This window comes from Dromiciops gliroides, chromosome 1 (assembly GCF_019393635.1).
Source record: "Dromiciops gliroides isolate mDroGli1 chromosome 1, mDroGli1.pri, whole genome shotgun sequence".
NCBI classification, from domain to species: Eukaryota; Metazoa; Chordata; class Mammalia; order Microbiotheria; family Microbiotheriidae; genus Dromiciops; species Dromiciops gliroides.
The window spans coordinates 564,877,608-564,949,696 of NC_057861.1; the positions used below are offsets into that span (position 1 = coordinate 564,877,608).

The 72,089-nt window shown below is 36.2% G+C and overlaps 2 protein-coding genes across 2 annotated transcripts; both read left to right on the forward strand.

Moving 5' to 3' along the window:
• Positions 1 to 26,743: 26,743 nt before the first annotated feature.
• On the forward strand, positions 26,744 to 27,132 carry LOC122737128 (non-histone chromosomal protein HMG-14-like). The gene has a single exon (XM_043979591.1). It carries the CDS (start codon positions 26,744 to 26,746, stop codon positions 27,050 to 27,052), a length of 309 nt encoding a protein of 102 aa, XP_043835526.1. The 3' UTR covers positions 27,053 to 27,132.
• Positions 27,133 to 70,466: 43,334 nt separating this feature from the next.
• On the forward strand, positions 70,467 to 70,957 carry LOC122735192 (60S ribosomal protein L23-like). Its single transcript, XM_043976548.1, has one exon. The coding sequence runs from the start codon at positions 70,467 to 70,469 to the stop codon at positions 70,887 to 70,889; it is 423 nt and encodes a 140-aa protein (XP_043832483.1). The 3' UTR covers positions 70,890 to 70,957.
• The last annotated feature ends 1,132 nt before the right edge of the window (positions 70,958 to 72,089 follow it).

Below are 72,089 nucleotides of genomic sequence, written 5' to 3' on the forward strand. Positions count from 1 at the left end.
TCCACTCAAATGGTTGGCCTCCAGTGGGGACCATTGGATAACTTTATAGATAGAGAGGAAATTTCTATAGTAGAAGTCACATAGTTTCAAAGCCATGAAATGGGCAATATAGAAATCAAATGGCAGGAATATTTCTTGGAAGCAGAAAGGAAATCATCTTAACAGGATAAAAATATTATATATCAACTTCATTTTGAAGTTTGGAGCAATTATATGCAAACTAAATGATTATGATTCTTTTCAAAGTTTTCTGGCATGGGTAGGGTATATTAGTGTCCATGAGAATGAAAGACTATTCAAGCATATATTAATTTAGGGCTGAGCCCCCCCCCAAAAAAAATCCTTCTAACAGAAAACTACAATACTACCATGTTGGCCTGTTAACATGTCTAAAATTCCAACTATTTTTTACTTTTTTTTGATTTAAGAAAATTCATTCTCAGAAAGATTTATTAAAATACAAATGTGTAAACTGAGAGGGTTAACACATTAACCATTAGTATTTGTTGTTGCATCAATAATCTGTTGTACTTTCTTTTCAATATTTGTTAGACTCTAATTATGTATAATTATATAAAATGTATCATTTTAATTGAACTATATAATTGTAAAAGAGAATACAACATGTGAATAGGAGTTTCCCTCAAATGTTTGAGGAAAATTACATACAGTTCTTAAAGAGAGGATAGGTGAGTTTTGTTAAAGGGGGTAAAGTTGAGTCTCCAAGCAACCAGAAATTATAAAAAGGTAATTGGGAGCTGGAATTGAGTAGGAATAAGAGTTACAAAGGAGGTGTGGAACAATACTGAAGAAAGTACTTTTGCATTGGGTGAGATTTTTATATTGGGTGGTTTTTCTAAAAGACTTTAAATTATAAATTCAGTATGTATGAAATTTTTTAGGAGATCATACAGTAGTATTCTGCAGAGCAATCAGCATAATTTCATTCATAAACAGAGGTGTCTAAAGAATCTTATTATCTAGTGGGACTCCCTCTTTTATATGGATTCTGTACTGGCCATCATCCTTGACAGTGACAAACACTCTTGAATGATATATGTATGCCTGTTTCATGCCTGACTTGGCATTAGTAAGAGGACCTTCAAATACAATTATCTATTTTGTTAGATCTTTCAAAGAAACTTTTTAAAAATAAACATTGTTTTCAGTCAATGAGTCAATAAATATTAAGAAAGTACTAAGACCTAAAGACATAAAGAAATGTAAAATATCTCTATTCTAAAAGAGCTCACTGTCAAATGGGGTAGACAATATGCAAGCAGCTTTGTACAAACAAGCTACATAAAGGATAAATTAGAAAAAGTCACTCTAAAGATGGCATTAGAGTTAAGAGAATCAGGAAAGGTTTACTGTAAAAGGTGGGATTTTAGCTGGGATTTGAAACAAATCACGGAAGACAGGAGGAATCCATGAAGAGGGAGAATATTCTAGGCATGGAAGACAGCCAGTGAAAATCACCAGAGGTGGGAGGAGTCCCTTTTTTGAGGAAGAAGAAAAGCAGTATCATTTGATTCCAAAGTTTGTGGGGAGTTGTGTAAGGTATAAGAATACTAGAAAATGGGGGTGGGGTGGATTATCAAAGGCTTTGGGCACCAAACAGAAGAGTTCTTATTTTATCCTGGAGGTATTAATGAGCCACTGGAGTTTACTGAGAGTGGGAGTTGGGGCAGGGGGCAGTTCCAGGGTCAAACTTGGACTGTATAAGAAATCATTTTGACAGCTGAGTGGAAAACAAACTGGAATAGATAGTGACTTGTGGCAGAGAAACCAAACAGCCACCTATTTCAATACTCTAGCAATTGATTGATAAAGGCCTGCACCAGGGTGGTGATAGTATCAGAAGAGAGAAGGGGGCAAATTTGTGAGACATTATAAAGATGAAATGGACAAGGTCTTAGCAATAGATTGGATAGCGGGGGTGTAGAGTTGAAGACGACATCTTGGTTTGTGAGCCTGGGTAACTGGAAGGACAATCACTCTCGTAGAGAAATCTGGAAGGTAAGAGTATTTTTGGAGGGGAAAGATAATGAATTTGGTTTTAAACATGTCCAAATCCACAATGCCCAAGTACAAAAAAAAAAGTCTCATTTTGCACTGTAAGTTCTTCACCTCTTTATTAGGAGATATGTAATGTATTTCATCATTAGTCTCCATAAATTGTGTTCATTCATTACACTGATTCCTAAGTTCCTAAGTCTTTCAAAGTTTTTTTTTTCTTTACAATATTATTGTCATTAGAAAGATTATTTTCTTGGTTCTTCTCACTTCAACCTTCATCAGTTTCATTAAAGTCTTCCCAAGTTCCTCAGAAAGCATCCCCTTTATACAACAGTAGTATTCTATCACTTTTATGTGCCATAACTTGTTCAGCCATTCCACAATTGATAGGTGGGAACTCTTTCAGTTTTCAATTCTTTGCCACCAGCTGAATGAGCTTCCAAAAATTATTTTTGTACATTCTTGGAACTTTTTTAGAGCAATGAGGGTTAAGTGACTTGCCCACGATCACACAGCTAGTAAATGTCAAGTGTCTGAGCAAGATTTGAACTCAGGTCCTCCTGAATCCAGGGTCAGTGCTTTATCCAGTGCACCACCTAGGTGCCCCCTTAAAGCTTCTTTTAGTTTTATGAAATCGTTAGCTTCCATGGTTCATTTTAAGGGAGTTTGTTCCTAGGGCAAAGTTTTGTATCTCATGCCAAATTTTTTATTCCTTTTCCAATTTTTTTCTTTCATAGCTCTTATTTATTTTCCAAATTTTCCCTTACTATATTACACTTATCATTATTTTAACTCCTTAATTTATTAACTCTTGCTTCATCTCTTCTAGGAATTCTAGATGAACTTGAGCCCAAGCTGCATTTTTTCGTTGAAACTTTGCTTATATATGTTTTGGAGTTATTCTAGTCTTAAATTGTATCTTTAACATCTCTGTAGCCATAATAGCTTTTTATGGTGGGATTTTAATTTTGTTTGCTTATTCTTCTCAATTCCTTCTTCATTCTGGAATTTTTGTTAGGACTCGTCTCTGAGCACTTCTGGGGTGAATTTTAGCCTTGTACTATTGCTGCTTTGTTAACAGTACAAAGTTTTGTGAGGGTTTTTTTTGGGGGGGTGGGGGCAATGGGATTGATCCAGGGCAAAATCTGATTGATTCCTCCCTGTTCTGAGCTCTACAAGTTCTTGTTCTGGTTTTGGGTCTTTGTGACATGTCTGTAGAATTCCTCTGTTTGAAGTTGCTGTACACTAATAATGGATTCAGACACTATCAGGAAGTTGGAAAGTTCTGCTCTTTTTTGTGAAAGAGCTGTAAGGTTCCATTGATCTGAGATTTCCATTCTGGCTTTAGACAAGACTGGAAACTAGAAGATTCAATTTTATTCCTATGGTATGAGCCACACAGCTGATTTTTGCTTCTGAAATTGTTCTTTTCTTCATATACAGCCTCTTTATCCTGGAATGTAGCCCTATAAATAACTTACCTTCTCAGTCATGCTTGGATCTTTGATCTGCATTAGTTATTATTGAACAACAGTGCTTCCAACTTGGACCTATTCCTACACCTTATATAAGAATTCCCTCTCTACTGATTCTATGTCCATTTTTCTCCCCTTGTTCAGCTTTACCCTCTTCTGGAATGTTCTACCTGAATATTCCTAGGCAGACCCAGTAGTCAGTGTCTTTAGTCTTCTGTTTCCCTTGCTGTGTTTTCTTATCTCTCTAACATGAGAAAAGGAAGGCTTGTTGTGATTTTTTTTTTTCTTTGATTTCCTGATCAGGATTTGTTCTGGTCTATTTTGCAGGTCTGTTTGGAGGAGTTGTAAGTGAGAGAGGGTATGTGGAGCTCTATGTATTCCCTTACAATGATTCTTGAAATATTTTGATATATTTGTATGGGAGAGTTTAAAAGAAGAAGGTTTTATGGTAACATTTTTCACTTAGTGATATATGATTACTAAATTTGAAGAAAAAATAATCAAAGGGTGAAATTACCAATTTAAAGCACCAAGTGATTTTATAGAAAGAATAATCAGATGCTGTAGACATTGTTCTAAGTTTTTTTAAAAAATAATATTGGTTGTTATTTTCTCTTCTCAATAGACTCAGTTTCTTTCTTACTTCCAATTATAGTGAAAACTATGGTCCTAAACGTTTAAAAATATTTTATTTTATTTATTTCATAAGATATTTCCCAATTGCACTTTTTGTTTGTTTGTTTTTTGGAGGGGCCATGAGGGTTAAATGACTTGCCCAGGGTCACACAGCCAGTTACTGTCAAGTATCTGAGGCTGGATTTGAACTCAGGTCCTCCTGAATCCAAAGTCAGTGCTTTATCCACTGCACCACTTAGCTGCCCCCTTCCAATTACATTTAAAACAAACTTTAACATTAAAAAGAATCTGAGGATCAAATTCTGTCCCTCCTTCTCCTTTCTCACTCCTTGAGAAGGCAAGAAATTTATGACTTATGCATGTGAAGTCATATAAAACATATTTCCATAGTAGCCATGTTGCAAAAAATGTTTTAAAGCACAATAGTATTCTATGACAATCATATACCACAACTTCTTTAGAGATTAACCAGTTCATGGGCATCCCCTCCATTTCTAATTCTTTGCCACCATGAAAAAAAAGCTATTAGAAGTATTTTTTATGCTGATAGGTCCTTTCCCTTTTTCATGGATGTCTTTGAGATACAGCCCCAATAGTGGTATTGCTGGGTCAAAGGCCCAGGTTTATAGCACTATTTGGGCAGTTCCAATTGTTCTCCAGAATGGTTGGGCCAGTTGAAAACACCAACAGTACATTAGCATCACAATTTTTCTACATCCCTTCCAGCATTTGTGATTTTCCTTTTCTATCATGTTAGCCAATCCTTTGGCTATTAGTAGTAGTAACTCTGAGTTGTTTTAAGTTACATTTAGGGATTTAGAACATTTTTTCATGTAACTATAGATAGATTTGATTTTTTTTTCATCTGAAAACTGCCTATTCATATCCTTTTACCATTTATCAATTTGAAGAACGGCTTTTATTTTTATAAATTTAGCTCAGTTCCTTACGTATTTGAGAAATGAGGCTTTTGTCTAATAAATTTGGTGTAAATTGTTTTTCCCCCAGTTTGCTGCTTTCTTTCCAATTTGGCTAAATTAGTTTTGTTTTTGTAAAAAAATTAATTTCACATAATCAAAATTATTAATTTTACTTCCTTTGATTTTCTCTATCTCATGTTTGAACATAACATCTTCCCTTATTTGTTAATCTGACAGGGAAATTTTTCACTGCTCCCCTAATTTACTAATGATATCACCCTTTATGTCTAAATTATTTATGTATTTTACCTTATCATAATATATGCTGTGAGATGTTGATCTATTCCTAGTGTCTTTCAAACTGCATTCCAGTTTTCCTAGAAATTTTTCTCAAATGGTGAGTTCTTGCCCCAAAAGCTTGGAGTAGGTTTATAAAATGCTAGATTACTATTGCAATTGACTATCATGCAATGTGTACCTAGTCTATTTCACTGATCCACCACTCTATTGTTTTTCGCCAATACCATATTGTTTTCATATCTACCAATTTGTATTGTATGAAATCTAGGACTGCCTGCCTTCCTTCAATTTCTCTTTATAAATTCTCTTGATATTCCTGAAGATTTTTGTTATTATTTTTTCTAACTCTATAAAAAATTCTTGGATAGTTTTATTGATATGGCATTGAATAAGTAAATTAATTTAGGTAGAATTGTCATTTTTATTATATTGACTCAGTCTATCCATGAGCAATCAATATTTCTCCAATTGTTTAGATCTGTCTTTATTTGTGTGAAAAGTATTTAGTAATTGTGTTTGTATAGTCCCTGGGTTTGTCTTGGCAAGTACACTACCAAGTATTCTATATTTTCTTTCTCAAATGTAGATTTGACAATACATTTTCTGTATGCTTTGCTGGTAAACAATCAGGCATCAATAACTCACTCCACTCCTACTATCCCAAAAACATACATTTTACAGTTTGAGCTACTAATTGGCCTGGGTGTGACTTTCACTGTAGTCACTCTCTCAATCTTCCTATGTGGAGTTACTTTTCCTTCAATTCAGGCCTATAAAAATGGTAGTTGATTGACTTCCTACAAGCCTAGCCAATGGCTTTCTACCTACTCATACTGATTCAATTTCCTAGAGAAACTTAAGTAATTATTATCTCTACTTTGGGAAGTTGTAAAAATGAACCTGTCGTTTTATCCTGTCCATTCTCTCTCTCTCTCTCTCTCTCTCTCTCTCTCTCTCTCTCTCTCTCTCTCTCTCTCTCTCTCTCTCTCTCTCTTTTGTCAGAGACAGAAATGTCTCTTTGGAAAAATGCTTTGGTTTTAAATCTCTTTCTCTTCCCTTCTGGCATCCTCTGTTACCACCTGTGTGTGCATGTGTGTGTGTGTGTGTATGTATGTATGTATATGTATATATGTGTGTGCTTGTGTGTATATATATGTATTTGCTTATTTAAGAGACAAAGAAAACATTTAAATAGAAAAAGGTAAGTAACTTTAGCAAAAAAGGACAAGTTTCCAATCCTGCTTTTAGGGTGGAGAAGTGTGTCCTTTCACAGAAAAAGGAAGAAAATGGAAGAAAGGGAAATGAAGAATCACTATTTTTCACCTACAATATAGTTATGTTTAATCACATTGAAAATTCTGCCTTTTTTTGCCAAGGTATCCTAGCTTCAACCTGGTGCTGGAAACTTCCTTTTAGACACTCCTCTGCTGCATCCCCTCTCTTGGCCCTCTCAGCTTCTGGCTTCTAGCCACAATCTAAAAATATGGGAGGAGCTAACTTATGAGAACAAGAAATACCCTCAGCCAAATCCCAAGATCAAGACAAAAACTTTGGGGTTGTAGGGTTGTGGACTACACTGAGACATATCTTCATGAAAGTCATAGGCATCCAAAATCTAAATTACTGATGTCCTTGGAGACACGAGGAGTAGGTGTAAAAGCAGTAAATACTCTACAAACCATTCCAAAAGACTAAAATAAAAAAAAAATTAAACAACAGCTTTGCAGACATGTATACTTATATACATTATCATAAAGAAGTTTATGAAAGGGAGGTATATGCAATAACAAAATTTATGAATCATAGAATCAATCTAACTATCATTGGATTATTTTACAGCATTACCTGACAACTCACTTAATCGCATGGGTTTCTTTAGCTGAATGTTTCAGTAAATGTGCTGGCTTATTATTCCATTTTCTGTTTGTGTTCCAGTAAATATGTTACCGCATTTGTTCACTTAATGCTGAATATTTAAACAATGCTTCCGCTGTGTTCTTGAATCTCCTTCTTTAATTCCAAAATCAATCTAGTTTCTTCTGAAACTCAGCAATTTTCCCAAAGTACTTATGACTTTGCTTTCATTTCAATTAATTTGGGACATTGTTACTAGCCTCTTACCAGGAAAAGCTCTCAACATTTCTTTGAAATGTGTGCCTTTTAAACTTTTGATGAAATCTTAAGAGTGATTTAATTATTATCCTGGGAATAAAATGCTTTCTCTAAGAATAGACCTCCAATTTTATAATGAAAACTTCTGGAAAAAGTGGACTTTATATCAACTTCCTTCACTGGAAATATTTTGGGGAGTAAATTTACATAACATACAAAAATATTAAGATTCACACTTTGGCCTCTTCACTTTTTATGTTTTCTCCCTTGACAATTTCATTCCATTACTCCAATTCAACTATCACCTCTAAGCAGATGACTTTTCAGACTATATCTCCATATCTGATCTCTCTTCCATACCTGCATTTCCACCTTCCTATAAAATATTTTTCTAGTTGTCTCACTGACACCTCATCTATTAAGAGGGGAGATTGAACTAGATAATCTCTAAGATCCTTTCCAACTCTTAAATATGATTTCAAGATCTAAATGAAATGAAACTGGTGCCTGGAAACACATCCTTATATCCATATAAAATTTGACATGTTTAAAATTGTCTGTCCCCTGGAATCTGCTCCTCCTTTTGATTTCATTATTTTTGTCTATTGTACTGACATTTTCTCTGTCTCCCATCTTCAAAACCTTCGAATAATCTTTGACTTTCCTCTCATTTACCTTTCATAGTCAATCAACTACCAAGCCTTATTAATTCTACCTCTCAAGTAATTTCCTTATGTTTGGTCTCCTTTAACTCCAATATCACCCCTCTAATGAACCTCTAACCCCAATGTTATTGATTATACCAATCATTGACTAGCCAAAAATAGCTCCATGTCCAAGCCTCACTTGGTGATTGTTTAGGTTCTAATGGCTAAGAGTGAGTTTAAATAGCAATTTGTTCTGTTTTGGCCAGAAACCATGAGGGGTCTTCCCTTCCCAGATTGATTATCTTTTTTATCTAGGTAAAAGAGGCAATTCTTTGTCTCTTTTCTTACCTAGGATTGATCACTATGTGGGTATTGCCTCAGACAAACTGAGAACTGTAAAACACCTAAGCCTAAAATGCCAAGGTTTCCCAATGAAGCCAAAGACATCACCAGGCATCCTGATATATATCTTGTTACTTGACTCAGATGGCTCAGGAGGAGAGAGTGAGGCTGGTGACTTTGCACAGCCCTGCCTCACTTAAATCCAGTTCACTTGCAAATTAGGATATCACCTTCCTGATATCAATGTTCTCTTCAAGAATGAAGGACCAGCAGCATCAATTATTGCAAGCTGGTCAGTGTCTTCTCCAACTTGCCCCATCAAAAAGGTTCTTCATAATGATTCCAGGTGCTTCTTGATTATCCATAGATTGGGCAATGTCACTCTTTTTTTTTTTTTTTTGCTCCAAAATCTTTAGTGGTTTCCTGTTTCCTACTGTTGAAAATTAAAATATGTAGTTTAAACTGTCTGTCTCCTACAAAGAAAATTGACAAACAGATCAGAGAAATTATAATATCTTATAGTATCTCCTACAATTTGTTTCCATACCTGTTCTCCTACAAATATAATAACCAGACCAGAGAACATGGCTAAGAACCATATCAGATAACTTAATATCTCCTATAAGATAAACCAGATCAGAGACAGACAGAAAAAAAAATTATTTTGTCCCAAGAAGAAATAAAAGCATGATCATGCTGGAAACCCTGCTCCTCAGAAAGGAGCTCAGAGCTCCCTTTTTTATAAGGGTTTTTAAGGTTTTTTGGCTCACAGGTTACAGAATAACTTCATTGGCATGATACAAATCAACCCAAAGCAAATACTAATGATGTAAATCAGTTAAATAGAAATTAGTTTAAAGCAGATGCTATGATTAGATTATGTGGAGAAGGAAGGGGTATTATCAAAGACAAAGAGGTCTACATAGTTGAGCAGGAGAAAAATAAGATCTATTCACTTTCTTGGGAAAGAAGATAGTGAACAATAATTTCAAAGGGGCATTTAAATTTCCTTATTCTTTTGAGGAAAGTAAATAGGGACTGGCAGGTTTCAGTTTGAAGTATTTGAGCAAAAGGGCACTTTGCTCTTCTTAATCCAGGGTCTCATAAAATCCATTTGGATAATAAGGCAGCTCCATCAAATCCAGGTGATCTATATGTTCATTTTAACATTACCAAGTAAATTTCAAAGTCCTTTTTCCCTTCATTCAAAGATCTCCACAGCTTGATGTCACTCTACATTTGCAGCTTTACCTCATACTTGTTCCTTCTACATATTCTATACTTTTCTTAAGACTATTCTCTGTTCCCTAATAGTTTCTTGCTTTACTTTATACTTTTGCTTATATCATTTCAACCCTAAAATAGATTTCCTCCTCCTCTTAGACTGTTAAATTGCTACCCATCCTTTAAAACTTGTCTCTAGGAACTTTCTTTGAGCATTACAGATTTCTCCCATTGCACAGTGTTTGCACCTTCCTGGTATACATATGTTGTGTTACAAGTATTTGTGCATATGCCTACTTGACTATATATTACACAAGGATAGGATCATTGTGTGGCTAGAGGGCTAGAACTGGAATCAGGAAGACCTGATTTCAGATCCTAACTTTGGCATTTACTACTGGTGAAACCCTGGACAAGTCACTTAACCTCTCACTGCCATTGTAGTTTTGATGATAAAATAAGATTATATTTTAAAGTCATTTGCAAATTTTAAATATATATCTATGTGTGTGTGTGTATATATATATATATATATATATATGTGTGTGTGTGTGTGTGTTTTATATATATATATATGCTAGTTATTGTGGTGGTGGTGGTAGTTAAGCAGTATATGTTCTCCAAAAGACAGTAATGTACCCTAAACACATAAGGCACTTAATAAGTAATTGTTCAATTTAATTATTCAAGTCAATCCATAATAACAAAAGAAAAACGATTTGGTCTACAGGTCATGCATACTCAGTTTATCTTCACTGATTATTTTCAAAATGATTGATATGCCTTTTCACATGAAGTTGGGGAATATAACAGAAAAATGTATAATTTTCTCCATAATATAAGATCCTTAATACAATATTATGCAAAGTTTATGCAATTTTGTCTTTTTTGGATGGCTGGAAATGATATTATTGTTTTTCCTTTTTTCTTGGAGAGTACCAAGACATCAGGGAGGTGAAATCATGACTTGAAGTGAATTGGACTTAAGTGAGGCAGGGCTTTGCAAAGTTACTAGGCTAACTGTCTCCTCTGGAGCTATCTGCATTCAGTAGATAGATATATATCAGGACAACTGAAGATGGCCCCTGATAAAGTAAAAGACCTTGATTTTTTAAGTAAATGCCTTTAACAGGTCATAGTTTGCTGAAGCAATGCTCTCTCAATGATAGAAGGCTAGGTAAGAAATGAGGCAAAGAAAGGTCTCCTTTACCTAGTTAAAAAAAGAAAATAAATACATACACACATACATAATAAATACACACAATTAATTAATGAATAGATTTGCAGGGGAGAGGAGGGAAGACTCTAAGGGTTTCTGGCCAAACTAGAAACAATTGCTACTTAGGCTCATTCTGAGACATCAAGAGTTCAACCAATGGCCACATGAGACCTGGGCTGGCACCCATTGTTAGCTAATCAATGAGCGCCAGTTATTTGGTTTTAAAGAATGATCCTTAGAAGAAATCTAGCATGTAAACCCTAATACAGTTGTGGGGTTTCAGCAAACAGACATAGTCCTTTGGGCAGAGTTCCCACAGGTAAGAGAGTGATACTGGAGCAAGGGGGAAGGGAATATGTATGTACACTATAAATTATTAAGCTAAAAGATTTTTTCTTTTGCAGGAATACAATCAGGATCTATGATTTCATTGGTATAAGGAATGTTGACCTCCTACTGTTCTACAACTAAAAATCCTGAAGAGTTACCTAAGGCAGGAATAGGCTAAATAATTTGCCCCACGAACACAAAAATACTACTAGGTGGGACTTGAACACTCAAATATCTGAGTGCTGCATGCTGTCCACTAAACTTCCTCTCTTATGAGTGTTAAAATGTTTTGTAAACTTAATTTCTTTTTTTTTCTTCTTTTTTTTTTTGCAGGCAATAGGGGGTTAAGTGACTTGCCCAGGGTCACACAGCTAGTAAGTGTCAAGTGTCTGAGGCCGGATTTGAACTCAGGCACTCCTGAATCCAGGGCCGGTGCTTTAACCACTGCGCCATCTAGCTGCCCCCCCATAAACTTAATTTCTTAAAAATGAATTTCATTCTGGAAACTGTGCCCCAGTATTAGACTCAAAGAATATTTCTTAAATACACTTTAAAATCCTGGTGTTCCCAAGAATGCTCTTTTTCAACCAAAGAGACTACCTGAGAAATCAACTATTTATCATAGTATCCTAATCTTCAAATGTCTACTGCTCTGAATATCTCATTAATTCCCTGACTCTTCCTCTCCCACATATCCCCTTCAGCCCCAGGAGATGGTAAGTTTTAAATTCACAACTGGTTCAACAATTTTCTTCTCATCATTTTATTCTGTTTTATTGCTAATAGTATCTATTGAACATTCTATTCTCATTTCTCAAACATGCACATTGTTGCTTATGTAATAAATATACATGGGCTGCTACCATGCTTGATTTACAAATATCTTCAGTAGGCCTTCAGGTAATCACAGGAGGCTAATCTCTCCCCCCCCCCCATACATCTGCCCTTTCATTCCTCATTACTTAATGGGCAAAAGAGATTGATCTGTTGTCTGACAATTTGTCATCTTGCACAGTCTGCCAGTGTCAGTCAGGACTGGGGGACAACCACTTCATCAGAATAAGCTGGACCCTGTCATTAGCAGTGGACGTGTCCTCCTTGTAGAGTTGATCTGAATTCTGAAAACAGAGGGTGAGGAAGCTAAATAAATAGGAGAATTGCACAGTGGGCATTACTGAAGTCCTGTGAAACCTTTGCTTCAATTTTCTGATTTAGGTATTTCTCTTGTAGAGGGAAAGAAAACATGCTTATGATTATCTGTTAGTGGGAAGGAATATGAATACAAGAAAGTAAGCTTCTCAGTTTTTAGGATGAAAAGAAGAGAAGAAAACAAAAATTTGTTGGTTATCAAATGACTTCTCTGAAAAGAACATGCTTTATTTTACCAAAATGAAATTTCCCTTATATGTATGTCTTACTATTACTAATAACTTCTATTTCTATAGTAAAAAAAATACTTAAAAAGCACCTTCCTTACTGACATAATGACTCTGGAGAAAAATAATTATGCCCAAAGGAATATAAAATTGTGCATATTCTTTGATACAATTATATTATTACTAAATCCATGTCCCAAAGGGATCAAAAGAAAAGGAAAGTACCTATATGTACAAAAATATTTGTAGCATCTCTTTTAGTGATGACAAATAATTGGCAATTGAGGGAATGTCCATAGGTTATAGAATGGTTTCACAAACTGCAATATATAACTTTGGGGAAATACTATTGTGCTATAAGAAATAACCAGCAGGATGCTATTAAAAAAAAAACCTGGGATGAGCAAATTAAAGTGAGCAGAAAAAGGAAAATTTGAACATAGTAATAGAAAATATTGAAACAATGCTTAACTGTGAAATACTTAGCTTCTCTGGTCAATACAACGATACAATTACAAAGGCCTCATAATGAAAAATTCTATCTACCACTAGAGAAACAAGTGATGAATGTTGAGGGTAGATTGAAACATATTTTTCACTTTTCTTCTTCTTTTTCAACATGAAAAAGATTTTTGCATCAATTTTCCTTAGGGAGATTGGTCTATAATCAATAGACATATGTTTTGCATGACTTCTCCTGTATAATGGGTATCATGCTGATTGCCTTCTCAATTGTTGGGGGAAGGAGTAAAGGGAGGAAGTGAATTTGGTGCTTAATTTAAAAAAAAGAAACTGTTAAGAATTGGGGTAATGGGGAGACTGGGCCAAGATGGCTCAGAGAACCCAGCAAGTTGCCTGCGCTCTCCTTCAGTTCCCTCAAAAAGAACATTAAATCAAGCCTCTAAACAGATTCTGAAACTACAGAACCTACAAAAAGACAGACACAATCTTCTAACCTGAGATAATTTAGAAAACTTCAGGAAAGGTCAGTCTGACATGGGCAAAAGGTGAGCACAGCACTTCTCAGCACAGCATGGAGGGGTATAGGGGCAAGTCAGCAGGAAGTCTAGGCCACAACCTAGCAAATGAGACACCTTTATCCTGGCTCAGTAAGCTGGTGGCACAGCAGGCCAGTGGTGAGATCCACCAGCACCAGCTGAGAGGGCAGACTGCCAGCTAGAAGGCCACCCACAGGACAGGCTCAAGCAGGCCTGGCCATCCCAGCACATCTTGAAGCAAGTACAGGGAGCAAGCCCAGGGTGGTAAGAAATCCACAAGCCATAAAATCCTCATAGTAGAAAGCCAGTGATGCAGCCCCTATCTCCCAGCACAAGAAACCTGAAAGAGTCACCCTTCTGCCCCAGGAGCAGACCTCAACTTAAAAAAAAAAAAGCTGCAATATGAGAAAGAAACAAGAAAGGGCTCTTACCATAGAGATCTTGGGTGTCAACAGGGAAGAGCTAAAAACAAAATCAGATGAGGTAGGCTAGTTGTACCAAATCTGAAGCTTTACTATAAAGCGGCAGTCATCAAAACTATTTGGTACTGGCTAAGAAATAGAGTGGAGGGTCAGTGGAATAGGTTAGGCACTGGAGACACAGTAGTAAATGACTTTAGTAATGTGCTGTTTGATAAACTCAGACTCCAGCTTCTGGGATAGGAACTCAGTATTTGACAAAAACTGCTTGGAAAACTGGAAGATAGTATGGCAGAAACTATGCATAGACAAACATCTTATACCTTATACTAAAATAAAGCAAAAATGGATACATGTTTTAGATATAAAAGGTGATACCATAGGCAAATCAGGAGAGGAAGTAATAGTTTACCTCTCAAATCTTTGGAAAGGAGAACAGTTTATGACCAAACAAGAGATAGAGAATATTATGGAATGCAAAATTGATGATTTGCATTACATTAAATTAAAAAGGTTTTGTACAAACAGAAGCAATGCATCCAGAATTAGAAGGGAGGCAGAAAGCTGGGAAATAATTTTTATGGCCAGTACTTCTGATAAAGGCTTAATTTCTAAAATATTGAGAAATAAATGAAATTTTTAAGAATCCAAATCATTCCCCAATTGAGAAATGGTCAAACAGGCAGTTTTCTGATGAAGAAATAAAAGCTATCTATTGCCATATGAAAAAATGCTCTAAATCACTATTGTTTAGAGAGATGCATATTAAAAAAAACTCTGCGGTACCACCTGACACCTATCAGATTGGCTAATATGACAAAAAAGGAAAATAAGAAATGTTGGAGTTGTGGAAAAATTGGAACACTAATGTATTTTTGGTGGAGCTGTGAACTGATCTAACCATTCTGGAGAGCAGTTTGGAACTATGCCCAAAGGGTTATAAAGCTTTGCATACCCTTCAACCCATCAATATAACTATTAGGACTTTTTCCCAAAGAGATCATTAAAAAAGGAAAAAAGAACCTATATGTATAAAAATAATTATACCTGCTCTTTTTGTGGTGGCAAGGAATTGGAAATTGAGGGGTTGCCCATCAATTGGGGAATGGCTGAACAAGTTGTGGTATATGAATGTAATGAAATACTATTTTGCTGTAAGAAACAATGAGCAGGCAGATTTCAGAAAAACCTGGTAGGACTTGCATGATGAGCAGAAATAGAACATTGTACACAATATCGACAACATTATGTGTTGATCAACTGTGATAGACTTGATTCTTCTCAGCAATACAACAGTACAAGATGGTTCCAAAGGACTCATGATAGAAAATTTTCCACATCGAGAAAAAAACAAATTATAGACCAATTTCCTTAATGATTATTAATGCGAGAATTTTAAATAAAATATTAGCAAAGTGATTATAACAATTCATCACCAGTGTCATACATTATGACCAGGTAGGATTTATACTAGACATGCAGGGATGGTTCAATATTAGGAAAACTATCAACATAATTGACTATATCAATATCAACATTAACTGAAATCGTGTGATTATATCTCAAATAAATGCAGAAAAGGGTTTTGGCAAAATATAGCCCCTATTTCTATTAAAAACACTAGAGAGCATAGGAATAAATGAAACTTTCCTTAAAATGATAAGTAGTGTCTATCTAAACCCATCAGCAAGAATTATATATAATGGGGATAAGTTAGAGGCATTCTCCATAAGATCAGGGGTGAAAATGGGGTGTCTATTATCACCTCTATATTCAAAATAGAGCTGGAGATGTTAGCTTTAGCAATAAGAGTAGGAAAAATGGAAGGAATTAGAAGAATCAAGGAGGAAACAAAACTTTTACTCTTTGCAGATGATATGATGGCATACTTAGAGAATCAACTAAAAAACTACTTGAAACAAATAATAACTTTAGCAAAGTTGGAGGATACAAAATAACCCTCCATAAATCATCATCATTTCTATAAATTCCATTTAAAACAACTCTATACAACATAAAATATTTGGCAGTCTTCTTGCCAAAACAAACCTAGGAATCATATGAAAACAATTACAAAACATTTTTCACACAAAGAAAATAAGATCTGAACAATTGGAAAAGTATCAGTTGTTCATTTAAGCTGAGATAATACAATAAAAATAATCATTCTACCTAAATTTATTCATTTATTCAGTGCCATACCAAAATTATTTTTTCTTTATTGAAGTCTTCGCCTTTTGTTCTGAATCTTCATTCTCAACATGAATAATGTGGAAAAATGTTTAACATGATTTTACATACATAATATATATGAGATTAGTTGCTTTGTAGGGGAAGGAGGAGGGAAGAGTGGGATGGAGAAAAATTTGGAAATCAAAATCTTACAAAAACAAGTGTTGAAAAATACCTTCCCATGTAATTGGAAAAAAATACTATTAAGGCTGAAAAAATAATAATCCTTGATCCATTTTTGTCTAAGATATTATATTTTGTATTATTTTGAAGATTAGATTCATTCCTTATATTTCTTGATGACTCAACTTAGATATGCACTAGAATCAAGGGAATAATTAATTATTAGGAATTTAAAGGTTTTTTTTTTCTTTTCTTTTTTTTTTGTGGGGAAATGGGGTTTAAGTGACTTGCCCAAGGTCACACAGCTAGTAAGTGTCATGTCTCTGATGTTGGATTTGAATTCTGGTCCTCCTGATTCCAGGGTCGGTGGTTTATCCACTGTGCCACCTAGCTGCCCCCTAGGAATTTAAAGTTTTAATAGCACCTTCAATAAATAAAAAAGTCATTTCTCCAGTTCTTATATTTCCAATCATTTTATAGACATTTATATATTTTTTCATTCTTTTCAGTCTGTTTGACTGATTTCTGATGTCTCATAGAGTCAAAAGCTTCCACCTGCCGAATTCTAATTTTTAAGGCATTATTTTCTTCTGTAAGCTTTTGCACTTCCTTTTCCATTTGGCCAGTTCTACTTTTGAAGGACTTGTTTTCTTCAATTGATATTTTCCCATTTGGCCAATTTTATTTGGGGGGAGGGGGTAATTGTATATTTTAAGGAATTTTTTTTCAGTCAATTTTTCTTCTTCCTTTTCCCCTGTTGACTGTTTTTTTTTTTCAAAATTCTCTTGAATAACTTTCTTTTCTGTCATTTCTTTTTTTCTTTTTGAGGCAATTGGGGTTAAGTGACTTGCCCAGGGTCACAAGCTAGTAATTGTTAAGTGTCTGAGGCTGGATTTGAACTCAGGTGCTCCTGAATCTAGGACTGGTGCTCTATCCACTGCACCACCTAGCTGCCCCTCTCTCATTTCTTTTTAATTTTGTATTCTACCTCTCTTATTTGATTTGGCTTAATCTTCCTCTCTATCTCAACTCCTACAATCAAACTAAAGTAATTAACATATATGTTGACTTTTCTTCAGATAGCATAATTAATTCCTCAATCTGCTGAATTCACATGACCTGTTCTTCCTTTCTACCTACATACAGATGGAGATGCAAATATCCTTGATCTTGCCATCACCTACAAGTGCTCTGCTTTCACATTCAAAAACTGAATTTCCTTTATATGATCATAATCTTCAATCTTTCTATAACTCCCTATGCTTCACTTCTCTTACTCCTATTCTATATCATCTCTCATATCCTCTAATCTCTTTATCCTTCACCATAGACCCAGGAAATATTCCTGCATTTGCTACAGTCTCTTCCCTTCATAATATCTACCCATTGTTGAACCAACAGTATTCTCTAGTCTTTAATTCCTTGTTCTCTGCAACTATCACTAATCATATCTTGTCAATTCCTATCATTCATTCCCTTCCTTTCTACTCATGTGTTGTTAAATAAAATTAGAAGAAATCACAAAATAATTTTGCCTATATCCACCCTCAAAATTATGCTATCTAGAATCATGTGGACCCTTATTGTACCAAGGCAATTCTATTACTTTCCACTAAATTATCTATCATTGCACTCACCATATTGGCCATTTACAAACTCTCTTGCTAGCTCTCCCCCTTAACCTCTCAACTGAATACCTTACCTCATTCTTCACTGAAAATATTGAGACTATTTCCTAAGAGTTCTCTTTTCTCCCCTCCACATCTCACAACACTCAGTCATCTCACCCCACTATTTGCTCCTTCACTACTGTTCCTAATGAAGAAGCATTCCTTCTTCTAAGCCAACACCTCCTTTACACATGCCTTTGATTCAATCACCTCCCATCTTCTCCAGGAGTTTGCCTTCTTTTATATTCCCACTCTCTCTTTAATCTTTAATCTCTCCTTATTTACTATTCCTTCCCAAATGCCTGTCTCTCTGTCTTTTGGTCACTATCTCTCTCCATCTCTGTCAGTCTCTTTTTCTGTCTTGCTCCCTCTGTCTGTCTCTGTCTCTGTCTCTGTCTCTGTCTCTCTTGCCTCTTTCCACTCTCCTTTGCTAAATTTTCACATACTGTCAGAGTCACCCATGACTTCCTCTTAAGCTCTCTCCACTTTTGTCTCTATATGCTCTCATTTAGTTATCTCATTAACTCCCATTCAATTAATATTCCTATGCAGGAATTCCTATTATTCAATTATTATATAAGTAAGGATGATTCACAGGTCTACATATTTGGTATCATGGATCTTCATCTCTACCTATTCAGTTTAAGTATCACATCACTATCTATTAGAATGTCCTATAGACAATTTCAGTGCAAAATGTTCCAATTAATATTTATGATATTTTCATTCAAATCCATCATTTTTGCTTCCTTGCAGCATTTTTCAAATAATTATTATTTTACTTTCCAAGTCTTATCATTCTCCATTTATTCTCAATATAGTCCCAAATTGAATATTCCTTAAAACAAGGGTTTAACTATTTTAATTCCTTATTTAATAAACTTTTGTGGCTCCCTATTCCCTCTAGAATAAAATTCAAGTCTGAATTTTGACAGTTAAAGCCCCTTACAGACTGACTTTGGTCTACATTTTCAGGGTTATTATATATTAAGCTCCTCAGGCACACTTTTACCCAGATACACTGATCTCAAAAATGAAGACCCAATAGAAGTACTGGTCACTAAGGAAGAAATTTGCAGCCCTGAGGGATTTCTAAATTACTTCAGTTTAATGTTGATGTCTTGGATTCTGTTCTGTCCCCATTATCAATGTTCTATAATTCCTTTCAGTGAAACCATAAATTATTTGTTGTGATAAATCACAATGATACATATCCTGGTGGTTAATAATCCCATAAAGCACTTGCTGGTTCTACACATGTAGTACCCACATCAGTGCATAGATTGGCAAAAAAAAATTACATCATTATTCTGTCCTACACCAACCCCAACCTGAAGACAAAAATAAATGGAGCCAAACCATCTCAATTTGAACTGGTTTCAATGTCAATAATGTATTAACGCTGTATTCTGCTGTATTTTGCAATGATGTGTATTGCTCTACTGTGTTCTATAATGCTCTCTTGCATTATAAAATGTTCTACAATGTGTTATAACATGAGAAATGAAGAATTAAGGTTGTCACACTATAATTCTTTCCAGTTATTGCTGACTTATTTAAAATTACTAGTATACTTACTTTAGATTATGAAAATAAAGCAGCATTCATCATTTGAAAAATAGGGTTTTAAATGTGAAAAATATGATTCCATTCATTTAAAAAATTAAAATAAACTTTTTATGCGATCATCTTTAAATGCATATTAATAAACACAAACACCAAAAAACTACATGTATGCTTGAAAGCTAGAATTAGCAAAGCTAAAGCATTTTGTGCAAATATCATTCTATTCAAGACTTTAAACAGTTACTGCCTTTGTAACTGAATTAGCATTATTACAGAATAAATGAAAATATCATATAATAATCCACGTGTATTTTTTTTCTTTTTTTTCACATGTATTTTTAACAAGGTATATTTGTATTTACTCTGAATGGACTTTTAAAAGTATTTTCCCTTTCTTTGCCAATATTTCCCAGTGAAGCCTTCATATTATTTAAGGTCTTGGTTTGTGTTTGCTAAATTGAACCATTTCAATTTTTTAACCATAAATAGTACAATTTTAAGACTTATTTGTACCTTACAGTGCAAACTATAAACCTGACTCATAGCAAAATAGTTATTTTAATGCATCTGATTGTGCCAGGCAGTTTCTAGTAATTCAACAATAAATCTGTAGGCTCTTTGTATTTTCTTTAAAAGGAAAAAAGGCAGAAAATAGTTTAACACACAGCACATTGGAATGTTAAAGTGATTTCAAGGAAGATTAATAACATCCACATGATACTTATTTTCTCACTTTGCAAGAAAACACATTATCTATTCCATAACAATTGATTTCTTTTCTATGGAATGCCCTTGATTTCTATGGTATTGTGGAGGCTTTTGATACTAATCTGTAAGATGTTATAAGAAAGAATCTCACCTAATCAGACATTCTGCAAGAAACAAAAAATTCTGCACCTGATAAATTATCTAAATCCTCAAAGTGACAATTCTCACTTTAAAAACTGGGCTTTACTGAACTTCAATATATTTTAGAAATAATAAAAAAATATCAAAGGCATATTCTACAATGTACAACCTAAAATTTGCCTTGTTAAACAAGAGGTGGGAACTTTTACAAAGTAGGATGTGTGCTTACTTTGACTTTGCTCTCTTATTTCTCAATCCTCATATTCCAGAAAATTCTTTCAGGTGTTTAAGGTAGTAAATACAATATAATATGTTTGTCACAGTATTAATGTACTCATAATAACCTTCTAAATATGCATAATATAATATATACACATGTATATGTGACAGCAAAAACAGGAAAAATATTGCATGTATATATAATCTCAGAATTGACAATGCTCATAACCAGAATTATCGGGCTAAATTTTGGGAATTGTTGTTTTGCTGTAGTGATAGTTGTAGATATGATTGTTGCTCTCCTCCTCTTCTTCCTCTTCTTTCTCCTCCTCCTCCTTCTCATCATCTTCATTGAACATTTGCTAAAGTTCAAATAGAAACAGTCTTGGGACAGGTCACTGTCATACTATTATCTTAGGTTTAAAATTTAGTATTGTCCACTCAGTTTTCAATAAGTACTGAATTTTTTTAGTTTATGATGATTTGTTCAACTATTTCAACTATTCCCTTTCAAAGCAAACACTGAGCCAAGATTCTTTAACAATACCCCTTCTGTAATTTCTAATAGTGATGACCTTGTTTTGAATTGTCCTTATTGGTGCTTTTTTTCTCAATATTTTGTAGTCTGACATCATATGGATGCAGTCTATGGAGATGTCTTCAATTCTACTATCATATCTAAGGTGATTATTACACTATGTTCAGAAGCAAATCACTTTTAGTTAACATTAACAGGTTCAGTGACAAGTCCCTTTTGTCAGCTTTTGCTATTACTTAGTTAAATGATATATTCTTGTTCCAAAAGTATTTCCATAGATTTTTGGGGAGTGGGGCAATGAGGGTTAAGTGACTTCCCCAGGATCACACAGCTAGTAAGTGTCAAGAGTCTGAGAGTGGATTTGAACTTAGGTCCTCCTGAATCCAGGACTGATGTTTTATCCACTGTACCACATAGCTGCCCCATTTCCATAGATTTTTACATATTTTTTCATGTGAGCTTAGAATATCTCTCTATTTTTTCCAATCAAGAAAGTATTACCTTTTTCATTATTGTACTAGGATCATGAGTCCTATGTTTCATTAATTGTATAAGAAGGGTTTTTGTTTGTTTTTAGGAGACTTTCCAAATAAGTTAAATTTTGGGAAGTGTATAAGAAGATTGCTATTTTGTAGGTCTTAATTGCTTTAAAATTGTTTTTTTTTTTCCCATTTAGCTTTGATTTTAGAATGCTAATAAGTCTTTTAATGTTTTCATCAACAGTTATCTCCACTGCCAAAACTTTATGCTCTCTATCGTCTCCTAGGACAAAATATTGTTTTCTTATATTTTGACTTTTCTAAGAAATGATTTAAGCTGTGAATGCTTTATAAAATAAAAACATAAGCACATCTCTGATCTATATTTGGAAGCGCCACTGGTATTCTCATTTTTAAAATAGACACATGATGTCATTTATTAAGAGACATGGTAGCAGACTTAAGCCTAAGAAGCTTGTAAAATGTTTTTGTAGTAAGTCACATGATATGCTAAAGCATATGAATTAATAGATATAAACCTTATTTTGCCCCATCATTCTCCATTTTTTTCAGAAATTCTAGAGTTTTAGTCCCCTTCTTTGTCATAATTATTCTATTATTCTTTATTTTAATAGTATTCATGCTTTCTATTTCTCATTTAATCCAACCTGTATTTTCATTGTTTCAGAATTATTGTGATTATGTAAATAATATTTTCCATACCTTCTTTTGGGGGGGGGCAAGATTCTACCTTTCTTTTCCTTCTAATTTCTTTATTTCTTGGGCTTTTGAATAAACTTTTATATCCATATTGAATTATTTATTTTATTCTTCCCATTACTTTGAAGTAGATGCTGCTAGATCTTGTTTTATCCCTATTGTATCTCTACAGTATTTGAATTCCTTTTTTCTAGCTGCTTGCAATGTTTTCTCCTTGACCCTGGAGCTCTGAAATTTGGCAATAATATTCCTGGAGGTTTTCCTTTGGGGATCTCTTTCAGGAGGTGATTGATGAATTCTTTCAATTTCTATTTTACCTTCTGTTTCCAGAATATAAGGGTAATTGGGGCAGCTAGATGGTGCAGTGGATAGAGCACCAGCCCTGGAGTCAGGAGGACCTGAGTTCAAATCTGGCCTCAGACACACTTAACACTTACTGGCTGTGTGACCCTGGGCAAGTCACTTAACCCCAATTGCCTCACACACAAAAAAATATCAGAGCAATTTTTTCCTAACAATGTCTTGGAAGAGGATATCTAAGCTCTTTACTTGATCATGATTTTCAGATAGTCCAGTGATTTTCAAATTCTCTATCCTGGATCTATTTTCCAGGTCAGCTGTTTTTCCAAGGATATATTTCATATTGCCCTCTATTTTTTTTTATTCATTTGGATTTGCTTTACTGTGTCTTAGTTTCCCATAAAGTCACCAGTTTCCACTTGTTCAATCTTAATACTTAGGCAGTTATTTTCTTCTGAGAACTTTTGCATCTCCTTTTCCACTTGGCTTTTCAAACTGTTGACTTTTTCTCATGATTCTCATGATTCACTCTCATTTCTCTTTCCTTCTTTCCTCAACTTCTCTAAATCTTCCTTCTATTGTGAGAAAATAATGGGTTTTTGAATGCCCAGTATTATATTAACATTGATAGGATTGACTTTGCTGATTAACTCACTTAAAGTTGACTTGATTGAAACCACACCTACGTGAGACTCTGACCCTCAGGGGGTGTGTTCTCTGAACTGTCATTATTCATATGTCCTAGGCACGTTCTGCTCATGGATCACCCTCAAGTCCAATGAACCAATGGATTTGGGTGATGCTAGTCAATTAGCTTGAAGCAGTGTGTAAGGATCACCTCTCCTCTGGACTCAGAGGAAGCTTCCAGTCTCAGTTTGGCTCTTGAACAGGCTTGTGATGGAGGACTTCAAGGAAGAAGCAGGCCAAGCTGGAGCTCTAGGCTAGATAGGCATTTTCTTACCTTTCTGACTCAGGTGTTCTCTTTTTACTAATACTTGGTATGCTTGAATAGAGGCTTAATACCCAAAACTGGTGCTTAAAGCTTCAGATTTATAAGTAGCTAATATATTAGAAACCCAAGCTAACTTTCCCCAAACTTGGGACAGAAATAAGGCGACCACATTACATTTTGCATGTCATAGTATCTCCCCTACTTTCTGTTCCAAATCCCTTTTGATTTCTTCCATGTCCTGAGACCAATTCATACTTATCTTGGATGCTTTGGATGTAGGGGCCCTGAAGTTATCCTCTTCTGAGGGTGGACCACGATCTTTCTTTTTGCTAAAGAAACTTTGTATAGTTCTCAACTTTCTTTGCTTATTCATCTTGCTGTCTTTTACTTGACTTTTAACTCCATCTTACAGTGGGAGCCTACTTCCAAGCTACACTGTCCAAAGCTTCAGAAGGTTCCAGGTGTTTCAGTTTGAGGGAGGGAAGGTTTTTCTCTCAACTGGCCTGTTCTATGGTCAGAAGATAACCTCAAGCCAACTTGCTAATTAACCAGCCAGAAAAAAACTTTTTTGTGCTGTGGTTCTTAGCTCCAAGGAGCCTGCACCCCTCCCCAACCTGGGCCTCCCACTGCTCAAGATTTCTTCCTGGTTGCCCAGATGGGGTGGGATAGCCAAATTCCTCCTTAAGTTCCACACACACCACTGTGTGGTGTATAAAATCTAAATTGTGTGATCACCTTAAATTAGAAGCTTCAGCACGAGTCTTTGGGCATTAAACATTTATTAAAGCATACAGGTATTCACAAAGAGTTCAGAAAGTTAAGAAAAGGCCTATCTAGCCTAGAGTTCCAGCCTGGTCTGCTTCTTCCTCAAGTCCTCCACCATGAGCCTGCTTCACTCATGAACTCCTCAGCACACTGATTGTGGAAGCTTGTTATAGGTCCCGAGCATGGGTGGTCCTTACACACTTCTTCAAACTGTCATCCAAATCCATTGATCACTGGACTTGAAGGTGGTCGAGTTAAGTTCAAAGTCTAGCTTCTGAGAACAATACCTTCTTAATGGCTAGCCAGCTGTGATTACAATCTAGTTAACTTTGAAGTAGGCTAATCAGTAGTCAATCATTCTCATTTAATTCAATCAGTTTAGAATAATCTCCAGGTGGGCCTTTGAGCATCTGCTAAATCCCATTATTTTATCACACCTGTATCTCTCCACCCCCAGCCCTAGCCAGTCTTTCAGTCCTGTCACCCAACCATAAACTTAATTCCAGAAGATGCTGGTGCTGCAGCTTATTTGCAGGCTCAGGGGTACGTTTCTCTGGTGCAGCCTTCCTGAAGATTGTGTCAGTGTGATTGTGGATTTGGACTCTTCTTGCGGCAGAGCCCCCTCTAAACTGTCTTTGGCTGGAAAATAATCTCAGCCTGTCTTTTTGTGAGTTTTGCTGCTACAGGGGTTGTTTTATTGCTGTTTGGGTGGTTATTGTGTCAGGAGCTCTATGTGTTTAATGTCTTTCCTCCTCCATCCTGTCTTTCCTCCACCATCCTCTTCCGATTACTTTGAATACTGTAAGAATATTTTTAACTTGCTTGCCTAATTTGGGGGGATTAATCTTGGGACTTTTGACTAATCTGTGGATGTTTGACTGGCTGGTTATCTGACTACTTTTAATTTAATATTGGCTGTTTAAAAATTTCTCCACACTGCTCCCAAATTAATAAGCAAACGATTAAGAAGCCTCTTAATTAAATAGCCAAAGCAGAGTTTATTTATAAAAATTTATTAAAAAATTTATAAAAATCAATGTAGGGGCAGCTAGGTGGCACAGTGGATAGAGCACTGGCCCTGGAGTCAGGAGGACCTGAGTTCAAATCTGGCCTCAGACACTTAACACTTACTAACTGTGTGACCCTGGGCAAGTCACTGAACCCCAATTGTCTCACTAAAACAAACAAACAAAAAATCAATGTAAATTGTAAGGGTTAAGAAATGCAAATTATACAACCTGTCTGCTTTTAATACAATAAGGGCCGTAAATCCTGCAGCCTCTTGCCTTAGGGTATGCTCCAGCTTTTTCCAACTTTAACTTTTTCTCCTTCTCTCTAGCTTCCCTGCACTTTCACTGCTCAGCTGCTTTCTTCTAACTCCAGACCCCTATCACTTGTAGACCCCCCTGAAAAAGCCCCTTTGGCATCTTCACCTCTGTTGCCAACCCCTTAGCATCTCTAGCATCTCTGTAGTGTAGCCCTTCCTTGCTTTCTTCAACCTCCTGTACACTCTCCTGTTCTCTTAATCTTCTGGCATCTCCCAACTTCCTCTGCCTCCCCCAGTGTCTCTAGTGTCCCTCCTTTTATTAATCTTCTCTCCCAGGTGAAACCCGGGCTCACTGCCCCCAGGCTTGGCTAAGCCCCATGCTTTGCAAGCTGGCAGCTAGGACTGAATGAAGCAAACCCAAGCATCCCTGAGGGTTTTTGTTGGCCTTCCTGCTGTGTGCATGGGCCACGCTTTGCCATACCTGTGGCTCGTGGCTCAGGGTTTTCATCCATGCAGCTTAGTCCAGCTCAGAGGCCCCCAGTAGCTGAAGCAGAAGGGGAGGAGCCCTAGCCACACTTACACAGAAAAAAAAAAAAAAACAAACCCTGAGGGCCTAAGGATTTTTAATCTTGGCCAAAAGGCAGGGTCCCCAAATCAAAATAAGCTTCCAAAATACATTCATCACCTTAATCTTTGGCCTTTTGTCTTTGATTGCTGATTAAGACAATATTGATTTTCTGAAGTACTCTTGCTTTTCTGATTCCATTCTCCATGTTTCTTTCTTTGTTGTTTTTAATTGGTCAATACAGAACTCAAATTTTCTATAGAGCATAGATATAATTTCCATTTCCATTCTGAAGATCTTCAATAGTTCTTTCAAATCATTTCTGACAAGCCCAGCGGTGGGAGGAGGAGCTTCGAGACCCAGCAGTCCTGCTTGAGAAGAAGTGGCCACAGCCCTTTCCCTCTGACCCCAGACCCTAGTCGCTCCCATCGGTGCTTGCCCATGTGCGGGGAGAGGGAGCTGATCCACACTTGCAAGGAAGATGCCCAAGAGGAAGGTCAACTCTACAGAAGGGGAAGTAAAGGAGGAGGCCAAGAGGACATCTGCCAGATTGTCAGCTAAACCAGTCCTTACAAAAGTTGAAACCAAGCCCAAAAAGACAGCAGGGAAGGATAAATCTGAGGACAAAAAAGTTCACACAAAAGGGAAAAAAGGAGCAAAAGGAAAACAAACTGAAGCTACTAACCATGAAGAAAATAAAGATGAATTGACTGCAGAAAATGGAGAAACTAAAAATGAAGAGGTTCCAGTCTCTGATTCAGCAGGAGAAAAAGAAACCAAATCTGAATAACATCTTATACCAAGTCTTTTAACAATTGTCCCTGTTACCTCCCTTCTTGTACAATTCAGAGGAATATTTTTATCAACTATTTTGTATATGCCAATTTTTTAGTAGCTCTAGAAACACAATTTTTAAGGAAGCAATCCCAGCTCATCACATTAATGTTTTAAAACATTTAGTTGAGTGTGAGCCAATCTAAAGTGACTTTCTTTAGAGTCCTATTTAAAGAGGTGAAATAGTGTGCTGGTTGTCAATTGCTTTTTGTTTGTTTGTTTTAATACAACCAGAAATTAATAGAATGTTGGTTAGGAGGATGTTGCATTCTTGTGCATAGGATGAACATTCCATTGACAGTTTTTACATTATATTAAATGAAGCATAAATAACAATTTGGAGTTGTGACCATGAATTTTAAAGTTCTTATTTTAATTAATCTGTATCCATCTTGTCTTTCATTTTCCTAAATAAAAAAAAAATTTTCTGACATAACATTCGATGATGCCCCTTACCAGTGTTCCTTAATAATACCATCTTTCCTCCAATGGTTCTTACATTGATAATAGCCATCACTATTGTGAGAAAATTTGTTAGGTCATGATAGTTTTTGGTGTAGAGAATACCAGATTAAAAATGATCTCTTTTGCCATAATCTCTCAGATTTCTTATTTTATGTAGTCAAATTCAAAAAGGACTTTTCAAAATTTCTCTCTAACACAATGCCAAACATATAGTAGGTACATAAATGCTCATTGATTAACTAAAAATTCTTTGAGATGTCTAAGTTCTTTTTCCTTCTATCCAATAAGACTTGTCTTTCATGAGCTTATGTTTAAATAAAATTTTCAATGATCTTAAGATTTTCAAATGGCTCCCTTCTGATTTTAGTAATTTCTTAACTCTATGTATTTTTTGTCATTGAATGTAATATTCAGGATGTATTTTTTTTTCTGTTTTCCTTATATATGTCAGCAATATCTTGCTGAGTGAGTTAGAGGTAAAGGTACTCTTGACCAAAAAAAAACTATAATTCTCTTCCTGTAAACTAATAACATTTGTTTTCAATTTTATTGTGATATAGTACTGAGATATAATGCAAGTACTCATGTTTTCAGTACTTTTCAGGAACATGCATTTTTTACTGCTCTAGTAGTTAGAATTATTTGAATTAAATTATTTCCACAGATAGGGGGTTGCTAATTTTTTTTTCTTTTAATTTTTTAGTGAGGCAATTGGGGTTAAGTGACTTTCCCAGGGTCACACAGCTAGCAAGTGTTAAGTGTCTGAGGCCGGATTTGAACTCAGGTACTCCTGACTCCAGGGCCACTGCTCTATCCATTGCGCCACCTAGCTGCCCCGTGGGGGTTGCTATTTTTAATTTTTTTCCTGGTTTATCATGACTTCTTGTGATCCCAGATAATGAAAAATTATTGTTTACTTTCTTGACCTCCAGGATCATCATGACAAACAGACTATGCTATGCATTATTTTAACTGGAATTCCACTACTTTTATATCTCTCTGCCTTTCTCTCCACACATATATACACTATATATTTTGATAAAGTATGATCGTCATCTTCATATTTGTGTATTTCCTCATCATTTTCAATGGAATAAAGATGGTAATGTTTCAGGGTTAAACCACACATTTCTTTTATTTTTAATAGCTTATGGACTATTTTGAAGGTTGATAAAAGAGTGTTCTACAATTTAATAATAAAAGTGAATAGAAACATTTATACCTTAAGCTTAAATGTTTCAAGGATCCATGATTTATTTTGGACCTTGTATCCAAACAAGTTAACACCTAGCAAATTTCTTTTAACATAGTGGTTTAATGAGATATTCTTGCATCTCACTTGCTGCAACCTTTACATTACCTTGGAAAGTATATTTGAAGACAGCATACTAGATCAGAAAGAACACTGGGTTATGAAACAAAAAAATGAGTGTTTCTTCCAGTGGTATATATAAGAAATTTTCTATTACTCTCCCAGAAGTATTTGAGTTAATATGGCACATAAATTCATGATCTTTTGACATGTGGAGTCTCTATGAACATAACTAGGATGGTCTTTAAAAGAGGTAATCTATTAACAAACTTTCCCATCTTGGCAGTACCTCATTCAAATTTTGCTTTTCTAGCAAAATTTTTGATGACCCAGAGTCATCTTCATGCCATGAGAGACTTTAATAAAATAATGGTTACTATTTATGATAATATTATATCCTATTTTACATTTTATAACATACTTCCCCATATTTCTTTGTTTCTCCCATATGTCAAATAGTATATATATATATATATTTAACAATCTTGTGACTTTAGCAGGCCTTATAACCTCTTCTTTGTAGTTGAGGAAACTGAGTCTCATCAAGGATCATTGACTTGAATATCTTCATACAGATAATAAATACCAAAGTCAAGATTAAAATGGAATTTTTATTACTCCTCAATCAGTGATCTTTCTGATCTGGCATGCTGCCTTCAAAGAACACATTCCCTTTCCAAATAAAATTTAAGCATGCAAAAAGAAACACATAGAAATTAAAGTGTGAAAACAACTCAGTGTATCATTACATTTAACAAATATTGATCTTTCTAGACATATGATTAAAAGCAGGAGCCCAACTTAGGATTCCTTCTGGTTCTATTTAATTTGTATTTTTGTTTCTTTCCAGAGATTGAAAGCAAGTTAAAAAGTACTCAAAATAGGAGCAGCTAGGTGGTGCAGTAGATAAAGCGCTGGCCCTGGATTCAGGAGTACCTGAGTTCAAATCCAGCCTCAGATACTTGACACTTACTAGCTGTGTGACCCTGGGCAAGTCACTTAACCCCAATTGCCTCACCAAAAAAAAAAATTACTCAAAATAAATCTTTAATATGTTAAAGAGTCAGAACAGCATAGGGGAGAGAAAGATTATCTTTTAGTTAATAAAACCAGGGTTCAAATCTGGCCTCTGATACATACCATCTAACCATGGATAAGATACTTAACTTCACAGAGACACCAACTACTTTTTCTTTTTGGTACCTTATATGCCATATAATATGGTACCTTATAAGCCATATAATACAAGCCCTTCATTTAGAGATGAGAAAAATGAGACTCAGAGAGCTTGAGTGATTCATCTAGGGTTGCTTAGCTACTCAAAGGTTAGATTTACCCAATGTTCCTAGCCTTTTATCCACTATGTTACATAGCCTCTGGTGGACTGGTAAAATGCCCCAAAGTTCTAATATCTTCTGAATAGTAGTAGTAGTAGTAGTAGTAGTAGTAGTAGTAGTAGTAGTAGTAGTAGTAGTAGTAGTAGTATTTGTTATTGTTATTGTTATTGCTCAGTTGTTTCAGTCATGTTTGACACTTCATGAGCCCATTTCAGGTGTTCTTGGCAAAGATACTGAAATGGTTTGCCATGTACTGCTCCAGTTCCTTTTACAAATAAGGAAAGTAAGACAAACAGGGTTAAGTGACTTGCCCATGGTCACACATTAATAAATGTCTGTTCACTGTAATACCTAGGCTTTAAGTAGATTATAAAACTATACTAGGGACAGCTAAGTGGTGCAGTGGACAAATCAATGGCCCTGGACTCAGGACAACTTGAGTTCAAATACAGCCTCAGACACTTTACACTTACTAGCTGTGTGTGTGTGTTTTTTTGTGTTCCCCACCAAAAAACAAAACAAAACAAACAAACAAACAAACAAACCTCTGAACACCTTTAAATAATGCCATACAACAATTCCTGGAACAGAATAATTAATAAAAGGATGCAATGAAATAATTTTCCAGCCAAAAACAACTTAGAAAGTCAGCAAGGAAGGTCTATCACACCTATATGAGAATAGAACATAGTCCAGGCCAGGCCCTTCCAGCACACACAGGGGCCCAGCAAACCAGGAGCAGATACTGGAGCCATTGAATCAGCAGCAGTACTGTTTACATCTGGATCTCTCAGGCCATAGACAGTACGTAAGGGGTTTAAACAACAAATCAGAAGGAGATCACAGGGCTCTCTTTGCTGCCACTAGAAGAAGGACTCTGTTGTTTTGCCCATAATCATATCTGGGTTGCAGTCCTAGCTGGCAGTCACAGGATAAGAAGGAGCACTAGCAAACAGGAGCTTGATTATAAATTAGAGAGAGGACCCTCTTCATGGTTTCAGGGCAGAATGTAGTGCTTATGCTTGTTCACAGACCAAAGCACAGTACAGGAGAGCAGAAAACACACCTCTCCTTAGATCATACCACCTTGGAAGAACTGAAAACTTACAGGTCCCTAGAAGTATCTCTGTAAACAGCTGAACAAAAAACACAAAACTTGGGAGAATGTGCCTTCTACTCTGGAAACAAGGCCCCACTTAAACAAAGAGGTAAAAGTCAAGAAAATAAACTGGGAAAATAAAGAAATGACTTTCCTGACCACAGAAATGTTTTATGGTTACAAAGAAAATCAAAACACACACTCGGAAGAAGATAACAAAGTCAATGCTCTTATATCCAAAGTGTCTAAGAAAAATATGAATTAGTCTCAGGCCATGAAAGGGTTCAAACACGACTTTGCAAATCAAGTAGGAGAGGTACAGGTAAAAATGGGAATAGAAATGAGAGTGATACAAGAAAATCATGAAAAAACATTGAACATTTGGTAAAAAAAGACAAAAAAAAAAGACCCTGAAGAAAATAATACCTTAAAAAAACAGACTAGGCCAAATGGCAAAAGTGGAGCAAAAAGCCAATGGAGAAAGGAATGTATTAAAAAAGTACAATTGGCCAAATGGAAAAAGAGGCACAGAAATTCACTGAAAAAAAAAAACTATTTAAGAAGCAAAATTGGTCAAATGGAAATGAGGTAAAAAAGGTCACTGAAGAAAATAATTCCTTAAAAATTAGAATTCAGTAAATGGAAGCTAATGAATTTAAGAGAAATCAAGAAACAATAAAACAAAACCAAAATAATGAAAAATTAGAATACCATGTGAATTATCTCATTGGAAAAACAATTGACCTGGAAAATAGATCCAGAAGACACAATTTCTAAATTATTGGACTACCTTAATTTCAAGATCAAAAAATGAGTCTAGACATCATCTTTTAAGAAATTATCAAGGAAAACTGCCCAGACATTCTAGAACCAGAGGATAAAATACAAATTGAAAGAATCCACCTATCACTTCCTGAAAGAGATCCCAAAATGAAAAGTCCCAGGAACATTATAGCCAAATTCCAGAGCTCCTAGGTCAAGGAGGAAATATTGCAAGCAGCCAGAAAGAAATAATTCAAGTTTCATGAAGCCACAGTCAAGATAAGACAAGATTTAGCAGTGTCAATATTAAAGTTCAGAGGATTTGAAATATGATATTCTGGAGGGCAAAGGAGCTAGGATTACAACCAAGAATCACCTACCCAGCAAAACTGAGTATACTCCTGCAAGGGAAAATGGGCACACAACAAAAAAAAAAGGAGTTTCAGGCATTCTTGATGAAAAGACCAGAGCTGAATAAAAAATTTGCCTTTCAAATAGAAGACTCAAGAAAAACATAAAAAGGTAAACAAGAAAGAGAAATCATCAGGGACTTAATAATAAAACTGTATACATTCCTATAAGGGATGATACTCATAACTCCTAAGAACTTTCTCATTATTAGGGTAGCTGGATAAAGTATATATATATATATATATATATATATATATATATATATATATATATATATACAGAGGTGTGTGAGGTGAACATGAAGAAATTATAGTTTAAAAAATAAAGGGTAAGAGAGGGATGCACTAGGAGAAATGGAAAGGGAGAGGTAGAATGGGGTAAATTATCTCACATAACAGAGGCAAGTAAAAACTTTTAGAGGGAGGGGAACATTGGGAATGTGTGGGTGATTGAGTGCTCTCATCAGAATTGGCTCAAGGAGTGAATAACATACACACTCAAATATGTATATAAATCTATTTTACCCTACAGGGAAGTAGGAAAAGAAGGAAATAGAAGTGGAGGAAGAAGTAGAAGGGAGTGATAGAAGGGAGTGCAGATTGGGGGAAGTGGTAGTCAGAAGAATTACACTTTTGAGAAGAGACAGGGTGAAAGGAGAGAGAGAATAGAATAAACAGTGGTGGAAATAGGATGGTGGGAAATATGGCTATCATTCATAACTGTTAAAAAGATTGAGGGAAAGAATTAAAGCAAACAAATAAGCAAAAGATGGAGGGAAATAGAGTTAGCAATCATAACTGTATAAAAATTTTGAACCAAGTAGAGGAACTTGCTTTTTAAGAAGTGGTATTTCTTAAATAAATCAAGAACTGGGTGAAATTTATAGAAATGAGGGACATTCCTCAATTAATAAATGACCTAAAAATATGAACAGTTTTCAGATGAAGTAATCAAAGCTATTTATAGACATATGAATAAAATACTCTAAATCACTTTATTAGAGAAATGCAAACTAAGACAATTCTGAGGTGCTACCTCATACCTATTAGATTTGCTAATAGAATGAAAAAAGAAAAATGACAAATGTTGGAATGGATGTGGGAAAAATGAGACATTGATGCACTGTTGGTGGAATTGGTAACTGATTCAACTATTCTGTAGAGCAATTTGTACCCATGCCCAAATGGCTACAAACCCTTACACAACCTTTGACATAGCAGTACCTAACAGACCTAGGTCTGTATCCAAATAGAGATAAAAAAGTAAAAAGACCTGGATTTTAAAAAAAATATTTACAGCACCTCTTTATTGGTTGCAAAGAATTGAACATTAAGGGGATGTTCAACAATTGAGGAATGGCTGAACAAATTGTGGCATGTGATTTTAATGGAAAACTATTGTGCTATAAGAAATGATGATCAGGATGCACTCAGGAAAAAAAAACTGGAAAGAAATAAATAAGCTGATGGAAAGTGAAATATACTGTGTAAGAAGTAACAGCAATATTGTAAGATGATGAGAGCAAGGTTCACTCAATCACCTACACCTAGTCCCCTGCAATGTGGTCTATATCAGCCTTAAATTTGAATTAAAATATCAAGTCTTATCTTGAGATCTTTCTTGATATCTCCTTTTAGGAGTGAGCTCTGACATTTATTACAGCATCTTGAATCAATTTTATTATGTTTACACTTTCTAGTATATATTTTACTTCTATATCTGCATCACTAGACAGGAAGATGCATGCCATTTTTCTATATATGGTACAGATCATCCACCATTATATCTCTACTCCACCTCCTTCAGAGTCTTGCATATTAAAGACCATCAATAAGTTATTTGTTTGATTGAATTGAATGTATAAATCCACTACAAGGCTGACTCATACATTTCACACTTTTCAAGTTGTTGCTGTTGTTGTTTCATATGGGAGTGGGGACTTAGGAGAACATGATCTATGATTTCATTAGAGTGGGGATCTTCCAGTAAAACAATTCTCTCATATAATTCAGATTAGAAATTTATATGTAAGTTATTATTTTCCTTATATTGAAGCAGCCCTGCATTCCTGGTATGAATACCAAATGCTTATAGTGTATTATCTGTGTGATGTATTTCTGTAATCTCTTTGCTAGTATTTTATTTAATGTTTTTGCATCCATAATCATTAGGGAAATTGGTATATACTTTTCTTTTTCTGTTTTTGCTCTCCCAGGCTTGGGTAACAAAATCATATTTGCATCATAAAATATTTGTTAGGACTTATACTTTGTATATTTTTCCCAAAATATTTTATAGTATTAGAATAATTTGTTCCTTCATATGCTCTTTACATTTTTGATACTAATGATTTAGTTTTTTCTTTTTCTAAATCAAATTAAACAATGGTTTATCAATTTTTCATAGAACCATCTCCCAGTTTTATTTATAATTCAATTGATTTTTAACTTTTAATTTTATTAATCTCTCTTTTTATTTTTTGGGATTTCCATTTGGCAAATACTCGGGGATTTTTAATTTGTTCTTTTTCTCATTTTCTTTTTAATTGTGTGCTCAGTTATGATCTTTATTTTTTTGATGTACTTTTATATGTGTATGTATTACACATATGTGTGTATGTATACATATATGAACAGATATGCATGCGTGCATATGTGCCTGAATGCATACATGCATACACATACATGTATATGCACACACATATACTTCTCATCCTTGCCTCTAATTTGTTTTTTACATCATACCAACATAATCCACTCACTCACATGCCCTCTGTCTATGTAGAATCCTTCTCACAGCCCCAGTGATGATAAAATTCTTAGGGATTATATATATCATCTTCCCATAAAGGAATTCCAACCATTTAATCTTATCGAGTGCCTTATGATTTCTGTTTCATGATTATGTTTGTAATGTTTCTCTTGACTCTTTTATTTCAAAATCCAATTTTCTCCTATGCTCTGGTCTTTTCATTTGAATGCCCTTTATGTTATTAAATGTCTATTTTCCCCCTGAAGGATTATACTCTGTTTTACTGGGTAGTTTATTCTTGTGACTCTCTAGGTAGGTTGTAATCCTAGCTCCTTTGCTTTCTGGAATAACATATTCAAAACCTCCCAATCATTTAATGTAGTACCTGCTAAATCTTTTATGAGCCTGACTGTGGCTCCATGACTTTTGATTGTTTTTTTTTTTTTCCTGCCTGCTTTAAGTATTTTCCTTTTGCCTACAATCCCTGAAATTTTGCTATATTATTCTTGGAAGTTTTCAATTGGGGATTTCTTTCAGGTGGTAACTAATGAATTCTTTCAAATTTGTTTTGCAATCTGGTTCTAGGATATCAGGGCAGTTCTCTTTGAGAATTTCTTAAAAATATGGTGCCTAGTGTCATTCTTTGATCTTGGCTTTCAAGTAGTCCAATAATTCTTCGATTACCATCTATTTTCCAGGTCAGTTGTTTTTCCTGTGAATTATTTCATATTTTCTTCTCATATTTTTTTCAGTCCTTTGACTTTATGTTTCATGGAGTTATTAGTTTCCTCTTGCCCTATATTAGTTTTTAAGGAATTATTTTCTTGAATGAGTTTTTGTACCTTTTTTCCATTTAGTCAATTCCTCTCTTTAAACTTTTGTTTTCTTCAGCATTTCTGTGCCTCTTTTACCAAACCATTAATTGTCTTTTCATATTTTTCTACCCTAGCTCTCAATTATTTACCCATTTTTCTCTATCACTTTTATTTGGGTTTTAAAACACTTTTTTAGTTTTCCCAGAATTCTTCTAGAATTTCTGTATATTTTACATTCCCCCCTCTCTGAATATTTGTCTTCTGAATTCATGTCTTGATCTTCTTTCTCACCATAGTAATGTTCTATGGTCAAGTAGTTTTTGTCTTTCACTCATTTTCCAGTCTCTTTCTTGACTTTGGATTTTATGTTAAAGTTTGTCTCTCTTCCTGCCTTGATACCCAAGCATCAAGCATTTTTACATTACTGTTGTTGGAGTTAGTTCTGAGAGTTTGGGTGTTTTCAATCTGAGAAAAGATTAATATTGCTCCTCTGATCTAGGTGCTGGTCCTTCTCCAGGTTAAATCTTTGATCCCTTTCAGCTTCAATTAATACTCTTCCTCAGAGCCCTTGCAATCTTGCAATGAAACATGCTCCTCTCAGCCCTGGAACTCTGACCTGGAAGTGGGCATAAGTAATGGAGTTGCCAGTGTATGGTGCTAGTACAGAGGTTACCTGAAATCTTTCTCTCATCACTTGCCAAATCTCTTTACTGTCTGTGGCTTTCAGTGTATCTAAAACTGCTGCTGCTGCTGTTACCAAGTCCCACAACTGGTGTTGCATCCATGGACTCTGATTCATCTCCTACCATCCAACCTCCTAAGTTTTCCCTGACATTTTGTTTACTCTGTCAATTCAGAAGTTGATTTGATGTATTATTTTAAAGTGATTTAAAGGGGAGTGCTGGGAGAACTTGACTATAGTGCTTTTTCTACTCTACCATCTTTGCTCTACCCCCTAGCAGCCACCCTCCTCCTTGTACTTTATTCTTATAGAGTGCTCTGGGCTATTTATTGAGTTTGGTTCCCATTGTGGTGGTCTTATAGCCAGTCTGGGTCAGAAGCAAGACATGAACCAAAGTTTTCTTGAATATAAGACTAGCGATACAATAACTAGCTATTCAATAACTATACCAAATATTTTTCGATTTCTGTCCTCTCGATCATGAGAAAAAATGGACAAGAGGTGCACAGGATGAGAAGGTAATGATGTGTTTACTCTAACTCTCAAAGTACTGAGAGAAATAACTTGTGGTAATGAAATCATGCATCAATTTATATGATCTTTTGAAAGTAGTGCCTGGAAGTTGCCAGTTAGGAATGTTTTGTTTCCTCCCTTTTCCCTTCAGCTCATCCTTTCTTCTTCTCTCCTCCCCTCACTCTCCTTCCTTCTTTTCTTTCTTCCTTTCCTGCTCCTTTCCTCCCTCCTCCTCCCTTTCTTTTTTCCTTTTCTCCTTGTTCTTTCACCCTTCTTAGACATTTAATTTCTGTTTTGTTATCTCTTTTGATCTATGCAAATACTTATTTTTTAAGCACACCAGTGATACAAAAGCCCAATGAGAATAAGGAGGATGCTCAAAGTAGCTAAATTAGACCTTGATTTACTTGTTTACTTTCTGAATGATTTCTATACAATCTATGTACCTAAAAGCATGGTGCAATAAATTCATCAATGTACTCTATAAATTAGTAAAACCACTAGTCAAATGAAGGGGGAGGGGAGAGGTAAGGGAAGGAGAAATACCTTGGGTGTTAAAACAGCAACAGGCTAGAAAGTTATGCCATACACTGATGCTTATCTAGGGGAAAAAATCAAAAGCAGGTATTCCAGAGATGATAAAAATAGTTCTTCAGCTAAAATTATGTGTGAATTTAGAAATCCAGGATGATATATGTGATGTAGGGAAAAAAATCCACAGGACTGAGTGAATCTCAAGAAACCCTGGTCCTCTTCTCACTTCATTACCTAAATAATTTTGTGACCTTGAATAAGTAACTTAACATCTAAAAGGATTCACTTTTTTCTTCTGTAAAATGAGTGTGTCAGACATGACAATCTCTACTGGTGCTTCTTGCTTTAACAGAAATCAATGCAATTTGAGACTGTATCTGTCTGGTGATATGATTGCTCATATTCAAGACTCAGTCCTGAGCCACTAAAATTGTGTAAAAAGACTGAAGAAAAAAAGACTAGCAAGAGGAAATTAGAAAAGACTTCAAAATGAGTGAGGAAATGGGAAAAGAGGCTTGTGGTGGTTGACTGGAAGTTATTTTAGTTTAATCTATTCAAACATCATGTAAGATGAAATGGAAAGGTGTGCCAGTTTTAAAAGAAGTAGTCTGGGAGAGGAAAAGCTAACATAAAGAGAGGATTAAAATAGGCATATTACAATAAATAGTCATATTTATGTTCATAATATAATTTTCTTTTACATAAATTTATCTTCAACTACAATCAAATGTGCCTTATCATGGCTATTTGCCAGTGGTAGAATATTCTTTAAAAAGATAATTAATGACTATTATGATTTTCTATGGCAACTTTGTACAGCCCTATGATTTTGTAATTGACTTTGTTAACACTATGAGTATAACAAAAGTGTAACTTAATGTTATGAAACCTAAAAAATACAGAACTTTGGAGGAAATAGAACATTTGACTTGTAGGCAGAAAGATCTGAGCTTAATCTTTTCTCAAGAAATTACTATATGACCCTGGAAAAGTCATTTAACTTTTCTAAGACTCAGTGTTCTCAGGAAATTCACAAGCATGATATGAAAATCTAATAAATTAAGGTATCTAAAACCATTTTCAAACATTAAAACACATTATAAACATATTATTATTATTTCTTGAGCTAAGGTTTATTCTTGCAATGTACATAAAGCACTTTGCAAACTACTAAGTCTTCTATATGTTGGTCATTAGTATTGTAGGGTATTTGTTTCATTGGGGTTTTTTGCTCTTTTATGTTTATTATTTCCTTTACTGATTTTGAGAATTATTGCTGTTAAATTTTGAGTTTCAAATTCTCTTCCTCCTTCCAGCTTTTCCCTTATCCATTGATAAGGTAAGAAATATGATATCAAATATACACATGAAGTTTTATAAAACATATTTCCATATTTGCCATATTGCAAAAAAAGCAAGAAACATAAAGGACATGAAAAAGCATGCTTCAATATGTATGCAGAATGCATCAGTTCTCTCACTGGAAATAGATAACATTTTTTCATGACTGAAATTTTCTTGGATCATTGTAATAATTAGAGTACATAAGTCTTTCAAAATTGATTATTGTTACAACAATGCTCTTACTGTATAGAATGTTCTTCTGGGTCTGCTCACTTCATTTTGCATCAATTCATATGAAACTTCCCAGATTTCGGTGTTTCTATAGTGGTGTGATCTGGGGAGAAGTGTGGTTACTACTCTCCTGATCTGTGTTCTGGTCTTTACACAGGAAGGATGTCTGATCCCTTGCAGTCAAAAGTGACACTGCTCCTCTGTGACCCTTCTCTCTTGAGACTGTAAGAGCTCCTCTCTGCCATGAAACTGTGACCTGGAATTGAATACAGACAATGGTGTTGCCAAATGGCTTTGGGTCCTGTGCCCAGTGTTAACACAGGGGTCTTGTGTAATGTCTTTCTTATAATATGCTGGAATCCCCTCACTGTTTTTGACTTGAGACTTTCCAAAGCTACTTCTAGTTCTGTTTTTTTCTACCTCCAAGGTCTACTATTGATGTTGCCTCCATGGGGGCTCAAACAGGTGTCAGAAATCTCACATTCCAAGTGGCTTGGAAAAAAAGTCTTACCATGACCATTGGTTGGTTCTGCTATTCCAGAATTCTATTTGAAGTGTTATTTTCAAATTGTTTGAATGGGAACATTGGAAGAGCTCTGCAGCTTCCTGTAATATAGGATCTCTGCACCACCTCAAAAATCATTCTGTGCTTCCTTCCAATGATAATCTCTCTTTTCTTTTAGAATTCTCCCTTGGTAACATGCTAGAGACTACTTATATCTAATACTTAGCCTCATGTTTCCTATAGTAGTAATCCACTCAATTCCTCCATACAAAATTATGTAAACAAGACACAAACTGAGCAACCAAATACTAATATTTTGCAAGAAATTATGGGGACAGCTAGGTGGTACAGTAGATTGAATACTGGCCCTGGATCGAGGAGGACCTGAGTTCAAATCTGGCCTCAGACACTTGACACTTACTAGCTGTGTGACCGTAGGCAAGTCACTTAACCCGAATTGCCTCACACACACACACACACACACACACACACACACACACACACACACACACACATGACAGCAACACTTCCATTAACTTATGTAAAATGAAGTGAGCAAAGTCCAAAAAAAACTAAACAATATGCACAATAAGCATCACAAATGAAAAAACAATAACTATGAAACAATAGAAAATAAATGTTGTAATTTTTTTAAAAAATGACTAGAAATACTATGTATGAAAAGATGCCTGCCCCACCCCCCTTCCCAGTACTTTGTATAATTATAGGACATTGCAAATTATTTCAGTTTTTTTTTAATGTATGATCAATTTTGATTATTTGAAGATATCCTTTTCTATTTTTCTTTAGGAAAATTGTCTTAAGCAATAATTTGCTGTTTATGGAGTTGTGAACTGATCCAACCATTGTGGAGATTAATTTACAACTATGCCCAAAGGGTTACAAGACTGTGCATACACTTCAACCCAGCAGTACCACTCCCAAGTATGTATCCCAAAGATATCATAAAAAAGGGAAAGAGGGGGCAACTAGGTGGCACAGTGGATAGAGCACTGGCATTGGATTCAGGAGGACCTCAATTCAAATCCAAACACAAACACTTGATACTCTCTAGCTGTGTGACCCTAGACAAGTCACTTAACCCTCATTGCCCCTCAAAAAAGTTTAAAAATAAATAAAAAAGGGAGAGAGACCCAAATGTATAGAAACAGCTATAGCAACTCTTTTTTTCTGGTGGCTATGAAATGGAAATCAAAAGGATGCCCATCAATTGGGGAATGGCTAAAGAAACTGTGATATATGCTTGCAATGGAATATTATTATACTATAAGAAATGACAAGCAGCCTTATTTCAGAAAGGCCAAGAAAGATTTATATGAACTAATGAATAGTGAAGTTAACAGAACCAGGAGAATGTTGTGCATAGTGAAAGAAATATTGTTTGATGAAAAACTGTGAATGACATAACTATTCTCATCAATGCAATGATCTAATACAGTCCCAAAGGACTAATAATAAAGTGTACTATGCATTCCCAAAGAAAGAATGAATAATGATTGAACAGAGACTGAAGCATGGTATTTTTTCACTTTCATTCTTTTTCTTTTATTCAACTTTTCTTGGACAAAATGACCCATATGGAAATCTTTTACACAATTGCAAATATATAAACTATATCTTAAAGCAAATGTTTAATAAAATAAAAAATAAAGAAATTTGTACTAAGGAAATGACTATCCAGGGCAGGAAAAAGGAGAGGAATGGAGCAGAAAATATAGGTGATATAAAAGCCTAAAAAGACCAATAATTTCCAAGACAGATTTAAACCAGGAAAAAAAAAGAAGAGGCAAAATTATTGGCCTTTGTGGTAAAAGGTCAGGATAATCCAGAGAAATGTACAATCTCAAAAATGAAAGCCAATCCACTACCTTCTTCATTAAAAATGTGAAAAAAAATTCATATAAGCACAGTATGTTACATGATACAGTTCAAAAACATACTCAAGTTTATCTATAAACTATTTATTTAAACAAAAGCAGAACTATCATTTTTTTATTTAGATAAAACAATGGGAGTAGTTGATTTTGAGATTGACTAATCAGCAGCCTTCTAGTTTTCAAAACCATTTATGGAACAATATTCATTTTAAGATTAGAATAGGTGGGGATTTTTTTTACTTTCATTTTTTCCCCTTAGAACTACACTAAAATGAGCCCCAGCAAACCAGCAGCAGGCTGTGGGAGCCCATTGAACAAGCAATAGTAGCAATTACCTCTGGAACTCTGAGACCACAGATAGTAAAAGGGCTGAACAATTGGCCAGAAGGAGATTACATGAGTCTCTTTGCTAGCACTGAGGCAGGACTCAATTTCTTTGCCCATACTAGGATCCAGGGCCCAGTCTTGGGTGGCAGTCCCAGGTTGGGGAGGAGCACTAACATACCATATTTTGTGGCGATAGTGGAGCATGGACTCTCCTCACAGTTCCAGGACAGAAAAGCAGGCTCACTCAAAGACCAGGGAACAAAGGTAAACATACCTCACCTTAGATCAAACCACCTTGGAAGAACTGAAAACTTAAAAATTCCTAGAATTATTCCCTGAAGCTTAAGACTGTATGCCTTCCACCCTGAGAGCATAGCCCTACTTTAACAAAGAGTTAAAAGTCAAGAAATAGGCTGGGGAAATGAGCAAACAACAGAAAAAAAATGCTGAACCTAGAAAGTTTCTATGGTGACAAGGAAAATCAAAACAAACCCTCAGAATAAGATAATAAAATCAAAGCTCCTAAATCCAAAATCGCCAAGAAAAATATGAATTGAAAAAAATATATATGAATTGGTAGCAGGCAATGCAAGGGCTCAAAATTGACTTTGAAAATAAAGATAGGTAGAGGAAAAAATGTGAAGAGAAATGGGAGAGAAGCAAAGAAATTATGAAAAAAGAAGTCAACAGTTTGGTAAAGGAGACACAAAAAAATACTGAAGAAAATACCTTAAAAAATAGAATAAGCTAAATGGTAAAAGAGGTACAAAAAGCCAATGAGGAAAAGAATACCTTGAAACTCCAAATTATCCAAAGGGAAAAGGAGGTACAAAAGCTCACTGAAGAAAATGACTCTCTAAAAATTAAAGACTTTATGAGAAATAAAGGAACAATAAAACAAAACCAAAAGAAGGCAAAATAGAAGCCAATGTGAAATATCTCTTTGGAAAAACAACTGACCAGGAAAATAGATCCAGGAGAAGTAATTTGAAAATTATTTTACTGACTGAAAGCCATGATTAAAAAAACAAACAAAACAAATAAGCAAACAAACAAACAAACAAAAAGAGCCTAGACATCATCTTTCAAGAAATTGTCAGGGAAAACTGCTATGATATTCCAGAACCAGAGGGTAAAATAGAAATTGAAAGAATCCACCAATCAACTCCTGAAAGAGATCCCAAAATGAAAATTCACAGGAATACTATAGCCAAATTTGAGAGCTCCCAAGTTAAGGAAAAAATTTTACAATCAGCCAAAAAGGAACAATTAAAATGCCATGGAGCCACAGTCAGGATAACATAAGATTTAGCAGCTTCTACATTAAAGGATCAGAGGACTTAGAATATAATATTCTGGAGAGCAAAGAAGCTAGGATTACAACCAAGAATCAAGTACCCAGCAAAACTGAGTATAATCCTGCATTCAATAAAAGAGAGGACTTTCAGGCATTTTTGATGAAAAGACCTGAGATGAATAGAAAATTTGGCTTTCAAATACAAGACTCTAGAGAAGCATAAAAAAGCAAACAAGAAAAAGATTATTAAGAATTATTAAAAGGTTAAACTGTTTACATTCCCACATGGGAAGATGATACTTATAACTCATAGAAACTTTCTCATTATTAGGGCAGCAGGATGGAGTATATACAGACAGAGGACATGGGTGTGAGCTGAATATGAAGGGATATATTTTAAAAAATAAAATTAAAGTGTGAGAGGAATTCACTGGGAGAAATGGAAAGGGAGAGGTTGGAAGGGGTAAATTAACTCACATAAAAGAAGCACAAAAATTCTTACATACTGGAGGAGAAGATGGTGGAGGTGAGGGTGAGTGAGTGAACCTTATTTTCATCAGGATTGGCTCAAAGAAGCAATAATGTACCCACCCGATTTTGCATAGAAATCTATCTTACCCTGCAGGGGAAGGTGATGGGGGGTGATAGAAGGGAGGACAGATTTGGGGAGGGGGCAGTCAGAAGCAAAACACTTTTGAGGGGGGATAGGGTGAAAGGAATGAGAATAGAGTAAATGAACTTGGAAGGAATGGGATGCAGGGAAATACAGTTAGCAATTGTAATTGTGAACAAATTTTTTAAGGAATTTTGTCTGATAAAGGACTCATTTCTCAAACATTTACAGAACTGAGTTAAATTTATTAAAATTAGAGCCATTCCCCTATTGATATAGGATCAAAAGTTATGTTCAGATGAAATAATCAAAGTTATCTATAGCCATACGGGGGAAATGGTCTAACTCACCATTGTTTTGAAAGATCTAAGTCAAAACAATTCTGGGTTACTATCTCATATCTATTTGATTGGTGGAGTTGTAAACTTATTCAACCATTCTGTAATTTGGAACTATATCTAAAAGGTTATAAAGCCATGCATACTCTTTGACTTAGCAATACCACTACTAGGTCTATATCTAAAAAGAGATAAAAACCAAAAAGTAGGGACAGCTAGGTGGTGCAGTGGATAGAGCACTGGCCCTGGATTCAGGACCAGCCTCAGACACTTTACACTTACTAGCTGTGTGACCCTAGGTAAGTCACTTAACCCCAATTTCCTCACAAAAAAAGTAAAAGGACTTATATATACAAAAAATATTTATAGCAGCTCTTTTTAAGTGGCAAAGAATTGGAAATTGAGGAAATGTCCATCAATTGGAAAATGGCTAAACAAATTATTATATGTGATTATGAGGGGATAGTATTGTACTATAGGAAATGATAAGCAGGATATTCTTGGGAAAACCTGGAAAGACTTACATGAGCTGTTGCAAAGTGAAATGTACTGTGTACAAAATAAAACAACAATGGAAGATGATCAACTGTGAATGACTTAGGTATTCTCAGCAATACAATGATCCAAGACAACTAGGAAGTGCTTGATGAAAGATGCTATCAATCCACAGAGAAAGAACTGATGGTGTCTGAAAAAAGATTGAAGCATAATTTTTTAACTTTTTTTTTCTTGAGGTTTTTTTGTCTGTTTTCTTTTACAACTTGATGAATATGGAAATATTTTGCATGACTACACATGTATAACTTATACTGAATTACTTGCCTTCTCAAAGGGAAGTGCAGAGGGAGGAAGGGAGTGGATTTGGAATACAAAGTTTTTAAAATGGATGTTAAAAATTGATTTTCCATGTAATTGGGGAAAATAAAATGGTAAAACTTAAAAAAAAATGAAACAAAAAGGCTGCTCAGAATTACTGTTTTTAAAAAGTCATAGAACTCTTTATTACTGATTGGAAATTTTACTCATAATTATTTTTCTGAGTTGCTTTATATTTACCTATTTTCTTAAAGTAATAGATTTAGAGATGTAAGGCACTAGAAGCCATTTTAAAGTTAGAATTTGAGGATCAGAGAGCTTAAGTGACTTGTCCAGAATCACACAACTATTATCCGAGGCAGGATTTGAAGCCATGTCTTCATGACTAATATACTAATCACTACACAATTCTATGTTTCTTTTGAAAAAAAAATCTATGCATGGAGGCAGCTAGGTGGTGCAGTGGATAAAGCACCAGCCCTGGAGTCAGGAGGACCTGAGTTCAAATCCGGCCTCAGACACTTGACACTTATTAGCTGTGTGACCCTGGGCAACTCACTTAACCCTCATTGCCACACAAAAACAAAACAAAACAAAACAAAACAAAAAACAAAAATTTCTATGCATGCTATCCCAGCCCCACCCATCCCCCATGCCAGCCTAGCATGATGGTTTACATATAGAGGTCCTTAATTAAAAATCTTGTTGAATTTAAGCGAATTAAAAATGTGTTATAAAATATGGACATTCCGAATCTTTCACTTAATAAATCAAATTGTAGCAAAATTAGACACATTGAAAACTATTATAAACAATTATATTGACAAAACAGAACCAATATAGTGGAATAGAGAAGTACTCAGTTGAGCTCTCCCAAATTCTCTTCCAAAAATCTCTAAAATAATATTTCAAATCAAATTCTGAATTTGTAGAACCAACAAAAAGTTAGAGAGGGGAACGGTGAGACAGTGAGAGAGAAAGAGAGAGAGAGAGAAGGAAAGAAGGTAGGAAGGAAGGCAGAAAGGAAGGAAGGAAAGAAGGAAGGCAGGCAGGCAGGAAGGAAGGAAGGAAGGAAGGAAGGAAGGAAGGAAGGAAGGAAGGAAGGAAGGAAGGAAGGGAGAGAGAGGAAGGAATGGTAAACAAAAAAAAAAGATCCTGTGAAAAAGACAGTTAATAATCCTAAATGTTGATATGAGCTAATATTTCTATAAGCTAGTTTATGGGGAAAACATTAAAATAAATAAAGCATTAGTTAATTTGATTTTTTTAAAAAAGAAGAAAAGCAAATTAACAGGATCAAAAATAGAAAGAGTAAATTCACTGCCAATGAAGATTAAATTGAAGAAATTATTACAATCTATTTCACCCAATTTTATGATAATAAACCAGACAATCTAAGTGAGATAGATGGATATCTTAAAAAATAAAAATGTACAGGATAACAGAAGAAGAAATAGAACACTAAGTAATTATCTCTTAGAAAAAGAAATTAAGCAAGCCATCAGTAAGTTCCCTAAGAAAAAATCTTCAGGATAAGATGAATAATAAGATGTGAATTCTACTAAACATTTAAATAACAATTAAGTACACTAAACTATAAACTATTTGAAAATACAGGAACTAAGGAATCATCCAAATTCATTTTATGACATAAAAATGGTGCTGAAAACTAAACCAGGAAGAACAAAAACAGAAAAAGAAAACTAGGGGCAATTAGGTGGCACGGTGCATAAAGATTGAGGAGAACCTGAGTTCAAATGCAGCCTCAGACACTTGACACTTTTGTAACTGTGTGACCCTGGGCAAGTCACATAACCCTCATTGCCCTGCAAAAATTAATTAATTAATTAATTTAAATTTAAATTAAAAAAGAAAACTATAGACTAATTTTCTTAATAAGCATAGATGCAAAAAATGTAAAGAAAATTCAGGTAAATAGATTATAGCAATATATAATAAAGACCATTCACCATAAGAAAAATGAATTTAGGGTAGAGCCAAGATGGTAGAGAAAGGAGTGACTTCTTGGAGAACTACCCAATATCCCTCCAAATACCTTCACATAATGCCATAAAACAATGTCTGGAGCAGCAGAAACCACGAAAGGAGAGAGTGAGATAATTTTCCAGACAAGGACTGCTTATAGGGTTTGCAGGAAAGATCTGTTGTACCAGGGTGAGAAGGGAGTACAGTCGTGCTCTGCAGATCCATCCCCAGGCAGGTCGCACCACAGATAACCTTCAGTGTCACCTGTGGCAGCAATTGCTTCCGGAACTCAGCCCATGGATGTTAGGGGGTGCTCAAGTGGTTGGCCAGGGGGAAACTACAGGTGTTTCTGCTGGTGCTAAAACAGGACTCTGTTGTTTTTCCCATATTTGGATATAGGTCACAATCTTGGGTGGTAGCCTTTCCTTAAATTGTATCACCTGGGACCCCCTGAAACATGGGAAGCAGTGCCCCACTTTAAGAAGGAGTTAAAAGTCAAGAAATAGGCTGCTAAAATGAGCAAACAGAAAAAAAATGCTGACCCTAGAAAGTTTCTATGGTGACAAGGAAGATCAAAATACACCCTCAGAAGAACATAACACAGTCAAAGCTCCTACATCCAAAGCTTCCAAGAAAAAATATAAATTGTTCTCAGGCCATAGAAACACTCAAAACAATTGCAGAGATAAGTTAAGAGAGGTAGAGGAAAAAATGGGAAGAAAAATGAGAGCAATGCAAGAAAGTCATGAAAAAAAGTCAACAGCTAAAAATCCAAATGGAAAAGAAGACACAAAAGTTCTCTGAAGAAAATAATTGCTTAAAAATTAGGATTGAGCAAATGGAAGCTAATGACTTTATGAGAAATCAAGACACAATAAAGCAATTCCAAATGAATGAAAAAAAATTAGAGGACAATGTGAAATATCTCCTTGGAATTAAAGCTGAACTAGAAAATAGATCCAGGAAAGATAATTTGAAATATATTGGTCTACCTGAAAGCTACGATCAAAAAAAGAGCTTAGATATAATATTCCAAGAAATTGTCAGGGAAAATTACCCCAATATTCTAGAAGCAGAAGGTAAAATAGAAATTGAAAGAATCCACCAATCACCTCCCAAAGGAGATCCCAAAAAGAAAACTTCCAGGAACATTATAGCCAAATTCCAGAGCTCCCAGATCAAGGAGAAAATATTGCAACCATCCCAAAAGAAACAATTCAAGTACTGTGGAGCCACCATCAGGATTACACAAGAACTAGCAGTTGCTACATTAAAAGAAAAATACATTTATACCATGAATGTAGGGCTAATTGATCTTATCAATAACAAAACAAAACAAAACAAAAAAACATATAATTATCCCAACAGAAGCATTAAAAGCTTTTTTATTTGTTTGTTTGTTTTTTTGTTTTCTTTGGTTTGGTTTGGTTTTCTTGCGGGGCAATGGGGCTTAAGTGACTTGCCCAGTGTCACACAGCTAGTAAGTGACAAGTGTCTGAGGCCAGATTTGAACTCAGTTACTCTTGAATCCAGGGCTACCAGTGTGCTACCTAGCTGACCCCTAAAAGTTTTTTTGACAAACTAAAGCACTCAGTAAGGATGCACCTTTTTACCACTATTATTAAATATTGTACTAGAAATGCTAGATATGGCAATAAGAGAATAAAAAGAAATTTTAGGAATTAGAATATGCAATGAGGAAACAAAACTATTGTTTTTTGCCTATGATATTATTATATATTTAGAGAATCATAGAATAACACCTTGACAAGTAGTTGAAATAAATAACAATTTCAGCAAATGTCTAGGATATAAAATAAACCCACATAAATCATTAATATTTATATTTATTATCAACAAAGCCCAGCACCAAGAGATGGAAAGAAAGATTGCATTTAAAATAACTGTAGATAATATAAAATACTTGGAAGTCTAACCACCAAAACAAAAACAATTGTAAAATAATTTTCATACAATTAAAATCAAATCAAAACAATTGGAGAAATATTAATTGCTCATGGGTAGGCCAGGCAAATGATAATTTTACTTAAATCAATTTACTTATTCAGTCTCATACTAATCAAATTACCAAAACAATTACTATAGAGAGGTAGATTAATAATAACAAAGTTCATTTTGAAAGATAAAAATTTAAGAATATCAAGAGAATCACAGAAAAATATGAAGGAAGGTATCTTAGCAGTACTAGATCACAAAATGTATTACAAAGCAATAATCACCCAAGCAATCTGATATTGGTTAAGAAATAGAGTGATGGGTCACCTAGGTAGTCCAGTGGATAAAGCACGAGTCCTGGATTCAGGAGGACCTGAGTTCCAATCTGGCCTCAGACACGTGACACTTACTAGCTGTTTGACCCTGGGCAAGTCACTTAATCCTCATTACCCCTCAACAACAAAAAAGAACAAGAAAAGAAAGAAAAGAAATAGAGTGGTGGATCAGTGGAATAAATTAGGTATATAATAGACAGTAGTAAATGACCATGCTAATGTAGTGTTTGACAAACCCAAAGATTCAAGCTTTTCAGACAAGAAATTATTATTTGACAAAAATTTATGGGAAAGCTGGAAAGGAATTTGGCAGGTACTAGGTATAGACCAACATTTCACACTATATAATAAGATAAAATAAAAATGGACAAAAGATTTAGACATAAGCACTGATGCCATAAGCAAATTAAGAACACATGGAATATTTTGCCTACCAGATCTATAGAGAGAGGACAAATTTAGGACCAAATAAGTGATAGAGTTTTACAGCAGGTAAAATGGACAATTTTGATTATTTGATAAAATTTCAAAGATTTTGCACAAACAAAACCAATGCAGCCAAGAGTTGAAAAAAAAAAACTTGTTAAAAAAAATTCAGCAAGTTTCTTCAATAAAAACTTTATTCCTCAAATATATAGAGAACTGAGTCAAATTTATAAGAATACAAGTCATTCCCCAATTCATTGTCAAAGGAAAACAGCAATTTTCAGATAAAGAAAGGAAAGCTATCAATAGTCATATGAAAATGCCCTAGTGGCAGCTAAGTGGCACAGTGGATAGACAACCGGTCCTGGAGTCAGGAGTACCTGAGTTCAAATCTGGCCTCAGACACTTGACACTTACTAGCTGTGTGACCCTGGGCAAGTCATTTAACCCCAATTGCCTCAAAAAAAAAATTAAAGAAAAAAAAGATAAAAGGAAAATTCCATAAAACACTATTGATTGGAGAAATGAAAAGTAAAACATCTCTGAGGTGCCACCTCACACTTATTGGATTGCCTAACATGACATAAAAGGTAAATGAAAAGTTAGAGGATATGTGGAAAAATAGGGACACTAATGCTTATTGGTGGAGTTGTGAATTGATCTAATCAATTCAGAGAACAATTTGGAATTATGCCTTGACCCAGCAATACAGCTACTATGTCTGTACTCTCAAGAGATCAAAGAAAAAAGTAAAAGGACCTATATGCATAAAAATATTTATAGCAATTGTTTTTGTGGTGGCAAAGAATTGGAAATTGAGGGGATACTGATCAAATGTGGAATGGCTGAACAAGTTTTGATACATGAGAGTGATGGAATACTATTCTGGTATAAGAAATGATGACTAAGAAAGATAGTTATAAGAAACCTAGGAATACTTAAATGAACATGCAAAATGAAATGAACAGAACTAGAAGAATAGTGTACATAGTAACATCAATAGTACATGATGATCAACAGTGAATGACTTAGCAAATTTTAGCAATACGATGATCAAAAACAATTCTGGAGGACTTATGATGAGAAAGTATATCCACCTCCAGAGACAGAAATGATGGAATCTGAATGCAGTCTGAAACATACTTTTAAAAATCTTTGTCTCAGCCAAGATGGCAGAGAGGAATCAGCAAGCTGCCTGAGCTCTCCTTCTCTTCCCTCAAAAAGAACATTAAATTGGGGCAGCTAGGTGGCACAGTGGATAAAGCACCAGCCCTGGAGTCAGGAGTACCTGAGTTCAAATCCGGCCTCAGACGCTTAACACTTACTAGCTGTGTGACCCTGGGCTAGTCACTTAACCCCAATTGCCTCCCTAAAAACAAAACAAAAACAAAACAAACAAACAAACAAAAAAGAACATTAAATCAAGCCTCTGGACAAATTCTGAAACTACAGAACCTGCAAAGAGACAGAGAGACACAGTCTTCCAACCAGAGATAATTCAGAAGACTTCAGGAAAAGGTCGGTCTGACTTGGGCAAAAGGGAGGCACAGCACAGGGCAACAGCCCAGTGCCGAGGGGGTCGGGGCAAGTCAGCAGGAGCTGCGGGACACAGCCGAACAACAGAGGCCCCTGGAACCTGGCTCAAAAATCTGGTGTCCAAGCAGAACAGTGGAAAAACCTACCTGCACCAGCTGAGAGGGCAAGTTGCCAGCTGTAGGGCCACGAACGGGACAGGCGCGACCAGGCCCACTGATACCAGTGCGCTCAGGGGGGTGCAAAACTGCACACACTTAAAGTCCTCAGTGTAAAAAGCTGGTGAAACAGCACCTTTACCCCTGCACAAGAAGCCCAAAACAGGAAACCTGGTGCCCCCAGAGCAGACCTCAAATTAAAAATTAAATAAATAAGCTTCAATAATGTTACTCATTATTGCAAAAAAGCAAAAAAGAGCCCTCTCCATTGAGAGCTTCTGTATCAATAGGGAAGAAGCAAACACAAACTCAGATGAGGACAATACCCTCAAATTACCTACCCATGAAGCCTCACAAGGGAAGGTGAATTGGTCTCAAGAACAAAAAGCCTTCCTGGAAGAGCTCAAATAGGATTTTAAAAATCAAGTGAGAGAGCTAGAAGAAAAAACGGGGAGAGAAATGAAAGCAAAACAAGAAAACTATGAAAAAAAGAATCAGCTGCTTGGAAAAGGAAGCACAAAGATTGAATGGCCAAATGAAAAAAAAAAGTACATAATTTCACTCAAGAAAACAATGTCTTAAAAAATTCATTTGGCCAAATGGAAAAAAAAAGGTGCATAATCTCATTGAAAAAAACAATGCCTTAAAAAATTCATCTGGCCAAAAGGAAAAAAAGGTGTATAACCTCACTGAAGAAAACAATGCCTTAAAAATTAAAGTGGGACAGTTGGAAGATAAGGAATCCATGAGACACAAGGAATCAGTCAAGCAGAATCAAAAGAATGAAAAAATAGAAAAAAATGTGAAATACCTCATTGGAAAGACAACTGATCTGGAAAACAGATCAAGGAGAGACAATTTGAGAATCATTGGACTGCCTGAAAGCCATGACCAGAAAAAGAATCTAGACACCATATTCCAGGAAGTCGTTAAGGAGAACTTCCCTGATATCATAGAATCAGAGTATAAAATTTTCATTGAAATAATCCACCAATCACCTCCTGAAAGAGAACCCAAAAAGAAAACTCCAAGAAATTTTGTAGCCAAATTCCAGAATTATCAGGTGAAAGAGAAAATACTCCAAGCAGCCAGAAAGAAGGAATTTAATTATCATGGAGCCACAGTCAGGATTGTTCAGGACCTGGCAGCTTCTACATTAAAGGACCGCAAGGCACGGAATATGATAATCTGGAAGGCAAAGGAGCTTGGATTGCAGCCAAGAATCTATTACCCAGCAAAAGTGAGCATTCTCTTTCAGGGGAAAAGATGGACATTCAATAACATTGCTGACATTCAGTGTTTCCTGTTGAAAAGACCAGAACGGAATAGAAAATTCGATCTTAACATATGAGACTCAAGAGATGTTTAAAAAGGTAAACAGAGGGAAAAAAATTACTCAATTAGGTTAAACTGTTTACATCCCTACACGGGAAGATAATACTCATAACTCTTAAGAACTATAAATGTATTTGGGGGGGGGGGTGCAGCTATGTGGCACAGTGGATAGAGCACCGGCCCTGGAGTCAGGAGTACCTGAGTTCAAATCCGGCCTCAGACACTTAACACTTACTAGCTGTGTGACCCTGGGCAAGTCACTTAACCCCAATTGCCTCACTAAAAAAAAAAAATGTATTTGGTGAGAGAAGAACTTTACACTGACAGTATAAATATAACTTGTCTTTGATGTGATAATACAAAGAAAATTAAGGGGTTAAAAAGGGAGTCTATGGGGAGGAGAGGAAAGGGGAGGTGGAACGGGGTGAATTATATCATATAAAGAGGTGAAAAAAAAAAGCCTATTAGAATAGAGGTAAAGAAAGGAGGGGTGAACATTGTTTCAACCCTACTCTCATTAGATTTGATTCAAAGAGGGAATAACATATATATTCATTGGGATAAAGAAACATAGCTCATTCTTTAGGGAAGCAAAAGGGGAAGGGAAAGGGGGGACTGATAGAAGGAAGGACAAAAGCAAGGGAGAAAAGGGTAAAGAAAAGAGAGGGGGTGAAAAAATGGAGGGCAGATTAGGGGAGGCAGGGGTAAGAAGTAAAATATCGGTGAGAAAGAATAGGGGGAAAATGGGGGGAAAGTACAAAGGGGGTAAATAGAATGAATGGAGGGGAATAGACAGTAATAATAACTGTGAATGTGAATGAGATGAACTCTGCTATAAAATGGAAGTGAATTGCAGAGAAGATTAAAAACCAGAATCCTACAATATGTTGTTTATAAGAAACACATTTCTTTTTTTTTTCTTTTTTTTTTTTTGTTTTAGTGAGGCAATTGGGGTTAAGTGACTTGCCCAGGGTCACACAGCTAGTTAGTGTTAAGTGTCTGAGGCCGGATTTGAACTCAGGTACTCCCAACTCCAGGGCGGGTGCTCTAACAACTGGGCCACCTAGCTTCCCCATAAGAAACACATTTCAAGCAGAGAGATACGCACAGAGCAAAGGTAAAAGGCTGGAGCAAAATATATTATGCTTCAGTTAAAGTGAAAAAAGCTGGGGTTGCAATTCTTATCTCAGACAAAGCACAGGCAAAAATAGATATCATTAAAAGAGATAAGGAAGGAAACTACATCTTGCTAAAAGGTACTGTAGATAATGAAGTAATAGCAATATTAAATATGTATGCGCTAAGTGGTATAGCATCCAAATTCTTAGAGGAGAAGTTAAATGAGTTACAAGAGGAATTAGATAGTAATACTATACTAGTGGGGATCTGAATCTCCCCCTCTCAGAATTAGATAAATCTAGCCAAAAAATAAATAAGAAAGAAGTGAAAGAGGGGAATCAATTACTAGAAAAGTTAGACATGGTAGATGTCCAAAGAAAATTGAATGGGGATAGAAAGGAATATACCTTTTTCTCAGCAGTACATGGAACATTTTCAAAAATTGACCATGTATTAGAGCACAAAAACATCATATTCCATTGTAGAAAGGCAGAAATAATAAATGCATCCTTCTCAGATCACGATGCAATAAAAATTACAGGTAAGAAAGAGCCAGGGAAAAGTAGAATGAAAATCAATTGGAAGCTAAATAATTTCATTTTAAAGAATTAATGGGTCAAACAACAAATCATAGAAACAATGAATAACTATATCCAAGAGAATGACAATAATGAGACAACATACCAAAATCTATGGGATGCACTCAAAACAGTACTTAGGGGGAAATTTATAGCTCTAAATGCTTACATGAATAAAAAAGAGAAAGAGGAGATTAATGAATTGGGCATGCAACTGAAAAAGCTAGAAAAAGAACAAATTAGAAATCCCCAATTAGATACTAAACTAGAGATCCTGAAAATTAAAGGAGAAATTAATAAGATTGAAGGTAAAAAAAATATAGAATTAATCAATAAAACTAAGAGCTGGTTTTATGAAAAAAAAACAAAAACATACTGGTTAATTTGATTAAAAAAAAAAGAAAGAAGAAATCCAAATTACCAGTATCAAAAATGAAAAGGGTAATGTTACCACCAATGAAGAGGAAATTAAATCAATAATCAGGAATTATTTTGACCAACTATATGCCAATAAATTTGGCAATCTAAATGAAATGGATGAATATTTACAAAAATACAAACTACCTAGGTTAACTGAAGAGGAAATATAATCCTTAAATAAGCCCATATTAGAAAAAGAAATTAAACAAGCCATTAATAAACTCCCTAAGAAAAAATCCCCAGGGCCAGATGGGTTTATGGGTGAATTTTACCAAACATTTAAAGAACAATTAATTCCAATATTATACAAATTATTTGGAAAAATACGTGAAGAAGTAGTTCTACCAAATTAATTTTATGATACAAATATGGTGGTGATACCAAAACCAGGCAAAGCGAAAAGAGAGAAAGAAAATTATAGACCAATTTTCCTAATGAATATTGAAAGTAAAATCTTAAATAAGATATTAGTGTGAGATTTAAAATTGGATATTAGATCATAAATCTCCCCTACTTAACCTTTCCCTTAATTTATCTCCCAAACTAGTAAATGGAAGAAGCTTTTGGTTTTCTAGATAGACCTTTTTATTTATTGTTATGATAGTCACAAGGTGATGTTGATTAGAAGGATAGGAAAGTAGAAACACAATACAAATCATCTTAAGTCTAAGCTTAGTCTATATTTCTTATAAAAACTCACCAAACCGAAAAGGCCACCTTTGGAGAGAGAGAGTCTGTGCCGCCAAGCAGGCAAAAGCCCCACTTCCGTTCTCTCCACCCCGGAAGTCAAGTCCCGCGGGCAGTCTGACGTGCGCAGCAGGCGGACTGTTCGTCTCCTCCCCAAAAGGGTGGTCCTTGAAAAACTGGCGTCTTTCAGTTATCCTAACCGACTGTTAAAAACTTTCATATTTTACCACATTTCCCCCCTTTGCTTCCTCAAGAAACGGAATGTTTCCTTGATGGAACAGTAAAAAGAATATAATAACTATTGCTAACTAATAATATGTGAACAACAATATAGAAAAGGAAGAGAGGAAAGTTTTGTCCAGAGGGGCGATTTTTTCTTTCCTCATGAACCGACGCTTTGACATTAGTCTTGCAAAGGGAGAGCCTCTGCAAAGGGTACATGTTACAGATAGTATATAACAGAAAGGAGATAGTAAAAGCTAATAAAGCAAAACAGTTCATATAAAGTCTCTGAGTTCTCTTGTCTTCTTGAAGTGGTAAGATGTCATCAGGAGGAAACTGGATTCTGGTCTGGAAAACTGGATTCTGGACTCTGGTCTGGATTCTGGACTCTGGACTCTGGTCTGGATTCTGGACTCTGGACTCTGGTCTGGAAAGCTGGATTATCTTCTTTAACTGTTTGAATTGCTGTATTTTTTACTAAACCTTAGCATAGCATTGTCAATGATCAAATTAATAAATTCCATTACATTCCCTCCTTTATATCCTTAGACTTCTAATAGAGGGTTGAGGTAGTTATGCAATCTGTAACACTTTTTACCACCATGTGTCTGGATCAAAGCCAAATTTAGTATGTGTTCATGACACCTGAAAATGTTATGGAAAGGTTATCATACCATATCTCATGGTTCCGAGACAGCCAGTGATTGTGCTAGGCCACAGGTGAGTTCAACTGAGTGAGATAAAAAGATAATTAAGTTCAGTTAAATTAGGTTAAATTAGGAGGGAGAGAGGATGAATACTGGACTGTGCCTAGTAATTGTGCTCTACATAGTCACCATCATAAGCAAACCATGGACTTACGTATACCTGTCTCTCCTTTTGTTGCACATATATTCTCTCCAGGGCCTGCATCAGAGTTCACAGCAAGTTAGTCTCTGAAATGATAAGTTTCCATATTTCTGAAATCTCATTAATTTCACCAAAGACAGTATGATGGTAAAAATTGCATGCTATGCTGCATAACTGAGAATATATTAGTGATATATACAATAATTCCAAACCATACCCAGAGTATAATGACATATAAATAATAAACGAATGTAAATAGCTGATTACATTAGACATCATCACATAATCTTCTTTTAGACATTATCACATAATCTCCTTTTAGCAAGTAAACCATATCATCTTATACATGAATTCTCTAGTATAACAGTAGCAGATACTTAAAGTGGTGATTAATTTATCAAAAAGAAGTAAGACTTCAATTAGCAAGATTCAATATTCAATGTTTTCAGTGAGGTATCAAGCAATTTCTGGTATTTTTTAGTTAAACAGAACAACATACAAGAGAAAGGAGAAAATAAATAAATAAAACAAAACTCATTAGAACTCATGGTTCTCTCAAAAAGAAAGAGTAAAAAAAAAAAAAAGAATTCTGGTAGCTTCTGAGGCCCGATAGCCTCACCCACAGCATATACTTAAAATGTCTTTGAATAATCACTTAGTTTACAAAATTTAGTTTTAAAGAAAAGCAAAAGAAACAAAAGTCAAAAAAAAAAACCAAAGCAAAACCAAAAATAAAAAATAAAAAGCAAAAGATTCGCTAAGCACCCTTTTGTGCTCTTAAAGAACTTAAAGGTGTGGTCAATTCCAGGTCTTTTCAGTGCCTTTCAAAAGTCAAAACAAAAACAAAAAAAAACAAAAATTAATAAAAAAAAAAAATAGTTGAGGTGGGCCAGAAAACTAGGCCATGTGCTTTAGTGGTTTGCCTGTAGAAGGAAATGCTTGTTAAATTATAAGGTATTTAAGCTGCTAGAGTTTGGGGTATGCCACATTGTTTTAACTGGTTCCCCAATTCTCTGCATGCCAAAGTGGCAGGGGTTTCTGAATTGTCATTGATCTCTCTAATGCTGTCATAATGTTCTTTATGGTAGAAAATGTGGAGTTCTCTAGCATCAGTTTTGTCTGTGCCACTGATTTTCAATAAAGGCTGATTTAATTGATGAACCACAACATTCAGCTGATGCTGCTTAGCAAATGCTACAATTGTATCATTTCCTCCCCACTTTCCAAATTTCTTTAATTCATCAACATATTCTTCAAAAGGGGAGTCATTTACTATAAAAGACTCAAACTCTTGTCTATGGTTAATCATATAAGAAGCAGCTTCTTGTCTGTGTCTGAGATGATTTCTACAGTGACCTTCTAGCTGGTCTGCTAAAGCCCTAAAAAGGCAATTTTCGTCTCCTGATATTTTACGAAGACTGAGTCCCAAAGCATTTAACTGATCAGTGGGATTATCAAATGGGAACTGTCTATTTCCTCTGAACTCTTTTTGCTCTTTAACAGTTGCTATCGTTAGGGTTTTTACCTCTTTAGCGTCTACCTCAGGTCTATCTGAAATCTCTTCACCTATGAATGGTGCAGGCTTTACATGAGAGCAATGAATCCATGAGTCTTTTTCACCAATTTTAATGGCAGTAGGAGTTGTCAATAATACCTGAAAAGGTCCTTCCCAGGCAGGTTGGGTTCCACTGGTTCTCTGAAAATTCTTTACATATATTTTATCTCCTGGGTTGAAGTTATGCAATGAAAAGTCTAATGGGCCTGCCTGGACCACAGCTCCTGCCTCATGGAGTTCACGTAGCCTGGTCTGTAATTCCTGTATATAGGAGGCAACAGAAGTATCACCTCCCACCAGTGATGTATAAACTGGGGAAAAAGTTTTAGCTTGGATAGGAGGGTGACCAAAAAGCATTTCATAAGGAGATATATGAAGTTCTCCCCTTGGTCTACTGCGTAGATAGAATAATGCCAATGGTAGAACATCAGGCCATTTCAAATGGGTTTCAGTACATAATTTGCCAATCATACTCTTAAGCTCTTTATTCATACGTTCGACTTGGCCTGAACTTTGTGGATGGTAGGGCGTGTGGAATTTTGGAGTCACTCCCAAGAAAGAGTAGATTTGGGATAAAATTGAATCAGTGAAATGTGTGCCTTTGTCAGAATCGATGCGGGCTGGTGGGCCAAAATGAGGTACTATCTCTTTAAGAAGAATTTTGGCAACAAAAGCAGCTGTGGCTTGGGGGCTGGGAAATGCCTCTACCCACCGAGTGAGCTGATCAACTATAACAAGGCAAAATTTATAATGTCCTGCTTTTGGCATAGTAATATAATCAATTTGTAAGTGCTCAAAAGGTGTATATGCTAGAGGACGCCCTCCATAAGCTTTGGCCTTAAAAGCATACTCATTATAAGACTGACATGTGGAGCAGCCCGAGCAGATTCGAGATGCTGTATTAGTCACACCTGGTGCTATCCAGGTTCTCTTAATAGAGTCTACGATGCCTTGTGTACCAAAATGGCCTTTTCTGTGAACAGAGAGGCATACCTGGTGGTAGAATTTCCGGGGAAGAAATGGCTTACCTTCCGGAGACACCCAGATGCCATTGATCTGTTTCGCCTTAAATTGCTTTTTCCACTTTTCTACTTCAGAATCGTCATAGGTTAGGTTGGAAGGAATATCCTCAGAAGGTGAAAGGTTAAATACATGTTCAGGAGCTTCTAATGCAGCAAGCTTGGCTGCAGAGTCGGCTCGTGCATTTCCCTTTGAAACAGGATCACTATTCCCTGTGTGGGCAGGGCAATGTACAATGGCTAGGGAAGAAGGCAGTTTCAGGGCATCTAAGAGGTCCTTGATAAGGTCCCCATTGGCAATAGCCTTGCCCGAGGATGTTAGAAAGCCTCGTTGACGCCAAATCATACCAATAAAGTGGCATATGCCAAAGCCATATTTCGAGTCAGTAAAAATGGTGGCACTCTTACCTTTGGCTATATTACAGGCCTGTGTAAGAGCCACAAGTTCAGCAGCCTGTGCACTAAAATGGCAAGGCAGAGAAGCTGCCCAGAGGGTGTCATAATCAGAAACTACAGCAGCTCCATTAAAACGGGTTCCCTCTCTCATAAATGAGGAACCATCTGTATAGAGGACAAGATCAGGATTTTCTAAAGATCATCACGGGGTTTTTCAGCCATATCAGCTAAAGAAGCACAGTCATGCAACGGTTCCCCCGAGAATGGTAAGTTAGGGAGTAGTGTTGCTGGATTAAGAACTGTGCAGCATTTTAAAGTGATATTCTCATTACCTAACAGGGTTATTTCATACTTAGCCAGCCTTTGATCTGAAAAGGCTTGTGTCCTGTGACGTAGTAAGAGAGCCTCCACTTCGTGAGGGCATTGCACAGTTAGAGGGTTACCTAGGACCAAATCAGAGGCTTTTTCTACCAAAAGGGCTGTGGCCGCCACTGCTCTAAGGCAAGGTGGCGCTCCAGCCGCTACAGGGTCCAGCTGAATTGAATAGTAGACTATAGGGCGTTGGTTAGGCCCCAGTGACTGAGTCAGAACTCCAGAAGCCACCCCCCTTTGTTCATGCACAAAGAGAGTGAAAGGCTTACTATAATCTGGTAGTCCTAGGGCAGGTGCTGATAACAAGGCCCGTTTTAATTCTTTTATGGCTGAGAGATGCTGGGGATCCAACTGTAAAATGTCTGGAACAGAACTTTTTGTAAGAGCTATGAGAGGTTTAGTAATTTCACCAAAAGAGGGTATCCATTGTCTACAGTACTCAGCTGCTCCCAGAATGGCTCTTAATTGCTTCTTAGTAGAGGGGGAAGAAAGTTTTTGAATGGCCTGGACTCTCTTAGAAGAGACAGAGCGAGTTCCAGCAGCCAAAATAAATCCTAAATATTCTACCTGGGGCAAACACCATTGTACCTTTGTCTTGGAAACCTTGTGTCCTCTCTTGTGCAGCTCCAGCAGTAAGTGACGGCTATCTTCCTGACAAATTTCAGCATTAGGAGAGGCCAAAAGTAAGTCATCAACATATTGTACTAGTGTGGAGCCTTTAAAGGTAATAGAGGCCAGATCCTGCTGTAAAATTTGGGAAAATAATGTGGGACTGTCTACAAATCCCTGTGGGAGTCTAGTCCAGGTCCACTGTCTATTTTTCCAGGTAAAAGCAAATAAATATTGGAAGTCCTCATGTACTGGTATGGAGAAAAAGGCAGAGCAGAGGTCTACCACTGTGAAACATGTACATTCATAGGGAATTGATGAAATTATCGTAGCCGGGTTTGCGACTATAGAATGTCTAGGAATAACATAATTATTAATCGCTCTAAGATCTTGCACAAAACGATAAACAGGTTTACCATCTGGCCCAGGCTTGGGTTTTTTAACTGGCAAAATGGGAGTATTGCATGGAGAGTGATGACATGGAATAATAATACCCTGGCTTTTCAAAGCCTCAATTATAGGGGTGATCCCTTCTATTGCTTCCCTAGACAATGGATACTGTGGAATGGAGGGGGGTGGTCCCCCCCTTAACTTTAAAGGTAACAGGCATGGCAGACTTAAGGAGCCCCACCTCATTAGGGGATGAGGCCCATAAAGACTCAGGAATGTCAGAGGGGATTTTGGATACCTCCCCTGCTGTTCCTTGAGCTTCTGTAAGTAAAATTGGTAATAAATGAACAGTATCCTCTGGCAATTGTAGGGAGACAGCCCCATCTGGAGCACAAGATATGGTTGCTCTAAGCTTACAAAGGAGATCACGACCTAATAAATTTACAGGGGCATCAGGCATGAGTAAAAATGAATGTTCTACTGTTAAGGGCCCCATAGATACCATGCGAGGATTCAATTTTGCCACTCTCTGGCTCTTTCCTGAGACTCCCACTACATTCAAAAATCCTACAGGTCTACACCCAGCATCTGGTTTGCTTACTAATACTGATTTAGAGGCTCCTGTGTCTAGCAGACAATCATAATAAGTCTCCCCCACTTTTAGGGTGACATGTGGTTCTTTACTCTGGGGAGGTGAATGGACTGGTACAAGGGCATTCAAAAAATCTGGATCTGGGAATATATGGCTTTCATTATCTATGTTCCATTCCTCCCCAAGACCCCGTCAATCCTGTGCCCTCCTCTGAGAGGGACCTTGGTCACCATTATTCTGGTACTGCCTTTCTGTATTCCTCCGAAAAGATCTATTCCTATTTTGATTTCGCCTGTAATTAGAATTAGAATTTCTTCTCCAAGTCCTACATTCTCTCAATTCATGCCCCTCCTTATGACAGTAACAACACACCTTAGTGTCCTTGTTCCGGTGTTCACATGGCTGACAGGAACAACACACCTTAGTGTCCTTGTTCCGGTGTTCACATGGCTGAAAGGAACAACGCACCTTAGTGCCCTTGTTCTGGTGTTCACATGGCTGACTGGAACAACACACCTTAGTGCCCTTGTTCTGGTGTTCACATGGCTGACTAGGAATCACCGGTGCCAGAATGCTCTGTTTGGGGTGATCTGAACCTGTCTCACGTGAGTCAAAGACATAATTTGCAAGTTCCTTAAGTCTATCAGCTGTTAAGCTCCTCCAATCTGGACATTGGGTCAGAAAATATTTGCGTACTTCTGGCAGTGAATTACAAATAAACATGTTGAGAATAATATAAGAATCTTTTGAATCAATTGGATCTAATCTGGTGTATTGCCTGGCAGTCTCACAAAGCCTATCGTAAAATCTGCTTGGTCTTTCATTAGCCTCCTGAAATGTGCTCATAAATTTCGTCCAGTTTTCGGGTTTTCTAGAGCATAATTCCATTCCCTTCAGAAGTGTTTCCCTAGCATCCTTTAATCTTTGGAAATCCCTGTCATTATTATAATTCCACTCTGGATCCTTTAGAGGCCATTCCTCATCGGCCTTACCCTTCGCAACAAGGGCATTTCCTGCCGAGATAATATCTGTCATCTCAGTTGGGGACAGTAAAGTTTCCATAAGGCAAGTAACATCAGCCCAAGTGGGTTGATATATATTAAATATAGTCCTTAACTGTGAAACTACACCATTTGGATGTTTCTCAAAACTAGGGAAGATTGTTTTCCATGAGCTCAAGTCAGTTGCTGTAAAGGGGTGATATTTTCTAACCTGAACTGATACTCCCTTTTTATTAAATTCTATATCTTCCTGCAAGGGAAGTAGTTTCAGCTGATTTGATTCTAAAGACTGGCCAATATCCGTTTCTGTAACTGGGTTACCTCCAGTAGAGGGAGCTATCTTAGCGTCTCCCTCGCCATGTGGTGAGGCTGGGTTACCTTCAGCAGAGGGAGCCATCTTAGTGTCTCCCTCGCCACGTGGTCTACCTTTAATCTCTTTCCACATTACAACCATGGTAATGCCCATAATGAGAGTTATAGTCATGTGAACTATCGTGAGTATGGTATTACAATTTATTTCAACTGCAGGCATAAAATTCCTACTAATATTAAACACATTTTCAGTGGAGACAGTTACACTCATACCATTATACCAAAAAGATTTTGCTGTGTGAGTGAGGAGGAGACCTATAACACAATGAAGGAATACTGAGTAAACTAGATGTCTAAGTTTGGACAGTATGGTACCCCAACATGCTCCAATGCAAAAAAATGAAAAAACCAAAGGGAAAATGACATATTCGATCATATTTTAAACTGGGCTGGCTTTTTCCTTTAAAACAAGGCTTTTAGAGGCTTAAAGTCTTTAAGGGAGATTAGACAAAGGGAAAGTCCGTGTGTGTGTGGGGGGGGGGTATTTGGAAAATCCACCGAATTAGCCGGCTTATGGCCAAACTAGGGAGGGTGGGAGGGTCCTTAAGGTCCCTTCGGGGTCGCCATCTGTTAAGGGCTAAAATTCTAGCTAGTCTCTCTAAAATATCTAATGAGTGGTCGCCAATAAATTATAAGCTTTAGCAAGAGTTAGACTTTTAAGCATTTATTAAGGAGAATAAGAATTTGGTAAAGAGAGAGAAAGGCCTAGATTCCTATCTATTAAAGGGAGAGCACATTTCTAGCTCCGCTCTCCACCAGAGTCCAAAGGAAAGAGAGAGTGAGCGCCAGTCTCTTCCTTCCTCCTCCCACTAGTCCGCGTCACTTCCTGATGCCAAAGAAAAGACTCCTGGTCTTGCCCTCAAAGACCTTCGCTTCATGGGTGGAACTCTTCTACAGTAAGTCTACAGTAAGTCTCCAGCAGGTGGTGTCATTCCAATCGTTACATTAGCAAGGAGATTACAGCAAGTGATCACCAGGATAATACACTATGACCAGGTGGGATTTATACCAAGAATGCAGGGCTGGATCAGCATTAGGAAAACTATTAACATAATCAACCACAGCAATAAGAAAACCAACCAAAATCATATGATTATCTCAATAGATGCAGAGAAAGCTTTTGACAAAATATAGCACCCATTCCTAATAAAAACACTAGAGAGTTTAGGAATAGGTGGAGGTTTCCTTAAAATAATAAACAGTATCTACCTAAAACCATCAGCAAGCATTATATGCAATGGAGATAAATTAGAGGCCTTCCCAATAAGATCAGGGGTGAAACAGGGATGTCCATTATCACCCCTATTATTTAATATTGTCCTAGAAATGTTAGCTTTAGCAATCAGAGAAGAGAAAGGAATTAAAGGAATTAGAATAGGCAAGGAGGAAACAAAACTATCACTCTTTGCAGATGATATGATGGTATACTTAAAGAATCCTAGAGAATCAACTCAAAAATTACTTGAAACAATTAACAACTTTAGCAAAGTAGCAGGATATAAAATAAATCCACATAAATCATCAGTGTTTCTATACATGACCAACGAAGTCCAGCAGCAAGAGATAGAAAGACAAATTCCATTTAAAGTATTGGTAGATAATATAAAATACTTGGAAGTCTACTTGCCAAGACAAACCCAGGAACTCTATGAACACAGCTACCAAACACTCTTCACACAAATCAAATCAGATCTAAATAATTGGAAAGATATCAATTGCTCATGGATAGGCAGAACTAATATAGTAAAAATGAAAATACTGCCTAAATTAATTTACTTATTCAGTGCCTTACCAATCAGACTACCTAAAAATTATTTTATAGAGCTAGATAAAATAATAACAAAATTCATCTGGAAAAACAAAAAATCAAGAATATCCAGGGAAATAACGGAAAAAAAAATTCACAGGAAGGTGGGTTAAAGTGGCAGTCATCAAAACTATCTGGTACTGGCTAAGAAATAGAGTGGAGAATCAATGGAATAGGGTAGGCACAGGAAAGATAGTAGTAAATGACACTAGTAATGTAATGTTTGATAAACCCAAAGACTCCAGGTACTGGGATTGGAACTCAGTATTCGACAAAAACTGCTGGGAAAACTGGAAGATAGTATGACAGAAATTAGACATAGATCAACATCTTACACCTTATATTAAAATAAGGTCAAAATGGATATATGATTTAGACATAAGAGGTGATACCATAGGTAAATTAGGAGAGAGAGGAATAGTCTACCTTTCAGATCTTTGGAAAGAAAAACAGTTTATGACCAAACAAGAGATAGAGAATATTATAAAATGCAAAATGAATGATTTTGATTACATTAAATTAAAAAAAAATTCTACAAACAGAAACAATGCATCCAAAATTAGAAGGGAGACAGAAAGCAGGGAAACAATTTTTGTGACCAGTACTTCTGATACAGGCCTCATTTCTAAAATATATAGGGAACTTTTAAATCAAATTTATAAGAATCCAAGTCATTCCCCAATTGAGAAATGGTCAAAGGATATGAACAGGCAGTTTTCTGATGAAGAAACCAAAGCTATCTATTCCCATATGAAAAAATGCTCTAAATCTCTAATGATTAGAGAGATTCAAATTAAAACAACTCTGAGGTACCACCTGACACCCATCAGATTGGCTACAATTACAAAAAAGGAAAGTAATACATGTTGGAGAAGCTGTGGGAAAATTGGAACACTAGTGCATTGTTGGTGGAGCTGTGAACTGATCCAACCATTCTGGAGAGCAATTTGAAATTATGCCCAAAGGGCTATATAGCTGTGCATACCCTTTGACCCAGAAATACCACTTTTGGGTCTTTTTCCCAAAGAGATCATGGAAGGGGGAAAGGGACCCATATGTACAAAAATATTTATAGCTGCTCTTTATGTGGTAACAAGGAATTTGAAGTTGAGGAGATGCCCATCAATTGGGGAATGGCTGGACAAGTTGTAGTATATGAATGTAATGGAATACTATTGTGCTGTAAGAAATGATGAGCAGGAGGGGTTCAGAGAAACCTGGAGGGTCTTGGGTGAGCTGTTGATCAGTGAGATGACCACAACCAGAAGAGCATTGTACACAGTATCATCAAAATTGAGTGTTGATCTACTGTGATGGACTATATTCTTCTCACCAATGCAATGGTACAGAAGAGTTCCAGGGAACTCATGATAGAAGAAGATCTCCAAATCCAGGAAAAAAAAAAAAGAACTGTCGAGTATAAATGCTGAATGAACCATACTATTTCTTTTGTCTTTGGTGCTGTGGTTTTTCTATTTTGAGGTTTTTTGTCATTGCTCCGATATTTCTCTTACAACATGACTAATGCAGAAATATGCTTAATGTTAGTATTTGGATAGATAGATAGATAGATAGATAGATAGATAGATAGATAGATAGATAGATAGATAGTTAACCTATATCAGATTACCTGCTGTATAGGGGAGGGGGGAAGGAGAGGAGGGAGGGAGAAAAATCTGAAATTGGAAAGCTTGTATAAGCAAAAGTTGAGAAATATGTTTACATGTAATGGGAAAAAATAAAATACTTTATTACAAACAACAAAAAAAAATCTTTGTCTCAGGGGCAGCTAGGTGGTACAGTGGATAAAGCATGAGCCCTGGATTCAGGAGGACCTGAGTTCATATCTTGCCTCAGACACTTGACACTTACTAACTGTGTGACCCTGTGCAAGTCACTTAATCCTCATTGCCCTGCAAAAAAAAAAAAAAAAAACACACACACACACAAAAAAACCCACAAACAAAAAATCTCTGTATATGATGATGATGATGATGATGATGGTGATGATGATGATGATGATGACAATGACGACATCTGTGTTCCTCTGCAACATGGATAATATGGTTTGCATTATTGCACCTGTATAATCTGTACCAAATTGCTTGCTTTCTAAAGGAGTGAGGAAAGGATGGAGGAAAAGAGGGAGAGAGTATTAGGGAAATTGGTCTATTATTTTATTTCTGTTATGTCTCTGCCTGGTTTAGGTATCAACAAGATATTTGTGTCATAAAAGGAATTTGCTAGAACTCCTTCTTCACATATTTTTTCAAATAATTTATTCAGTATTGGAATTAATTGTTTCTTAAATGCATGGTAGAATTCACTTGTAAACCCTTCTGGCTCTGGTGATTTTTTCTTATCAAGTTCATTGATAGCTAGTTCAATTTCTTTATCTAAAATGGGCTTATTTAAGGATTTTATTTCCTCTTCAGTTAATTTGGGCAACTTATATTTTTGTAAATATTCATCCATTTCATTCAGATTGTAAAATTTTTTGGCATACAATTGGGAAAAATATCTCCTAATTATTGCTTTAATTTCCACTTCATTTGGTGGTGAAATCACCTCTTTCATTTTTGATATTGCTAATTTGGTTTTCTTCTTTCTTTTTTATTTTAATCAAATTATACAAAGGTTTATCTATTTTATTGTTTTTTTCATAAAACCAAATCTTAGTTTTATTTATTAGTTAAATAGTTTTCATAGTTTAAATTTTATCATATGCTCCTTTGATTTTCAGAATTTCTAATTGGTGTTTAACTGGGAACTTTTAATTTATACTTTTTCTAGCTTTATTTTTAGTTGCACACCCAATGCATTGATCTCTTTCTCTATTTTATTCATGTAAGTATGTAGGAATATAACATTTCCTCTAAGAACTGCTTTGGCTACATGCCATAAGTTTTGGTATGTTGTCTCTGTGAGAAAATAATGGGGTGCTGGGGGACCCAGAGGCCTCCCCCACTAGAGGGCCTAACCCAGCAAGCCTTGCCTGAACTTTTAAGACTGGGCCAGAATCAGTCAAGTTGGACCTCGGAGTGTGAAAACAGATAATAGAGGTAAAAACCACACCTACCTGAAAGCCTTTCCCTCCAGAGGGTCTGTCCTCTGGACTCTGGACTCTTACCTCAGCACATACTGCTTTGGGCCACCCTTCAAGTCCAGGAAACTAATAGATTTTGAATGATGCTAGCTAATTATCTTGGAGCAGTGTGGAAGGGCCACCTCTCCTCTGGACCCAAAGTTTACACTCTCACACACTCTAAATTGTGCTCTTGGCCTGGGAATGCTGAAGGGAACAGACACACTTTTTTTCTCTCTCTCTCCCCTCTGAACATTTGGGGTGCTGCTCTCTCTTTACTAATAATTTATATGCTTTAATAAATACATAATGCCAAAAACTGGTGCCATAGCCTCTAATTTCTAAGTAACAATATATTAGAAACCCCAGCTAAATTCCCTAAAACTTGGGGAAAACAATAGGCAACCCCATAAATTTTCAAACAATACATCTCATTATGGTCATTCTCTTGGATGAAGTTATTGATTGTTTCTATGATTTGTTGTTTGACCCACTCATTCTTTAAAATGAGATTATTTAGTTTCCAATTAATTTTCAGTCTATCTTTCCATGGCTCTTTATTACATATAAGTTTTATAGCATCATGATCTGAAAAGGATGCATTTACTATTTCTGCCTTTCTACATTTGACTGTAAGGTTTTTGTGTCCTAATACATGGTCAAATTTTGTGTGTATACCATGTACTGCTGAGAAAAAAGATATATTCCTTTCTATCCTCATTCAATTGTCTCCAGAGATCTATCATATCTAACCTTTTCTAACGTTATATTCACCTCTTTAAATTCTTTCTTATGTATTTTATGGTTAGATTTTTCTAATTCTAAGAGGGGAAGGTTCAGGTCCCCCACCAGTAGAGTTTTGCTGTCTATTTCCTCTTCTAACTCACTTAACTTCTCTTCTAAGAATTTGGATGCTATACCACTTGGTGCATATATGTTTAGTATTGTATGATATGATTATGGATTTGAGTCAGATTAAACTCTGAGGATGGGGTTTGGAAGGTACCCAGCCCTGTCCCAGTATAGTTTGTTTAGAAGTTTATTGCTTGTCAAATTCTCACTGTCTCCTTTAAGTTTTATTGCCAATTAACAGTATTTTTACTTCTGCTCAGTCTCCCCACTTGTCAGCTACATATTAGTTTTGTCTGCAATCCATCATGTGTCAGAACCCCAGTCAGTGGGTCAGGGAGTTTGCCCACCAATTCAATACTCGGGACTCAAGAAGAAAGGATGGGGCTCAGCACAGGATGCAGCCATTGAGTTGAGACCAGATGTTAAGTGACATTGTTTTTTTTTTTTTTCTCAGAGCAGAATCCCCTTGGCCCTGGGGTCCCAACAATGGATTATTCTTTTCTTCCCAACATAACCAAAGATAAATTTTAACCCTGTCACCCTTATCTTTAGAGACAGGGGCCTGGAGAGGGGAGTCAGTGGGAACTGTGAGATCTGAAACATCTGACTGTCACTCCCCTGTTTCCTTTTCCTTTGGTTTGACCTTGTTCCCCCTCCCCTTTTCCCCCTTGTTCCTGGAACACGTATGCATGTCTCCATACATTGATCACGAGCTGAACACGCACCCTGGGTGAGACAGGATTGGATGTTAGATTGTGAGCTCATCCACCCTAGGTGTACGTGGGGACAGTCCTTTTCAAGATTACTATAAAAGCCTAGAGGATTGGGCATATCTTTGCAAGACTTCAATGTGTAATTCAGTTTTGCCCGTCCTCATGAGGATGTAATAAATCTGTCTCTGCTTGACTTGGTGGTCTCCTCGAGTTATTTGGGTAAACTGAGGCAGTTTGCTCCATACAGTATTGATATTATTTCATTATCTATTGTAACTGTTAGCAAGATGTAGTTTCCTTCCCAATGTCTTGTGAGATTTAAAATTGGATACTAGAGCATTAATCTCCCCTCTTTAACCTTTCCCTTAATTTATCTCCCAGACTAGTAAATGGAAGAAGCCTCTGAGTCTCTATTTAGAGCTTTTATTGTTTGGTAGTTACAAGGTGATGTTGATTAGAGGGACAGGAAAGTAGAAATACAAGACAAATAGTCTTAAGTCTAAACTTAGTCTATATTCCGTATAAAACTCACCAAAAGCCCAAGGCCACCTTTGGTGGGGGGAGAGCCGCGTCAAGCATGTGCTGGGCCGAGTCGAACTCCAGTCAGCGTCTGTCTGTGCCGCACAGCCAGCAAACCAGGAGAGCCGAAAAGACCTCCCACTTCCATTACCTCCTTGCCTTTTAAGCTCGCACCCCAGAAGTGAGTGCTTAGCAGCCCGGCTGGCGTGCATAGCCCATGCACTGCTGTCGGTCTCCTCCCTAAAAGGGTGGTCCTTCAAAAACTGGCGTACTTTTCACCACAGTCTTTTAATTAGATCTATTTTTTCCTTTTGTGAGAGTTGGAATAATGCCCCCTGCTGGAAGGAACATTGTGAGCTCTGGCCTGAGGACGAGCCATGTTGCTTTAGCATCAAGAATTGACCTTTGCTCTTTTATCCTTTCCGGGAGCCAAGATGTCTAAGCAAGGATGTGGTGGGTCTTCTGGAGCCAAGTTCCGAATTTCATTGGGTCTCCCAGTGGGAGCTGTTATCAATTGTGCTGATAATACAGGTGCCAAGAACCTGTACATCATCTCTGTGAAGGGAATTAAGGAAAGATTGAACAGGCTTCCTGCAGCTGGTGTGGGTGACATGGTAATGGCCACAGTCAAAAAGGGGAAACCAGAGCTCTGGAAGAAGGTTCATCCAGCAGTGGTAATAAGGCAACAGAAGTCATATCAGAGAAAAGATGGTGTGTTCCTATACTTCGAAGACAATGCAGGGGTTATAGTAAACAATAAAGGTGAGATGAAAGGTTCAGCCATCACAGGACCTGTTGCTAAGGAGTGTGCTGACTTGTGGCCTAGGATTGCATCTAATGCTGGAAGCATTGCTTGATTCTCCTGAAGCCCACTTGTAAAATCACCTCATGAAAATGCCAACTTATTTGCAAAAAAAAAAAAAAAGAATTGACCTTTTCTGGGATTTTGAAGGTCAGCCCAGCATCCAGAAGTTACTTCTGTAGAACCACCTATGGGGCTTGTCAATCAGGGCTGCCAACCAATTAGTCTTGGACTGTGTGTTTGGATGGCCCTGTTTCTGGTTTCACAGGAGGTTTTGGGAGGAAGCCCTGGAGGAGAGCGCTCTTGCGCCCTTGACCTCCTTTGGAGTAAAACAGAGATGCTGGCTCCCTTAGATAGACGGATGAAGGCATCTTGGCCCCTTTCTCTATGATCACTAGATTCTAATGCACCTTAATAAAATGCTTAAAAGTCTAAACTCTTGCTAAAGCTTCTAATTTGAGGCGACCACTCATTAGATTTTAGATATTCTAGCTAGAATTTAAGCCTCCTACAAATGGTGACCACAATAAGGAGATGCTGAACCCTGCAATCTTCTGATCTTCCAGTTGGTTAAGGATTTCCCCCAATTTCCCCTGTTCTGTCTCTTTAAGTTTTAAATTGGCCATTAAGTGTATACTTTAACTCTTAAGTACTTTTTTTCTAGCCTCTCTCCCTTTTATGGTACACAATGGACCAGGATCTGTTGGATAAAAAAATGCCTTCTAAGTTCTAAGTGCCCTCTCTTGGTTATTTACACAGGCAAAGATAGACCTGTTGCTTAAGCTCCGTCCTTATGAATTCGAATGTTCTATTTTTATTCTTACTGTTATAGTGAGGAAATGTTTGAATTACAAAATGGGGACTGAAAGTACATATATTCTTCAGGACTCCCCCCTTGAGAAAATAATTGCAGCATGGGATGCTTATGAGCTACCAATTCAGCCAGGCATGACAAAAGCAAGGCTTATCAAACTGTGTTTTATGTGGCATAAAAAATATTCTATCTTACTGGAAAACAAATGGTTAGAGAATCGATCTTTTGACTACTTAACACTGAAAAATTTGCAAATAATCCTGCACTTTGAGTTCCCCCAAAATTTAATTTATCAGGAACTGTGGAATAAAGCGAGCAAGGAGTGTATACAGGAGGAGAAGGAAGCTTTTCCAAATTCTAATTCTTCATTTGCATGCCTGGAGGCAATGCCCCAACTGCCTCTAGACTCTTTTTTATCACTCTAACAGTGGGGGAAGGGGA

Excerpts from the sequence above, each read along its gene's own strand:
- LOC122737128 (XM_043979591.1), top strand. The coding sequence starts at position 26,744 with ATGCCCAAGAGGAAGGTCAACTCTACAGAAGGGGAAGTAAAGGAGGAG.
- LOC122735192 (XM_043976548.1), top strand. The coding sequence starts at position 70,467 with ATGTCTAAGCAAGGATGTGGTGGGTCTTCTGGAGCCAAGTTCCGAATT.